We start from the raw sequence: 72,089 nt of genomic DNA, 5'->3' as shown, positions 1-72,089 counted from the left end.
ACGTGAGTTTGAGTGAAATCCGGGAGTTGGTGATGGACAGGGAGGCCTGGTGTGCTGTGATTCATGGGGTCACAAAGAGTCAGACACGACTGAGAGACTGAACTGATCTGAACTGAACTGAAAGTATATGTATGCACACACATAGCTCATTACAGTGTCTAGCACTGCCTAGTAGATAATTGTTATCTATTTTATATTCTAAGAAGCCTAATGTTAACCTCAGTTATTAAAGGAATATCACTCTTAATTATGTATATTACTTTGGCTCAGCAGGTAAAAAATCCACCTGCAATGCAGGAAATGTGAGTTTGATTGCTGGGTTGGGAAGATCCCCTGGAGGAGGAAATGGCAACTCACTCCAGTATTCTTTTTTTTTTTTTTAAATATAAATTTATTTATTTTCATTGGAGGTTAATTACTTTACAATATTGTATTGGTTTTGCCATACATCAATATGAATCTGCCACAGGTATACACGTGTTCCCCATCCCAAACCCCCTCCCTCCTCCCTCCCTGTACCATTGCTCCAAATCCAATAGAGAGAGGAGTCTGGCGGCTACAGTCCATGGAGTTGCAGAGTAGAACACAGCTGAGCGACTAAGCACATAGCACACATACTACTTCTGAGCAGATTATACTGAGGTATTCGGAATTTTCTCAACACAGATATAAGCCTTCTTTGTGTATTATATCTGTCTTGAGCAATATGCCCTAAATACCTTCAGTCTTGCCAAAATACACATTGACACTGCAAATAACTATAGATTTTCAGGTATTTTGATGTGTAACTAAGTACTCATTAACTGTGTTGGAAGACACAAATGATTTACTACCTTTTAAAAAGCATGAAATGAAAGATGTTTTGTGGTTTATCCACCTTACTTTCAACAATCTGATCTCATGTTTCCATTGGGACTAAATTTGTGAATTCATATCTTCATTCAGGATACCCAATTTCTTCTGTACTTTATGGCCACTCTTATAAATTTTCGATCTGTAAAGAGATTCTGATGCTTAGGCAACTTTTCACCTAATTCATCATTTTTAAAAAAAATATAGCAATGTCATATATTTTATTTGCATTAAAAAAAGCTCAGTAGAAATTTCAGTCTTTTTTCTTATACATGAACTTATGTAATGTGCATATTTTTTTACCACAGCTGTAGTTGTCACTATGGTTTATTTCACAGTGGAGTCTTAAGTTGTATCTTTTTTGACACTGAGATACTTTATTCAGACATACATTCATTTGGTTTTATCTTGATTTTCCTACTTTTGACAGGAAAATGGTTTTGTGGATGCTACTGGGTTTCCCCAGCCACATCCTCTTCAAGCTTTGATTTTGGATGTGACTGTGATAGATACTTTCCTGCTTTGTGCCTCAAGCACCAGCAGTATTGGTCAATTTTTCTGCCTAGGGGTTTTCCCCAAAGCCAGCGGAGCTGATTCTGCCCCTGGTGGGGGTGGGATGAAGTGTCCCTGCTGCAGCTCTCAACGAATGTAGAATGGGGAAAGCAATGGATGAGTAGCCTCTCATTATTTGAAGGAATGATTCAGATGGTAAAGAAACTGCCTGCAATGTGGGATACCAGGGTTCAGTCCCTGAGTCGGAAAGATCCCTTGGAGAAGGAAATGGCAACACATTTCAGTATTCTGCCTGGAGAGTCCCATGGACAGAGGAGACTGCTGGGCTATAGCCCATGGGGTTGCAAAGAGTCAGACATGACTGAGAGACTAACATTTTCACTTTCTTTTTTCTTTTTCTGAGGTGACATCTATACAGTTCTCAGAGGTCCTTGGGGGGATTGTGCCTCCATTGTTTACTGCACTAACCAGATCAGTAAAGTATATTCCCTTGTTTTTCTCTCTCTCCCTTTCTTAATCTTCCTGCTCCCTCATTCTGGCTTCCTTCATTCCTTCCCAAGTAAACTCTCCACCTTCAAAGTCCTTGTCACAGGCTATGCTTTCTGAGAAACTCAACCAAGACACATTTATAGGAAATGTTCTATTTTGCTAGCTCTTTATTGGAAAAACTATATCAACAACAGCTTAAGAACACATGTTTATTCATTCTTACTCAGCCTTAGTTTTGGAATAAAACAAGGAGTAGTGGAGATGAAAGTGAACTATAAAGAGCATTTCCCATGTAAAGGAAACAGTGCACCTAAACTCCAGCCAGCTGGTAACTTCTGGGAAGAGGCTAGATCTTTTAATTTTTCAAAAGGACCTGGAATAATTAAAGTTTTTGAAACAAAAAATTCAAAATAAAATATCTTGCTTTTAGTCTGGATTCAGTCTTTGGTTTACCAGTTAACAAAATAAAATTGCTGCTGCCAAGTCGCTTCAGTTGTGTCCGACTCTGTGCGACCCCATGGACTGCAGCCTACCAGGCTTCTCCATCCATGGGATTCTCCAGGTAAGAACACTGGAGTGGGTTGCTATTTCCTTCTCCAATACATGTAAGTGGAAAGTGAAAGTGAAGTCGCTCAGTCGTGTCTGACTCTTAGCAACCCCGTGGACTGCAGCCTACCAGGCTCCTCAGCCCATGGGATTTTCCGGGCAACAGTACTGGAGTGGGGTGCCATTGCCTTCTCCAAAATAAAATTACGTATCTGCAATAGCTTTCCTGTGTGGTAGCCAAACCAGTGGGTGTCATATTTCTAGGGATAAGCATAATAAAAATGTCCAGGATCTAAATGAAAAATACAAAATCTTATTAAGAGACACAAAAGAATCTTCAAAAATTGTAAGTATATAAAACTTCCCTAAATTAATCACTAAAAATAGCACAGTACCAGTGAAAATTACAATTGTTTTCAACCTGAAAATATTAATATAAAGGTCATTTAAAAATAAATAAATTAGCTTGATTGCTTCAAAAAACAGGAAGAGATACTTGCTAAAGCAGAAATCATTAAATTTATTACATTAGGGTAATTAAAACATTGTGAAACCACAATAAGACATCATTCCACACTCACTAAAGTGAATTACAAGCTGGAATCAAGACTGCAGGGAGAAATATCAGCAACCTCAGATATGCAGATGATACCATTCTAATGACAGGGAATGAAGAACTAAAGAGCCTCTTGATGAGGTTGAAAAAGGAGAGTGAAAAAGCTGGCTTAAAACTCAACATTAAAATAACTAAGATCATGGCATCTGGTCCTATCATTTCATGGCAAATAGATGGGGAAAAAGTGTAAACAGTGGCAGATTTTATTTTCTTGGGCTCCAAAGTCACTGTGAATGGTGACTACAGCCACGAAAGTGAAAGATGCGCTTGCTCCTTGGAAGAAAAGCTATAATCAACCTAGACAGTGCATTAAAAAAAAGAAGCATCACTTGGCTGACAAAGGTCCATCTAGTCAAAGTTATGATTTTTCCAGTAGTTATGTAGGGGTATGAGAGCTGGACCATAAAGAAGGCCGCATACTGAAGAACTGATGCTTTAGAACTGTGGTGCTGGAGAAGACTCGAGAGTTCCTTGGACAGCAAGGAGATCAAACCAGTCAACCCTAAGGGAAATCAACCCTGAGTATTCATTGGAAGGAGTGATGCTGAAGCCCCAATACTTTGGTCATGCGAAGAGTGACTAATTGTAAAAGACTCTGATGCTGGGAAGGATTGAAGGCAAAAGGAGAAGAGGGGGGCAGAGGATGAGATGGTTAGATAGCATCACTGACTCAATGGAAATGAATTTGAGCAAACTCCAGGAGATGGTGAAGGACAGGGAGACCTGGCATGCTGTAGTCCAGAGGGTGGAGAAGAGTCAGAAATGACTTAGCTATGAAACAACAACAATTCAAGACAAATCATTAAGCAAGATAATTTTATATGAATAAGCATGGTTCACAAGAACAATATCATGGTCATAAACCATTTCCTCACAGTATTTCATGTAAAGATGTGTTAGATATACATAAATAACTTGACAGAAACAATAATTTTAGAGCACCCAATTAACTAAACAAATTATACCCAAAAGCTAGATATTTCAATAATGCATTTAAAATAAATTATTATGCACAATCATTTAAATTACTATTGGGTGTAAAATAAAGTTCAAACTCAATTTCATACTATTTAGAGAAAGTGAAGATGTAATTTTCATATTAAAATATGAAATACATCTAAAAGTCCATTCAAGAGAAAATTCAAAACTTTAAATATTTTATTATTGAAGCAGATGAAATTTAAAACAACTGAATTAAACATTCACCCAATGCATTTGAAGATGAACAACAGCAACAAAAATATTGAAAGCACCATGAACTAAAGGAAAATGTGTAGGAAATTCAAAATTAATGTCATTCCCCAAACTCAGAGGATGAGCACAGCACCAAAAATGATAAAGAGTACAGAGCAAATAAGAGATTAATGACTCAGGAAATAGACAATGGCAACTGATAAAAATGTAAAAATCTGTTACTTGTCTAAGAGTTGAGAACCCAATAATCTAATATTCTTGAAAAGCCTAGCAAGCAAAATTGAAATAAAGAAGAAACTACTAAAACCAATGATAAGAAATTAGAGTAACACATTTTTAAAAGTTAAGAAGTGCGGCACACAGTTCCAGGCTTATGATATTAAAAAATCTGGATAAAGTTGATTGTTTCTATTCATCCTAGTTTCTCCTGTCTCAACATATAATGTACAAGTGAATAGTATTTTGCAGTGTTCGATACTGGTTTGTTAACCAGTTGTATGTTAACTGTGTTGTATAGCAGATCTCTACAACTTATTCATCTTGGAAAACCAAAAATATGCATATATCCAAATTCAAGAGTTGCCTACATGAAGTGTGTACAGTTTGTTTGTGCATAAATTATACCTCAGTAAAGCTACAAATGAACAGTATTCAACTAATTTCTTATAATGGCACAGGCTGAATTAACTTCAGAATATAGACTCTATTATTGTTTTACTTTTTTTGAAACATTGTTTGATTTGTTTTGTCTCTGGTCGCTTTGTTTAATAATATTTTTGCATACTACATCTCTATCTCTCCACCTGTCTATTAGATAATTTATCTTTTATCCATCTTTTTAAAAAAGTTTTATTGGAGGATAATTGCTTTGTGTATGCTAGTTTCTGCCATATATCAACATGAATCAGCCACAGGTATACATATGCACCCTCCCTCGTAAACCTCCCTCCCACCTCCCACCCCATCCCACCATTCTAGGTTGAGCTCCCTGTATCACACAGCAAATTCTCACATTTTTTTTTACATATGGTAATGTATATGTTTCCACGCTACTCTTTCAATTCATCCCACCCTTTCTTTAATTTTTTCTTTCGTAGAGTGTTATACATATAAGCCTTCCAGTATTTGCAAAACTCTTTCAAAGTTTCTGAAAGCAGGTTGCTAGCTCCTAAGGTTGAAGATAAATTGGAGTCTCATTGTAAACACCACAATATAATCTTATTCTGTGGGTACTAAAGCATCAGCATAAATTTGCGTGGTCTCACATCTTTCTCCAAATGCACTATGTTTTAGTGGTCTCAGCTGGATAATCTGGGTCAAAATAAAGAATCTTGGTGAGAAGCTCATGCTTCACTATAGCTCATCTTTCCCAAGGTCATAAATAATCAAAGACAAATTGTGCCTTCCTAGTATGTCCAATGAAGTTATCAGGCCAAAAGGCATGGCAGTGGAACAGGGAATTAGGAAATAATCAAGCAATTTGTGCATTAATAGAAACAACATCTGTTGGATCCTGATCTCTGTACTTTGTGTTCTTCAAAACAGGTGCTTAATTTTCCAGTGCTAATAACTGTGTAAATTGTAACACTATATCAAATACTAATCTTTCCTTCCCTCTTAACAAATATTTGTTAAACTCCTTTCAATATCTCCTAAATTTAAAAGCCATATATTAAAACTGTGTATTAATCATTAAGCTCATGGTAACTGAGTGGTCAATGTTCATTTCATAAGAATAGAAAACACAATGGGAATTTGAAGTCTATATTGGGTTTTATCAATTTAAGATGGTTTTATCAATTGGGTTTTATCAATTTAAGATAAAAAACCTGGTAGTTTTAAGCATAAAATAATTTGCCCTTAGGTTCTTTTTAAAAAATACTTTTAAAAAATATAATTGGTTTACAAAGTTGTGTTTGTTTCTGGTATATAGCAAAGTGATTCAGTTATAATGAATCACTGAGGTCAGCAGTAAAGAATCTGCCTGCCAATGCAGGTGACCTGGCTTCAGTCCCTGGATTGAGATCTTCTGGAGAAGGAAATGGCTACTCACTCCAGTATTGTTGCCTGGGAAATCCTATGGACACTGGAGGCTGGCAGGATGCAGTCTATGGGGTCACAAAGAATCAGACATTACTGAGTGACTAAACAGCAGCAACATATATATGTATAAAAAATAGTTTACATGTGCTAATCCCAAACTCCCAATCCATCCCTCCCCCACCTCTCCTCTCCTTTGTTAACCACAAGTCTGTTCTGTATGTCTGTGAGTCTGTTTCTGTTTCATAGGTAAGTTCATTTGTATCATATTTTAGATTCCATATATAAGTGAAATCATACGGCATTTGTCTTTCTGACTTGCTTCATTTAGTATTATAATCTCTAGGCCCATCCAAGGTGCTGCCAGTGATATTATTCCATTCTTTTTTTTTTACAGCTGAGTAGTATCAGGGTCCATGGAGGAGGACATGGCTACCCACTCCAGTATTCTTGCCAGAGAGTCCCCATGGACAGAGGAGCCTGGTGGGCTGCAGTCCATCGGGTCAAAAAGTGTTGGACGTGACTGAGTGACTAAGCACAACACAGCACAGTATCAGGGTATCCATGTTCCATGCCATGTAACCTATCAGCCATGTATGACTATATCAGGATTAACACTTTTAAGATGACCTGGAAAGGGCTAATGGTAATTAGTAGGTCCCACTAGATTCATTCATTTTTTTTTTTTTATTGTCAAACCGAAGGTCAAGTTTAATGACTTTGGTGTTAACTATACACATACTAGTAAGTGCTAAGACTTAAAATCTTCTGGTTCAGTTGTGACTCCAGACAGGATCCAGAGAGGAGTTCTAAAATCTCTTCTCTGGGTTTTATGGAGACTTTCTTTACTGTCCTGTGTTAGCCTCTTAAGGCACTGCATCATAGATTCATTCATTATCAAGAATTTGAATATGGAAATATGGAGAAAATTAGTTAATTGATAGCTAGAGGGGAAATAGACAACTGAGCTGTGTTGGTAGCAGAAAACTAGAGTGATGTGAGGACTGTCATAGTGGGGAGGATTAAAAGCTGACCAGATTTTCAGAGCTGTCCTGGTGGCTGAAAGATGGTTTGGTGCCTTGAGGACCAAGAGTGCTGTGGACTGGGAACTTGACTTTTTGTGAATTTCTTTGACGATTAATCATGTGCCTAGGATTCTTACTTTCTTCGTTTGCCTGTACACACTATCAATTAGATTCTTATTAATTAAAATAAATGTTCTGTTTATGAATGATGCACACATACAACCACACACACATGTACTTTATTAACTATTTTCAAATATTTTTGCTATATTCTAACCAAGATTTTAAGGAAATAGCCAGTAAAGTGAAATCAAGCACTCATGAAATCATGAGAGCAATATCTCTAAATTAAGATGACTAAGGAAGGGCTTCTCAGGTGGCTCAGTGGAAAAGAATCCACTTGCCAGTGCAGAAGCCTCAGGATATGCAGGTTAGATCCCTGGGTTGGGAAGATCCTCTGGAGAAGGAAATGGTAATCCACTCCAGTATTCTTGCCTAGAAAATCCCATGGACAGAGGAGCCTGGCAGGCTAATCCATGGGGTCACAAAAAATCAGACAGGACTGAGTGTGCATGTGAAAGTTAGTGAAGTCTCATCAATGTTAATTACTTCATATAGAATGGAAAAAATATAATAGTTATATTTTTTAAAATAATAGAATTGTGGAGTGTACATAAGTTAATTTCTAGATACCTTGAAATTTTAACTGAAGCCATGTCAAATAAAATCAAGCACATTTAATATTATATTAGAAAATATATAAAGAAGCTGGGGAGTATAGCTGCCTATAAAATGAAATTATAAAGACTTTAAGCTTTCATAAATTATCTGTTGTGTGGTAAAAAGAATAAACAATGCTTACCCAGTATTGACTATATGGCCTATACACAAAACTGAATTTTCCAGAAAAACTTTGTTAGACTATTCTTCATCAGTCACAGACACAGAATTGTATGGTGAGTCAGAAATAATCTTAGTTACTAGGACTTGAGAACTTTAAAAGCAAAAGATACTCAGATGCAGTGTTATCACTGCATATAACTTTTAAGTGCCAAAGATTTGAGAAAACACCAGGAAACAGATTTATGAATTATATCTCAGAACCACTGGCCAGTATATGGTCTGAAGTCACTGCAGTCCAAAGAGTCTGACAGTGTTGTTCCTCCTCTGTCCTCCAGTTTGTGAGTTAATCCCACCATATCCCAGCTTGCAAATTTCCCATCCAACTGGATTCAACTCTACTTTTCTTGGACTATCTTGATACATTTAAAAAAACACTTCTATTGAGTGAGGAAAAGGATTGTTGATTTAAATAGTTATAATTATGATCTTTAATATATATATATATATATATATATTTGTGTGAATATATTCTCAAAATCTGGGTCTGCATTGCTTGGAAAACCTCTATGAAGACAAGGCCCCTCTGCTGGGCACATTTCTCTCCTCAGTGCTTAGCTCAGTAACCAGGCACATAAAAGATGGCCCATAAAGATTTGGTACATTAATAATACTTGAAAATAATTTTAAAGTTTCTCTGCCCAGTTCTCCAACCATGCCATTTTTAATCAGCTGTTCATTCTTTGTTTCTTGACCCTTAATGGCATGGTTTAGACTTACTGGAATCTGATGCATGATAGGAGGGATGATATGAATAATACAGCTGAGGAGATACTTTACAATCTGGCTTTCTAGAACACTGAAATGTACAACTTAATCAATATAATTCTCACAACACTCAAATGTCTTGGAAGTTTTTCAGGAGATTTAGTAGGTAGAGTTTTGATGATTTGCTGAAGTAGCAGTATGAGAGAGGATTAATATTTGAAAAAAATTGTTGATTGAAACTAAATGGAACTAAAGATTCCAGTGCAAATCCTATTAGTTGCAAAGAATTGTTTTTAATACACTGATGTTTTGTATAATATACTATTTACCACTGAATTAAAAATCAGACTTCAAGTAATAAGAAAAACTTTTATTTATATACATATGTTTTCTATTATCGTTCTTTATCTTTTAATTTTTGAATAGTTGCAAGGGCCTGTTTGCTGATTTGGTGGAATCCAAAATGCTTTTATTTAATTTCAAGAACTAAGTGAATTAATGACTATTTTATAGAAAGAAAAGAGAGTTTTACTTACAATTATTTTAACATTTGTTATTTTGTAGATAGTCTTCATGAATAGAAAATATATTTATTGTCTATGGAACTGTCATTATTAATATACTTTTATTATTTTGACTGAATATTGTTTCTATGTTTCACTGAACAAACTTTAAAGCCAAAGATTTTATTTATAACAACTTTAAGATAAAACTTAATCCCCAGAAGTCCTAAATGTTTGCAAAAGGAATCAATATATTTCTCTATAATCTATTTCTTTCCTCTTCTCTCTCTGCCTGTCTGTTTCTTTCTCCCTCTCTTCCTCTCTCTCCTAGTCTTCTCATTATGTTACATTCTGACTAAAATTAAAATGTGGATATTTAGAAGCAGTTTTCTTTACGTTAGAAAGTGAAGTCATCCAATGAGAATGACATGTAAGTAGTGTCCAATTTCACTTTAGATAAATCTTCTCCTTCTATTTTGCCAAACTGGTTTGGCTGCTAGGATTTGCGTTGACCCATCAGGTTAGTGGAGAAAACAAACTTCTAAGTCAGGCAAATGTTGGATATCTGCTTTATTAAAAATTGTCAAAGTTTTGATCTTTGACCTGGCTTAAAAAGTGTCTTTAAGTGATAACATTTGTTTTACATAACTTCTGTTTAAGTAATCTATTTTCTATAAATACTAGCACTGTTTCAGGTAATACAAAAATGGGCGAAAAACAGTTCTGATTCCTGACAATGGGAAATGTTTCCTGATTCCCAGTAACTTTCTACAATATGTAAGTGAAAGTGAAAGTCACTCAATCATGTCTGACTTTGCAACCCCATAGACTGACTATATAGTCCATGGAATTCTCCAGGCCAGAATACTGGAATGGGTAGGTGTTCCCTTCTCCAGGTGATCTTCCCAACCCAGGGATCAAACCCAGATCTCCCTCATTATGGGCAGATTCTTTACCAGTTGAGCCACCAGGAAAGCCCACAGTATGTAAGGCAGAAGTTAAACTACATTCTCTGTTTTCAGTAACAGCTCCTTAGGGGCATGGTTGATTGCGGAGCAGAGGAATGAATCATTGAACATTATTTAAATTCAGCCTGGGAAATGGATTTCTAAAAATCAGCTCACAGATCGAGAGAAGAGAGAAGAGAGAATAAAGGGGTGAACAAACCACGAAGTGAGGCATTCCTAAGAAGCTCCTTAACACTCGTATGTCTAACAGGCAACTGAAAAAAAAAACCAAAAACAAACAAAAAAAACACATATCTGTTTAACATCTAAGTTGGTACACTCAAAGTGGAACTTTTGGATCCATGGGCCAAATCTGATTTTTCCTGCTTCCCTTTGGCTCAGAAAATGACACCTTCATATGGTCAATTGCTTAAGCCAAAAATTTAGAAATTGTTCATTTCTCTCTTTCTGCCAGTCCCATATAGAATCCATCAGCAAGGTCTCCTGGCTTTACCTCCAAAATATTCTTCCTCCCTCTTCATTTACTGCCATCTTGATCATCACCATGCTAGGTCCATCCATTGTAACTCACTTGGATGCGTCACCTACTTTTGCTACCTTCCCTTGCCATCTGTCTTCTCAGCATACATAGTGATGCTTTCAGACTATCCTTGGATCATATCTTTCTTCCACTGAAAACCTTCACTGGCTCCGTATTACACTTGGAATGAAACAGAAACTCCCTGATGTGGTGGATTGATCCATACCATCTCTGATCCTTGCCAACATTACTGGCCTCATCTCACACTTCTGCTATTGTTCTCTGTACATTACTCTGATCTTCTTCCTCTCTTTCTCATCATGCTTGTTACTGCCTCAGATCTCTGATTGCTATTTTCTGTTTCTGCAACTCTTTTCTGGGTCATTTTTGTGGCTGCTGCTGCTGCTGCTAAGTTGCTTCAGTCGTGTCCGACTCTGTGTGACCCCATAGATGGCAGCCCACTAGGCTCCTCTGTCCCTGGGATTCTCCAGGCAAGAATACTGGAGTGGGTTGCCATTTCCTTTTCCAATGCATGAAAGTGAAAAGTGAAAGTGAAGTCGCTCAGTCGTGTCCGACTCTTGGCGACCCCATGGACTGCAGGCTACCAGGCTCCTCTGTCCATGGGATTTTCCAGGCAAGAGTACTGGAGTGGGTTGCCATTGTGGCTGGTTCCTCACAATTCAGGTCTTAACGCAAATAGTACTTTGAAGAGGTCTTTCCTGTCTGAAGGAAAGCTTATGTAAAGTAACTCCCTGTAACTTACTACTGCCTAAGTTTGCTTTTGTCAGCTTACCAGAATTTTGGCTATTCTGACTTTAGCTTGCTTCTTCATTTGTTTAATTATTCGTTTTCCATTTTTATCCCACTGTAAACAGAGCTTGAAGGCAGGAGCTTGTCACATCTCAGCTTCTAGAAAGTGCTGAGCACCATACTAGCATTCCATATATACTCAGTGAATGAATGATTGAATTCATGAGTGGACAAAATTATAGAAGGAAGTCCTCCTGCAATGCAGGAGATGTAGGTTTGATCCCTGGTCTGGGAAGATATCCTGGGGGAGGAAATGGCAACCCACTCCAGTATTCTTGCATGGGAAATCCCATGGACAGTGGAGCCTGATGGGTACCCTCCATGGGGATTGCACATATATTGTTTAAATATTTGTACAAAATATTTAAATAGGATAACATCCCCCCCCCCAAAAAAAAAATCTGTGTGTGTTTACCCAAATGTCAGTTTAAGAAGTTAGAGACAGAATGTAGCTGATAAAAATACCTCAGTTGCCTTAAAAGGAGCTTGTACTCTATCCAAAACAGAGAAACTCAGACCTGAGAGACAGAGCAAGAATAAAGGATAGAAAGAGCAAAGGATGGATTTAAACATTAGATTAAGATGCATTTTCTAGCAATCAGATTAAGAGTTTGCAGAAACATGTCCCACCACTGGATGACAACTTTTGAAGTAATCGTGGAGAGGCTTCATGTTATATTCTATTCTGTAAAGAAAGTGCCTTGTTGAATCCTTCAAAGATAAATAGGTAAAATGCCTCAGAACACCAAGAGAATCTAGAAAATAGGCAGTGTCATAAGTAAAGGAGTATAGCAAGGGTACCCCCTTGTGGCAGGAGAATATGTATTCTAAACGAAGACCGTAACTAGAATTTGTTAAATCTTTCCTATCTTATACCCAGGTGGCGCTAGTGGTAAAGAACTGCTTGCCAATGCAGGAGACCTTGGAGATCCAGCTTGGATCCCTGCATGGTGGAGAAGATCCCCTGGAGAAGGAAACGGCAACCAGCTCCAGGATTCTTGCCTGGAAAATCCCAGCAACAGAGGAACCTGGTGGACTACAGTTCATGGGGTCGTAGAGAGTTGGACATGACTGAAGCAACTTAGCACAGTCATACCCAATATATTTGAATTATGAGTTAATTGTACCATATTCATTAATTTCATGTCATTATGTTTGCTTTTATTTCCTTTTCTCTCTTTTAAGCAAGTTAAAGAAATATAACACTTATAGAAAAGTATACAAATTACATGTTGATAAACTGATCATAAATTGAACATACCTGTGTAACCAGCACCCAGATCAAGATTATACTAACACCTACAACATTCCCCTTATTTCTGCTTCTAGTCACTACTCCTGCCAGGGGACCACTATTCTGATTTTTAACACCATAGGTAGGTTTTGACTATACTTGAACATTGATAGATCATTCTTTCCCCACCTAGCTTCTTTCACTTAACATTATGTTTGTGGGATCCATCCAGGTATATTGTGTGAAGGTATCATTCTTTTGTTCTCATTGCTATACAGTATTTCATTTTGTGAATATACCATAGCATATTTATTTGTTCTACAGCCAATGGGCATTTGATAAGTTTTCAGCCTGGGATTATTACAAACGGTGCTGCTGTGAACATTCTTGTGCATTTCCTGTGATGAATAATGCATAGGAGAGCGCACAGGTGGTAGAACTGATGAGTCGTAAGGTACTCTCTGTTCTGCTTTCACTGATAATATAGTCCACTAATTTGCAAAGTGGTTGAACCAGTTTATACTTGTATAACCAGAATTGCTATTGTGCCACATTTTAACCAAAAATTGGTTGGTCTTTTTCATTTTAGTCAATCTGGTAGGTGAATAGTGATATCTTATTGTGGTTTTAATGTTGATTTTCTTGATGATTGATGACATTGAATATTTTGTATATGTCTATTCACCATTTATAAAGCACTAATTTTTCTATTGGTTTTTCTCTCCTGATTTTTAGGTGTTCTTGAAATATCCTCTATATGAGTTCTCTGTCAAATATATGAATTGGAACTCTCCCATCAAAAATTTGTGGGATGTATTTTCATTTTTATTGGTGTGTCTTTTGATAAGAAATCCTTAGTTTTTAATATTTTTCACTTCAAAGTCTGGCAATGTTCTATATATTTTTTTCTCTAAAAGTATGATTGCTTTGCCTTTCACATTTCAGATTTGTAATCCATTTAGAATTGATTTTTAAGTATCCAAACCCCTATTGCTAACATGTTTAGTAACTGGAATACCATGTTTTACAGATTTTTAAAAATAATTTTTAATTAAACATTTTTAAAATTGGAAAATAATTAATTTACAAAGTTTTTTTTTTGGTTTCTGCTGTGCAAAAAGGCAAATCAGCCATAAGTATGTGTGTATATATATATATCCCCTCACTCTTTTTATATGTTTATTTTTAATTGGAGGGTAATTACTTTATAATATTATGTTGGTTTTTGCATTTCTGCCATATATCAACATGAATCAGCCAAAGGTATAAGTATGTCCCCTTCCTCTTGAACCTCCCTCCCACCTCCCGCCTCATCCCACCTTGCTAGGATGTCACAGAGCATCAGATTTGAGCTCCCTGTGTCATACAGCAAATTCCCACTGGCTATCTAATATTACATGTGGTAATGCAGATGTTTCAATGCTAATCTTTCAATTCACCCCACCTTCTCCTTCCCCGACTGTGTCGACAAGTCTGTTCTATGTCTGCATCTTCATTTCTGCCCTGAAAATCAGTTCATCAATAGTATTTTTCTAGATTCCATATATATGCATTAATATATGATATTTGTCTTTCTCTCTCTGACTTACTTCACTCTGTAGAGTAGGCTCTAGGCTCATCCACCTCATCAGCACTAACTCAAATGCATTCGTTTTTATGACTGAGTAATATTCCATTGTATATATGTGCCCAAATTTCTTTATCCATTCATCTGCCGATGGACATCTAGGTTGCTTCCATGTCCTAGCTTGTAAATAATGTTGTGATGAACATTAGGGTGCATGTGTGTCTTTTTCAATTATGATTTCTTCAGGGTACATGCCCAGTAGTGGGGTTGTTGGGTCCCATGTTAGTTTAAAAGGAATTTACATACTGTTCTCCATACTGGCAGTATCAATTTGCATTCCCACAAACAGTCCAGGAGGGTTCCCTTTTCTCCACACCCTCTCCAGCAGTTATTGTTTGTAGAATTTTTTGATGTGGCCATTATGACTGGTGTGAGATGTTACCTCATTAGGGTTTTGATTTGAATTTCTCTAATAATGAGCAATGTTGAACATCTTTTCATGTGTTCATTAGCCATCTGTATGTCTTCTTTGGAGAAATGTCTGTTAGGTCTTCTGCCCACTTTTTGATTGGGCTGCTTTGCTGATACTGAGCTGAATGAGCTGCTTGTATATTTTGGAGATTAAGCCTTTGTCAGTTGTTTCATTTGCTATTAATTTTCTCCCATTCTTAGGGTTATCTTTTTACCTTCTTTATAGTTTCCTTCACTGTGCAAAAGCTTTTAAGTTTAATTAGGTCCCATTTGTTTATTTATTTTTAAACTTCTGTTATTCTAGGAGGTGGGTCATAGAGGATGTTGCTGTGATTTATATTAAAGTGTGTTCTACCCATGTTTTCCTCTAAGAGTTTTAGAGTTTATGATCTTAAATTTATGTCTTTAATCCATTTTGAGTTTATTTTTGTGTATGGTGTTAGGGATTGTTCTAATGTCATTATTTTACAATAGCTGTCCAGTTTTCCTAGCACCACTTATTGAAGAGACTATCTTTTCTCCATTGTATATTCTTGCCTCCTTTATTAAAGATAAAGTGCCCATAGGTACATGGGTTTATCTCTGGGCTTTCTATCTTATTCCATTGGTCTATATTTCTGTTTTTGAGCCAGTACCATACTATCTTGATGACCATAGCTTTATAGTATAGTCTGAAGTCAGGCAAGTTGATTCTTTGAGCTCATTCTTCTTTTTCAAGATTGCTTTGGCTACTCAGGGTCTTTTGTGTTTCCATACAAATTGTGAAATTTTTTGTTCTAGTTGTGTGAAAAATTGCATTGAATCTGTGAATTGCTTTGGGTAGTATAGTCATTTTCATAACATTGAGTCTTCCAGTCCAGGAACATGGTATATCTCTCCATCTGTTTGTGTCATGTTTGATTTCTTTCATCAGTCAGGGCTTCCCCAATGGCTCAGCAGGTAAAGAATCTGCCTGCAATGCAGGAAACACAGGAGATGCAGGTTTGATCCCTGGGTTGGTAAGATGGCCTGGAGGAGGAAATGGCAACCCACTCCAGTATTCTTGCCTGTGAAATCCCATGGACAGTGGAGCCTGGCAGGCTAAGTCCATGGGGTCACAAAGAGTCAGACATGACTGAGCACTAGCATGGATGGATCAGTGTCTTATAGTTTTCTGCATACAGGTCTTTTGTCTCTTCAGGTAGGTTTATTCCTAGATAATTTGTTCTTCTTGTTTCAGTGGTGAATGGGATTATTTCCTCAATTTCTCTTTCTGTTTTTTCATTACTAGTGTGCAAGAATGCAAAGAGTTTCTGTGTATTAATTAGATATCCTGAAACTTTGCTGTATTCAATGGTTAGCTCTAGTAATGTATCTTCTGCTGGCGTCTTTAGGGTTTTCTATGTGTAGTATCATGTCATCTGCAAACAGTGAGAGTTTTAGTTTTTTAACACTCCTTCTGGAGCCTCACTCTCCACATCCCACCCCTCCATGTCCTCACAGATAGTAGCATTATTTACATGGCCAGGACATGGAAGCAACCTAGATATTCATCCACAGATAAATGCATAAAGAAGTTGTGGTACATATATACAATGGAACATTACAGTTGTTTTCATCTTTAGTGTTAGAGTATTAGTCAAAGTACTATTTTTTGCAGTTACTTAGGTTAGTTCTCCACCCGCCGCCCACCCCCCCCTGCCCTTCTTCAAAGTGGTTCCATCGAGTCAGCAGTGGGGGTGGAGTTCCCGGTCCACTTTAGCCAGCATTTCTGGCAACCTGGCAGTGGGTCTCTGTCCACACTGTCTTGCAGTGCCCCTCCACCAGGCCTGAGCTCCATGCAGTTCAACAAGGGGCCCTCCTGCAGGCTCTCTGGCAGAGGTCAAGAACTGGCTCCTGTAGGAACACGACCCTCAGGAGGAGGTGGAGCTCAGAAGCTGGATTGAGGGACTCATCGGCCTGTCCATCGGCCTGACTTCCACAAGGCTCTGAAGAATGGGATTATCTTGTGCCGAAACACAAACAGACTCACAGACATAGAAAACAATCTTATTGTTGCTAAAGGGGAAAGGTGGGGGAGGGATAAATGAGAAGTTTGGGATTAACAGTTACAAACTACTGTATACAAAATAGATAAACAACAAAGATCTGTATAGCATAGGGAACTATGCTCAGTATCTTATAATAACCTATAATGGACAAAAACCTGAAAAAGAATATATTATATATATTTGTATAATTGAATCACTTGATTCTGTACACTTGATACTAACATAACATTGTAAATTAACTGTATTGCAATTAAAAACACTAATTGTAGTATATACTTTTAAAAAAGAAAATTAAAGTATGAGAATGAATCAAATCATCCAGGATGTGAGAGTGTTGACAGAGAAGTGCATGCAGGTTTGTTATGGTTCCTTTTTTATAAGCAAGAGTAGTCAGCTCTCATTGACTTAAAGAACAGCAATGTGTTACATGGACATCAACAGGGAAACTGGAAGTAAACTTGTCCAAGAGTCAAGGGAGAAGGGGCCCAGTCAAGCTCCTGTTACTGGAATAGTTTGCTTAGGTCACATGCCCTAACTGCTTTAGGATATACATTGTCCTGCTTCTGGATTCAAAGTCCTTGGTCCAATTCTAAAAATGGAGAGTTCCCCCTAATACCAGAGCATAAATTCCTGACACTCTGGTACAGCCAAATAAATATTAAAAAAAAATAAAAAAAAAAAGGAAAAGGCAAAAAAGTGGTCAGTTTTATCTCAGTTTTGCTCTTTGAGATAGTCAGAAATCTATGCTGGCCCCCTCTGACCTATATCATTGTGTTACTGACTCCTTTTGAGTGCAAGAAAGGTCTGAAAATGATGGACTGTCACTTCCATGATTAATTTCTTGGCTTTAAAACAGAGATTATCTTCACTGGGTGGGCTCCATACAATCAAGTAAACCCTTAAAAGAAAGGGGCTCTCTCTGAAGAAGATTTGACACAAGGGAGATTCTGCTGCTGGCCTGGAGGATTCTGTTGCCACCATGTCAAGTAAGCCTCTGATGAGTGAGAAGACCATTGGCAAGAAACTTGGAGCAACCTTTTGGAGCTTAGAGTGGCCTCACACTGGCAAAGAATAGGGGGCCTAAGTGTTACACTTTCTCAGAACTGAATTCTGCCATTACCTGAAAGAGCTTTCCCAGAGAAAGAGGAGACCAATGCTGGCCAACACCTTAGTGAGAGACCCTGAGGAGAGAATCCAGTTGAGCCATGCTGGTCTCCTGATCCATGGAAACTGTATGATAATAAATGTGAGTTGTTTCAAAGCCTCTAAGTTTATGGTATTTGTTACAAAGCAAGAAACAACAGAAGAAGTTTTGTTTCTAAGACATTCAGTTTTGATTGTGCCACCCCTTGCTCTCAGAGTGTGAATGTTGTCTTTCTGATAAAAATTCAAGTTAAATAAGACTTTTTAGAACCCTGTGCTTCCCTGGTGGCTCAGATAGTAAAGAGTTTGCTTACAATACAGGAGACCTGGGTTCAGTCCCTGGGTTGGGAAGATTCCCCTGGAGAAGGGAATGGCTACCCACTCCAGTATTCTTGCCTGGACAATTCAGCGGACAGAGGAGCCTGATTGGCTACAGTCCATGGAGTTGCAAAGAGTTAGACCCTACTGAGTGACTAACACTTTAAAACCCTGATCATCTCTCTAGCCTTGTTGCCTGCCAATCTGATGTCACTCCATTCCAGTCAGACTAAAATAATTGGAGGTCTCATAACACTGCACTCTCTCTTGCTTCACTTCTTCCTTGTAATTCCTGTCTCAATCTAAACTTTGATCTTTTAGCAAGTGTTTTACTAGTGCCCTAAGACTAGTAGGGCTTTCGTGGTGGCTCAGAGGGTACAGCGTCTGTCTGCAATGCGGGCGACCCGGGTTCAATCCCTGGGTCGGGATGATCCCCTGGAAAAAGAAATGGCTACCCACTCCAGTATTCTTGCCTGGAGAGTCCCATGGATGGAGGAGCCTGGTAGGCTACAGTCCACAGGGTCGCAAAGAATTGGACACGACTGAGTGACTTCACTTCACTTGAGACTAGTAGGGTGAGGCCACCATTATCCTGGTCCCCAGACAATCTAATTCTTATTCCTCCAGTTAGGTAGGTAGAATAGAGAAAAGGAGTCCAAAATGGCGGTGGCTAAAAGACAAGGAGGGGAAAAGCCCACAAAAATAGAACAAAGGAAGGATCAAGGATCAGAGTGAGGACCTCAGGTAAAACAAACAGCACTCCTGGCTGGCCCAATTTACATAAGACAGGCCCAGGGAGAGAAAAACATATAAAAAGAGGAGCCAAATCTAGCTCTCTCTCTCTCTCCCGCTTGATGGGTCACTCTTCTCTTCGCATCTTTGGATCGACATGCCCTCATGCCTCGAAGATGGATTTTTCTGCTATCTTCCAAATACAATAGAGCTATAACACTGAGCTGTAAGACTGATTTGTCTAAGAGCTATAACATGGTCTATTTGAGACCTGAGAGCTATAACACGGTCTGTCCAAGACCTGAGAGCTATGACACAGCAAGGGGGCTTTAATGTCCGTCATTCCAAATCTTTGTTGTGATGAGACAAAGAACCGAGGTGCATACACTTGCGTGACGTCTACAGTGCCGTGACTCGGATTTAACCTGGCTGAAACAACCTGCAGAGGCCAAGCACAGCAGGAGCCCAACTCAGCGAAGCTCCCGCGGTAGAAGCAGAACGCAAAGAAAACCCAGAGCAGGGGAAGGCCCATTGTGCTGGAAACCGGGACAGTGAAAAACAAACTCAGCAGAAAGCTCACACAGCTCAGTCTCAGATTCCAGAAGACCTCCAGTTAAGGTAGGAGGTCCTCACTCCTATGGCTGGAGGGACATGCCTAATGAAATCTTAATTCCTTTACAATCTCTCATTTCTTGTTTCCTTGAACCTCCCGCGAACAGGCGGGCAGCAGTGGGCACAACTGAGGGACTCTGGAGAGGCTACTCCTCAGCATGTCCCAAAGGCGCTATCTGCTGAGCCCCAGTAGCTGTGACACGTCGAGGGGGCTTTAATGTCCGTCACTCCAAATCTTTGTTGTGACAAGACAAAAACTGAGGAATATACACTCGCGTGACACCTCCTGTAGCCCTTGGCACACTGACAAAACTGTCGGTTTACCTGCCTGCCTCCCTGAGTACAAGGCATGGTCTCTGAGGGCGGAGGTTTTATCTTACTCAGCATTTTGCTTTCCAGGGTCTAAGTTCATGTTGAATGAATGAACTTGTAAATGGGAAAAGAGAATGCGCACTGCCTTACATATGCATTCAGGAAAAGCCCAATCATAATCTGTTCGTTTCCGTGCAGAGAGTATGGGTTTTGAATACCAGCTGACTGCACCACTCTATCAGTTCAATCACTTTGGGCGAAGTCTCTGAAGTTTCATTTTCATACTTTTAGAAATATGGATGCTAGTAAAGTTTACTGTATAAGATTGAAGAAACTAGGGAAATGTATGTAGCCCCATAGATCAGTGCCAAATAGATAGTTAAATGAACAAAAAATTTTAAACTATTAGTTTTATTGTAATTTCTTATTAATAATTGCATTTCATGCATGCCTAGATGTGGGCTACTGAGGGGACCAAACATCTTTGCACCTTTTTCTTGTGCTGAGCAGATCTCTCTGTCTCTTTTTTCTTTAGGGAAAAAGAAACTTAACAGCAGTTGGCTTGCTGTTTCCTGCTCATTTGCTGCTTTGAGTTTCACTTTCCTTTTTCAGGAACAGGAAGCCACTGATCTCAACAGAACCTTTAGTCTCCAAACTCTGGCTAGTCCATAAGTGTGACAGAGCAGTTAACACTCCATTAAGCCTTGTCCCATTCTGAAAAGCTGGTAAGTGACTTGCTGCCATCCAACGTTTCCTAACTGTGGGCAAAGAAATTTGTTTGTTTTTCTTTCTTTGAAGAAGACTTTCAAGTGAAATTGCTACTAAGATCATGCTTTTTGCTTTTGTTGGTTTTGTTTTTTAATGAATATTTCAAATACAGGGAATACAGAGAATACATAAACTTTACTGTAATCTTATGCAGTTCTGGTTTTTTAAATGATTTGCTTAATTAATAAGAATAGTTTTTTCTTGAAAACTTCAAGGCATTACAGATCTCACTGAAATTATTGATGAATCTCTCTTACATTTTCTTCACTTCCCTTACTTCCTAGAGAGAAACTGTACCCAGACTTTGTCATAAATTATTGTCATGCTTGTTTTTATGCTCTTTTACTGTATATATGTGTGTATTTAAATGACCTCCAGTATTGCTTTGTAAATTAACAGTTTATTTATGGTATCATACTAAGATTCTCATTCTCCACTTGTTTCTTTCCAGTCAATATGAATTCTTTGAGATTTATCTGCGTTAAGACAAATATGTCTAATTCAGGTAGTTCAATGCTCTTTAGTATTTCCTTTTATGAGTATGCAAAAACTTGTACATCCAATCTTCTAACATTACCATAAACAATGATGCTATGCACATTGTTTCCAAAATGATGCACGGCCATCAGGACAATGTAAATATTCTTGAATTGCTATATCCTGGTCATCTGTTTCACTGAACTTTTGTTTGATGTGAAGTGATATCCCATTGTTGTTTAATTTACAGTTTCTTGTCACTAGAATTCTTGAACATTTTTTCATATAGTCCATTAAATGGACTTATAGTCCATTTAAGTTACTTCCACTTGTGAATTTCTTGTTCACATACTTTGACTACTTTTCTATTAGGTTGTTTGTGGTTTCTTTATTGTTCATAGGTGGGATAGTATTTGTAAGATATATGATGTTTTAAGGTTGCATTTGTTGTACCTTTTATTGTAAGATATTTTAAGTTTTAGTGTAGTTAAATTTATTTTTCTTTCCTTTATAGTTTGTACTATTGGTATCTTATTTTAGAAATCCTTCCCAAAGCAAAGGTTGTAATGACAATATCTCATACTTCCTTCTAAAATTTTTTCACATTTAGTGCTTCATATCAACTGGAATTTACTTTTGAAAATGTTATGAGATTATGAGGATGATATGACTTAATTAAAAATTGTTTTCCTATAGAGCTATTACCTCCCCTTCAAGCTGAGTAAACAGTTGTGTTAAGTTTGTATTTGGTTTAGGTTGTTCTTAGTTTCTCTTTCTGCTTTATCTCATGTTTATTTCTTTGAAATTGTACCCAGCAGTAAAGTCTCCACATGTAAACTTGGCATTCAGCTTTGTTTTCCAGGGCACCCCAGCTATGAAAGTGGGTCAGTCTCAGGGCTCTTGACTATCTTAATGCCATGGTCACATTTTCCTAATTATCGTAATTTTATATAATTCTTAACTTGTTCATCTTTAAAACTCTCTTGGCTATCCTTTGTTCCTTGAGATATCATGGGAACTTTCAGATTATCTTCTTACATTCAATCGAAAGAATGTTCTTGGGCTTTTGATCACCCTTGCGCTGAACTGAAAGATACATTTTGGAGGAACTGACAATTTTTAAGAAGGCTTTTGTCATCTAAGAAAATTGGATAGGTATTCATTTATTTGGGTCATTTTTCATGTCCTTTATAACATTCTTCTTGTAATTATCTCTACAGAAGTTGTTTGTAGCTTTAAAATTTTTTTCTTCCAGGTACATTATTTTATTTGCTGCTTTTGTGAATAAATTTTAAAAATCCACTTCTTTTTTTTCTTTAGGCTTGTTAATATTTTGCTGAAGATTTTAAAAAATATTTATTTATTTTTAATTGCTTGATGATTGGCTTACAGTATTACACCTGTATTTAGGAGTGAGACTAGCTTGCAGTGTTCCTGCTTGCAATGCCATTGTAATGTGTTGGTCTATATTCTCTTGAAGTGTTTTTTTAAGATTCTAATGTTTAGCACTCAAAGTTTGGTTTGGTTATTGGACCCACTTATCTTTGCAATTTATTTGTGGGAAGTCTTTAATGGTGAGTTTTGTTTTTTAGAATAGCTATGGGACTATTCTTTTTTTTTTTTCCCCTATTTATTTTCATGCAGTTTTGGTAAGTTTTTCTCAGAATTGGCCCATTTCAAATTTACCTGTTTTCAAATTTATTTTTTTAAAAATTGTTCGGCTTAAAAAATGTTTTTACTGTTTGTAGCATATGTCCTGATATTCTTGTCTATGTTCTTGATTTTGGTACATTGCTCCTCCCCCCAACCATTTTTTGTTTATCAATATCAGCAATGTTTTACCGACTTTATTATTTATACTTTTTGAAAACTAACATTGGTTCTGTTAATCTTCTCTTTGTATATTTATTTTTGCTTTATTAAGTTTGGCTTTTACTTTTACTATTTACTTCCTTTTGTGTGTGTGTATAATTGGCAACTTTCCCCTGACTTGTGAAGCTGAATTTTATATTATTGATTTTCAGCCTTTCTTCTTTTCTAATACATATATTTAATTATAAACACTTTTTACAGCATGTTTTAGCTTCATTTCACAAGTTTTGACAATAATTATCATTTATTCAGTTTTCTAGATCTTATTCAGTTTTCTTATTGATCAGTGGACTTCCTAGTACTGAGAGAAGTCACTCAGTCGTGTCTGACTCTTTGTGACCCATGGACTGTGTAGCCTGCCAGGCTCCTCAATCCATGGGATTTTCCAGGCAAGAATACTGGAGAGGGTTGCTATTTCCTTCTCCAGGGGATCTTCCCGACCCAGGGATTGAACCCGGGTCTCCTGCACTGTGAGCAGACTCTTTAACATCTGAGCCACCAGAGATTTCTTTATTTTCTAATGTATTAGGGAATCTATTTTATGTTTGAAATGTTTTGAGACTTACTTGCTTTTTGAGCTTTGTATGACTACTTTGATATCTGCCATATTCTTTCTTTCTCTCATTCTTGGACTTTAGTTGCATAGATATCCTCTCATTTTACTATACTGTCTATTCTCTTTGGTCCTTTGTTCTTTTTCCTTCTCTTTGTCTCAATTTTTCATTTGATATAGCTTCTTCCAACTAATTCTTTCTTTCAAGTGTGTTTAACCTTCAATTTATTTTTCAGAAATAAATTGAATTTATTTCAGATATTTATTTTTAAAGTCTAGAATTCCCTTCAATTCCCACCCCATTCCATTTTCTGTCAGCCGTTTAATCTTATCTTTTACTTATTTGAATACACCAAGCTTGTATGCTAAGTTGCTTCAGGCATGTCTGACTGATATCGACCCTATGGACTATAACCTGCCAGGCTCCTCTGTCCATGGGATTCTCCAGCAAGAAGACTGGGGTGCACCACCACAGCCTCCTCCAAGGGATCTTCCTGGCCCTGGGATGGAACCCACCTCTCCTGCAGCTCTTGCCTTGCAGTCGGATTCTTTACGGATGAGCCACCAGGGAAGCCCACACAAAGCTCAGTTGTTTAAAAATCACTGTGGGCTTCCCTGCTGGCTCAGAGGTTAAAGTGTCTGCCTGCAATGCGGGAGACCTGGGTTTGATCCCTGGGTTGGGAAGATCCCCTGGAGAAGCAAATGGAAACCCACTCCAGTATTCTTACCTGGAGAACCCCTGGACAGAGGAGCCTGGTGGGCTACAGTCCACAGGGTCGCAAAGAGTCGAGCATGACTGAGCGACCTTATTTTCACTTTCAACTCAATTATCAGTGTGGATTTCTTTCTATTTTCTGTTTTTTTCTCTTGGTTTTCTATCATGTTGTTTTGTCTGCTCTCTGGTGTTTATGATGAATGTGAGACATTGAATATCAAGAAAATGTAGACCTAAAGTTAAGAAAATTTTCTCTTCACTCAGACAAAATTTATTTTGTATCTGTCCTATATAGCTAGAGACACTGGCAATTCTCATTTGTCTTAATCCTATTATAGATTAGATTGAGAAGACGAGAGATGGAATTAAGTCTGTTTCAGTCCACTGGTGGTTCTTCCCTGTTCAGTTCAATTCAGTCACTCAGCTGTGTCCAACTCTTTGTGATCCCAGGGACTGCAGCATGCCAGGCTGCAGTCCATGTCCATCACCAACTCCTGGAGCTTGCTCAAACTCATGTACATCGAGTTGGTGATGCTGTCCAACCATCTCATCCTCTGTCATTCTTTTGTCCTCCTGCGTTCAATCTTTCCCTGCATCAGGATCTTTTCCAATGAGTCAGCTCTTCGCATCAGGTGACCAAAGTACTGGAGCTTCAGCTTCAGCATCAGTCCTTCCAATGTATATTCAGAACTGATTTATTTTAGGATTGACTGGTTTGAACTCCTTGCAGTCCAAGGGACTCTCAAGACTCTCAACACCACAGTTCAAAAGCATCAATTCTTCGATGCTCAGCTTTCTTTATAGCCCAACTCTCACATCCATACAAGACTACTGGAAAAACCATAACTTTGACTAGACAGACATTTGTTGCAAAGTAATATCTCTGCCTTTTAATATGCTGTCTAGGTTGGTCATAGCTTTTCTTTCAAGGAGCAAGCGTCTTTTAATTTCATGACTGCAGTCACCATCTGCAGTGATTTTGGAGCTCAAAAAAAATAAAGTCTCTCATTATTTCCATTGTTTCCTCATCTATTTGCCATGAAGTGATGGGACCAGATGCCATGATCTTTGTTTTCTGAATGGAGAATTTTAAGCCAACTTTTTCACTCTCCTCTTTCACTTTCATCAAGAGGCTCTTTAGTTCTTCTTTGCTTTCTTAGATAAGGCAGGTAAGATGGTCTGGTATTCCCATCTCTTTTAGAATTTTCCACAGTTTGTTGTGATCCAAAGGCTTTGGCATAGTCAATAAACCAGCAGCAGATGTTTTCTGGAACTTTCTTGCTTTTTTGATGATCCAGCAGATGTTGGCAATTTGATCTCTGGTTCCTCTGCCTTTTCTAAATCCAGCTTGAACATCTGGAAGTTCATGATTCATGTACTGTTTAAGCCTGGTTTGGAGCAGCTTCTGAATTTGACAGATGCAACAATGCCAAGCTTACCTCTCTGCAGTCACTTCTTTTCCAAATCTTAGCCAATAATATAATTCTTTACTGCTTTGTTTTGTCTCCAATGCTTTCAAATATATTTATATCACAGTTACCCTTGTTTTTAATTTTTCTTATTGAAAGTAATGGCATGATGGCTAGTGTTCTAGCCTTCATGGACTTTCCTATCTATTAAATCCTCTCATGTTTCAATTTCTTTCTTCGTGCACTGTTTTTTGAATTAATTTCTCATTTCTATAATCAGATTCATGGATTGGTAAAATATGCCCTCATTCCAGGTATCTATTTTTGTAAAAAAGTGTCTATTTGAACACTGTCATGAGCTTTGTTTATGACTGTTTTTGCCTTATGTTGGCAAAGTTGAGTAACTGTGGTAAAAACAATATGACCCCCAAATCCTAAAATTTTTACTACGTGTTACTAAGAAAAAGTGTGATGATCTCTGCTCTAATTCATTAATTTTTCTCTACTTTTTAAATCCAGTCTCTAGTTTGTTTTTCCTATTGACTTAAAAAAATTAATGATATTTAAATGTCCAAATTATCTACTTTTCATATCTACCCATTACTGTTATATATATTAAAATATATAATATATATGTATATGTATACACATTCAGTTCAGTTCAGTCACTCAGTCGTGTCCAACTCTTTGTGACCCCATGAATTGCAGCACGCCAGGCCTCCCCGTCCATCACAAACTCCCGGAGTTCACCCAAACTCTTGTCCATCGAGTCGGTGATGCCATCCAGCCATCTCATCCTCTGTCGTCCCCTTCTCCTCCTGCCCCTAATCCCTCCCAGCATCAGAGTCTTTTCCAATGAGTCAACTCTTCGCATGAGGTGGCCAAAGTATTGGAGTTTCAGCTTTAGCATCATTTCTTCCAAAGAACACCCAGGACTGAGAATGGACTGGTTGGATCTCCTTGCAGTCCAGGGGACTCTCAGGAGTCTTCTCCAACACCACAGTTCAAAAGCATCAATTCTTTGGCGCTCAGCCTTCTTCACAGTCCAACTCTCACATCCATACATGACCACAGGAAAAACCATAGCCTCGACTAGACAGACCTTTGTTGGCAAAGTAATGTCTCTGCTTTTGAATATGCTATTTAGGTTGGTCATAACTTTCCTTCCAAGGAGTAAGCGTATTTTAATTTCATGGCTGCAATCACCATCTGCAGTGATTTTGGAGCCCCCTAAAATAAAGTCTGACACTGTTTCTCCATCTATTTCCCATGAAGTGATGGGACCGGATGCCATGATCTTCGTTTTCTGAATGTTGAGATTTAAGCCAACTTTTTCACTCTCCTGATTCACTTTCATCAAGAGGCTTTTTAGTTTCCACTTCACTTTCTGCCATAAGGGTGGTGTCATCTGCATATCTGAAGTTACTGATATTTCTTCCGGCAAACTTGATTCCAGCTTGTGTTTCTTCCAGCCCAGTGTTTCTCATGATGTACTCTGCATATAAGTTAAATAAGCAGGGTGACAATATACAACCTTGACGTACTCCTTTTCCTATTTGGAACCAGTCTGTTGATTCATGTCCATTTCTAACTGTTGCTTCCTGACCTGCATATACCTATGTGTATGTATATAGTTCTTTACACTCCAAGTCCAAATAACATGTTTTAATTGGGTCAGTGACTAAAGAATTCACCGAAACTAGTATAGCAGAAATCACAATACTGTACTGCTCTCTGAAACTATTAAAATTTTTTTTTCCTACTAGATACAGAACAATGGCAGTGACAACCACATTGACATGGAATGAGGAAAGAAGTTTTCAAAAGCTGCTTGGAAATGTTTCTCTGAGACTTCTTTATAAGTCTAGTGTCCATGGAAGAAGCACTGTAGAAATGCAGAATAGGTGCCGTTGTCAAGGACCCATTGTAACAGTGATTTATCATTCCAACAGTATTTTTGGTGTCTTTACACTTGGGCATAGTTCTGACATGTCTGAAAGTTTTACAGAGCCAAATGCTTCCTTCTTTTTTTCACTTCAAAAGAATGAAACAATGGAAATGAAAACTGTAGTTTTAAATTCAACAGTGACATTTTATCGTAATAACCTGACATTTTGTTTCTCTAGTTATTACAATCAAAAATTATCTCTAAATTTTGAAGAAAGTCGCATTTATATACCTAGAATTTTTGAGGAAGAATTAATTGTAAAATCTCACGCAAAGTCCACATTTTTAGAATGTGAAGTTTTTCGAGTTGAAGGTATGTTAATTTGTACATTACTAAGTTCTGATTCCAGTCTTTGTGTTTGGTAACTCATAATTAATCTACAAGAACAAGAAAAAAGAAGACAGACAAGTGAATTTCATATCACACATTTTTTAATAACCTCCAAAATGAAACATGGAAGGCATATAGGTTATGGGGTTATCACCCAGAAAATATAGGCAGCTTTGGCCAAAGTAAGTTGAGAAGTATGAATGAAGGGATGGAGACGGAGAGAGAAGTTTCATTATTTTGACATGTGACACTTTTTGAGTTAGCCCTGGGACTCCTAGGCATAATTATATGAGTTTGCAGAGTGACTTATACAAAGAAGATACTTTTAGCTCCCCTTAATCTCATTATACTGCCAACCCTAATTCCTAACCAAACAGCTCATCTGGGTTATGCAAAAAGACTCAATGCCCTATTTAGAAGTTAGACTTGGTCACATTTAATCAGACAAGCTTAAAAATTGTTATGCCGTGTTTATTTCCTTTAGGAATTAAGGATGAGGCAGGCTACATAAACAGGATAACAAGAGCCACACAGTAAGTTAGTTTCTTGAACTATCTCTTACTCATTTCATTTAGATCAACTGTATGAATGGCACTGACAGTGAGATTAAAAATCATGTTACTTGGAGTGATAAAAATCAGTTACAGTGTTCCTGACATAATGTGTTGAAAACAATTTAGAACAGCAACAAAAGCAAAACCACTACCAGCTGAAACTTTTTAAGATCCACGTGATGGCAGTTTGACTTCATGTTTCACTTTGGTTCTGTTAGATTCAAAGTTTTCCAGAGTTGAGAAGACTATTTTAGATAATTCCTCTGAATCCTTATTTTGAGAATCAAGTTTTCAGAAAAACCTCAGAAAATTTTAAAAACAAAGTCCCCTCTTCCCACTTATAGATAAACACTTGCATTGCATATATTTTATTTCTGTTTCCCCTTAATGTAACATTGTCACTGAAAATTCATTTTCAGTGTTGTTATTTCTTATTATACTTATGGGGTCTAAGGCTAATAGTTTAGAAATTATTTGGTTGCTGGTTAGTTTAACTTAGTCAGATATAGATAAGTACATTTTCTTCAAGCACAAAATGTATAACCTTAGACCCTTTCAAGTTATATGAAAGAAGATGCTAATATCAAAATAATAAATAAGTGTTAAAACATGCTTTTTAGCAGGAAGACAAGCTCAGCAGAATTATATTGTTCCTTATGAAAGTTTGGCTGTTGTATTTAACAACTGCACTTTTCCAGGCACAGAAATAGTCTCCTAGCAGATGTCAGAGCCTACAGTCCCTATGCAGACTTGGTTTCAGCAATCCGTATTCTCTTGCTGGGTCCAGTTGGGTCTGGAAAGTCCAGTTTTTTCAATTCAGTGAAGTCCATTTTCCAAGGCCATTTGACTCGCCAAGCCATAGTGGGATCTGATGTCACCAGCATTACTGAACAGGTAAGTTATTTCAGGATTTCCTGAGGATTTTGTTTTATAGGTTACAATTATGAGGTCTGTTAATTTCTTTGGCACTTTCTTCAATAGTTTAACCTCCTAATCTATGAACAATTAAATGCTAAATCAAATGTAAAACAGGAATAAAAATTGAATTAGAATTTTCCCCCATGAGTTATATTAGACAGAGAAGCTTTCCATTTTAATGGACGTAAGCAGTTTTAAGAAGAATGCTTTTTGGTATTTGCAAAAAATAATAAATGTTTAAAAACTTTGTAGAAATCTTTGTCCGAAAAAAAAAAAAAAGAAATCTTTGTCCGTTTTATTTGATATATATATATTTACTCATGTCCCACATGATTTTGCCTGGATTGAAATTATTTTCTCTTTTTTTGTAATAAAATAATGAAAATTATGTATTGTAACACTTTTGCATTATATGAGATCATTTAATAGAAAATGATCATGAGAAGCAAAACCTTCATGGGGTAAATCAGTCTACCAACGCTCCTATAAAGACTATCTTATTTGTAAATAAATATATTTAAGGAAATAAGTACTAATGCCATTTTTAAAACTGTTATGCTAAAGATCTTTGATTTACAGTGCAATATTTATCTAGAAGCTTCCATTCTATGCTTGTCAATATTATGTAATCAACAAAAAGAATAAAGGGAATTAATAGAAAATATTAATGTATTGAATATTATCTAACTCTAATTAGAGTTAATTTCTTTCATGTTGAGGTACCAATAAACCCCATTCACTTAGATCAAAATCTCCAGTGGAATTGCTTTAGGCATTTTTATGAAGCAATGGGTGCTTTGACTCCTTCACAAATGACAATAGGTTACAGAGGAATTCTCCACCTCCTGGTTTGGACTGAAAGAACTGAGTATCATTTGGTGTCTCTGAGAAGACCTTTTCTTTGTGATTCTTCCCAAATCTTCTATAGTTGAGTCTATGTTGAAAGTGTATTTGACCAATAAATGAAATTTTTTCAGAGTTATCCTGAAAAATAGTCTTGGGATCAGATGGAGTGTGTCTAGAAAAGAAGCTTTGTTAAAGTGAAAAGTGAAAGTGAAAGTTCCTCAGTTGTTTCTGACTCTTTGTGACCCCATGGACTGTCCATGGAATTCTCCAGGCCAGAATACTGGAGTAGGTAGTCTTTTCCTTCTCCAGTGGATCTTCCCAACAGGGATTGAACCCAGGTCTCCTGCACTGCAGGCAGATTCTGCATGCAAAGTGCTCCTAATGCATGTCAAAATATGGTGGTTGTAAGCTGAACTTTTCTCATGGAATATCATATTTGATTGACAAGACAACCGAAAGACTTGCTTATTTATACTTGGATATTTGGTAGACATTTTGGGGAAAAATGCACGAAATGAGGGTATCACTTCAAGGATAACAACCTACAGTGTTTGTTGTCAAAGATAACATTTGAGCTTTTAAGAAAAAGAGCATGAGGAAGTTTGTATCCACTACTTTGAGCTTGAAAACTTAAGAACTTAAAGACTTATCTAATGAGATTAATGATGGTATTAACAAATATGATATTGTAATATTGTACAATGAAATGTACCAATATTTGGAAGATCCAGATAAGCCAGTGAACCAATACTTTCAAATGACCAATGCATCAAGTTACAAAATCATGGATGGATAAAAAATATATTCAAAGTGTAAAATAGATCAATGAACTTAATGTCATAGTTTGAAAGTATCACAGATTTCACATTGCAGGGAACCTTTGAGAAATTATCACTTGTTCAGCTTTGATGTATTATTAATGAGCAATGTCCAGAATTCTCTGAAAGCTGTTAAATTAAATACTCCCTCCTTGCCTACTACCTGTATGTGTGAGGTCAGATTTTTCATATACTTCAACCCAAACAATATATCACAAGAGATTGAATGCAGAGGCAACTATGAGAATCTTGCTGTTTTTTATTGATTCAGACATTAAAAAGAATTGCAAAAAGTATATCAATCCCACTCTTTTCTATAATTTTTTGAAAATAGTTTTTCCCTAAAATTGTTAGATTAATATATAACAGGTTCATATTATATTTTTAAATAATTTAAGAAATACTAAAAATGTTTGTTTTAATTTCTAGTATGTTGCACATAAATAGATAAGACCTACATGAATAAAATATCTTTGGGAGCCTCAATAATTTTTAAGAAACTTAGTTGATCTTGAGACCAAAATGTTTGAGGACCACAGTATAAATATTAATGGGTTTTTCTTATTATTATTACATCTTGAAGGCTAGTTGAAGAGTGAACTTTTATATTGCTGTGTTTTGTTTTACAGTATAGGATATATTCTATTAAAGATGGAAAATATGGCCAATCTCTGCCATTTATGTTGTGTGACTCCATGGGGCTGGATGAGAAAGAGGGAGTAGGCTTATGTGTGGATGACATACCCCACATCTTAAAAGGCTGTGTGCCAGACAGATATGAGGTAAGAATCCTTCAAAGTCTAGAACATTTCAAATCATTTTCAGCAATGCTTTTCATTGATATTTTATCACATGCATTTCTAATTTTTATAAAGTGGTTTCAACACCAACCAATACTACTGTATTTTAAATTAAGAAATATTTATGTAAAGAAAGCAGATAACTTCTATTATTTTCTACAGCATTAAGAAATATAACCAAAAGGCAAGATTTTACTCATATAGGTTCCAGGAAAAGGTCAGGAGGAACTGTGTTTATATTACTCTTTGCAATGATTCTAAATACTAGGAAAGGAGTAATATAATCTCTTGCACTTTTATAATCACTTAGACAAAATATTGAAACAACTACTCTTAGTTGATATGTGATGTTACATTGAAGGTGAGCAGGCTTCACTACTTAAATACAGCCTAAATACCTGATTTCAAAGGTTGGCTCTGCTACCAATTAGGTGTGTACCCATAAGTAAGTTACATGCTTGTCTCTGTGAGTTTTTTTTTTTTTTTAATGTGGAAAATGTAGATAATGATAATGCTGATCTCATAGGTGGCTAAAAAGATTAAATGAGAAGATAAATTCTAAGTTCTCAGAAAGTTAAACATTATTGTCACCTTTCTTTTAGGTATTGGGTGCAATAAAATTAGCCTCAATTTCTAAGCAGTGATTTCCTTTTCCTCAATTGTGCTTTGAGATTTGAAGAGACTGAGACTTGAAATTAGCTTTTAAAGTTTAAAAATAAAATAAAATTTAAAAAATAGCACTGTTTGTACTTTTCTGAAATATTTCCATTATGGATAATTAAGTTGTAATTATATATATATATATATATTTTGCCAAAGCAATGAAGTGGGTTGTATTATTTTTTTTTAATATAATGATGCCATGCTAACAGTGGAGAGGAAGTATGAAAGAATGCTGTGAACTAATCTGGGGCAGGAGTGTCTGGGAGAAGGGAAGTTTTTGTGTTGGAAGTTAGTGGCGATCATGCTTGAAACATGAATTGTATCTGAAAGAATTCAGCAGAATTCTTGTAAATGAATGAAAGCATTCTCTTAAATGTTACCTTATATTTCTATAACAGTTTAGTCCCCAAAAACCAATTACACCCAAGCATCCTACTTTCATCACCTCTCCGTCACTGAAAGACAGGATCCACTGTGTGGCTTATGTCTTTGATATCAACTCTATGGACAATCTCTCCTCTAAAATGGTGGCAAAGCTCAAACAAATTCAAAAAGAAGTAATAAACTGCGGTGAGTTTCAAAACATTTTTACTTTGAAATAAAGATACATCCACAGAAAATTGCAAAAAGAATACAGCAAGGTCCCATGTCCCCTTCTTCCAATTTCCAGAGTCCCAGTTTGGTTGGTGGCAGTAGCAGATAGAGATCATTCAAAGGCTTTACTGAAATCCTTAAAGACTAGAATGGCTATGATTTTTTCATCATGTGTGATTTTCCTATGGCTAGATAGAGGAATTACCTCCCCATATTAGGTGACTAGACCAGAAAGATTAAAACCAGGAGATACAACACTCATAAGGCGTGTTATAGCTCTGTTATTTTGTTACATGGGTAGATTCCAGTAACTACTGCTACATACAGAACTATTCCATCGCCATGAAAGTCTTTGTCATGGTACCCCCCAACCCTCACCAGTTAATTTTTGGCAGCAATTAATCTCTCCTTTATCTCCATAAGTTTTGAGAATGTTATACAAATGGAATCCCAACAGTATGTCTGATTTGAGGCTGGGCTTTCTTCACTCAGTCTAATATCCTTTGAATTACATAAAAGTTGTTATGTATATTAGTTGTTCATTTCTGTTTATTGTTGAGTACTAATTCATGGTATAGATATTCCATAGTTGTTTTAACCATTCTTTATTAAAGGACTTTTTGATTACTTCTGTTTTTGGGCTATTGCACATAAAGCTCCTTTGAATATTAGTGTGCAGGTTTTTGTGTGGATGTAAGTTTTCTTTCTTCTGGGATCATTCCCCAAAAGTGTGATTGCTGGGTCCTATGCTAACTCTGTGTTTAATTTTTTAAAGAAAACGCCAAACCACTTTTTAGAATTACTGCACATTTTCTATTTTTACAATATATGAGAGATCCAGATTCTCTGGATTCTTGCTAGTATTTACGATTATTGCTTTTTTTTTTTTTTTTTATTTAACTTTTCTAGTAGGTATATAATGATAGTTTACATTGCCCTAATGGTGGCTCAGCTGGTAAAGAGTCTGCCTGCAGTGCAGGAGACCTGGGTTTAATCCCTGGGTCAGGAAGATCCCCTGGAGAAGGACATAGCAAGCCATTCCAGTATTCTTGACTGGAAAATCCCATGGATGGAGGAGCCTGGCAGGGTACAGACCATGGGGTTGCAAAGAGCTGGACACGACTGAGGGACTTCACTTTAATGATTAATTACACTGACCATCTTTTAATGTACTTATTTGCTTGTATATGTCTTCTTCAGTAAAAGATCTCTTCATGTCTTTGACCTGTTTTCTATTTGGACACTTTGTTTTTTTTACTGTTGAATTTTAAAAGACCCGTAAATTCTAGATATGATTCATTTGTCAGATATGACATATGGTTTGCAAATAGTTTCTTCCAGTACTCAGTTGTCTTTTCAATATCTTAGCAGAGCCTTTCACAAACAAAATATTAAAAATGTTGGTGAACTCCTATTTGTCAATTTTTTCTTTTAAGGATCATGTTTTTCATTTTGTGTCTAAAATCCTTCGCCAAGCTTTAAGTCTTGGATTTTTTTCTGTTTTCTTCTAAAAGTTTTATATAGTCTTAACATTTTACATTTAAATATGTAATTAATTTTTAGTCACTTTTTGTATAGGATATGAAGTGTAGGTCAAGGTTTATTTTATTTTTGCCTATGGATATTCAGTTGCTCCAGGACCATTTGTTGAAAAAACTGTCATTTCTCAATTGTATTGCTTTTGTACCATTATCAAAAATCCATGTCCTCACTTCTGTGCATCTATTTCTGGGTCTCTATTCTGTTCCCTTGATCTATATGTTCATTCCTCTACCAACATCACACAGTCTTTATCACTGTGGTTATATAATAATAAAAGCTATAGGTCTTAAAGTGGGTAAAATAATCCCTTCCACTTTATTCTTATTTGTCAAAATTATTTTATCTATTCTAGTTCCTTTACATTTCTGTAGGAATTTTAGAGTTACTTTGTATATTTCTACAAAAAAAGTCTTAATGGGATGTTGATTGTTTATTAGTTCTAGGAAGACTTTTTTCATCATTAAATTCTTAGGATTTCATTTCATCTCAAATGGGGACAATTTTATTCCTTCTTTCTTAACTTGTATGTGTTTTATTTATTTTTGTTTATCTTACCATCCTGGCTCGTACTTTTAGTTGAATAGTGATGAGAACAAATACCCTTGTTTTGTTTCTGAACTTAGGAGAAGAGATTCAATGTTTCATCACGTTAATGTCAACTAATGCCATTATAGTTTTTAATAGCTGTTCTTTATTAAGTTGAAGAAGTTCTTCTTTATTTCAACTTCTCTGAGAGTTTGTTTTTTTTTAAAGCATGAATGGCTATTGAATTTTGCCAAATGGTTTTTCTCTATAGATTGATATGATCATGGGAATTGTTTCCCTGTGTAGTCTGTTTATGTCATGGATCATATTGACTGAATTTGAATCTTGAGCCAACTTTGTCTCCATAACACAAAGCCCATGTGTTCATGGTGCATAATTCCTTTTATATATTGCTGAATCCTATTTGATAATATTTTATTAAGTAATTTGGCATCTACATTTATGAGGGATATTGGGCTGTAGTTTTTTTGTTTTGTTTTTTAATTTCTGTAGTGTTTGCCAAGGAGAAGGCAATGGCACCCCACTCCAGTACTCTTGCCTGGAAAATCCCATGGACGGAGGAGCCTGGTGGGCTGCAGTCCATGGGGTCACTAGAGTCGGACACGACTGAATCACTTCACTTTCACTTTTCACTTTCATTCATTGGAGAAGGAAATGGCAGTCCACTCCAGTTCTTGCCTGGAGAATCCCAGGGACGGGAAAGCCTGGTGGGCTGCCGTCTATGGGGTCGCACAGATTCGGACAGGACTGAAGCGACTTAGCAGCAGCAGCAGCAGTATTTTTCAGGGTTTGGTCTCAGGTAATATTGGTGTTATAAAATGAGCTAGGAAGTACTCTTTCCTCTTTCATTTTCTGGAAGGGATTGTATAGAATTTTTTTTTTTTAAATGTGTGGTAGAATTCTCCAATAAAACCATCTGGCCCTGGAGATTTCTTTTTCAGGGATTTTTAAAACCATGAGTTCAATTTAAAAATAGTTTTAGGGCTATTAAAATGATCTATTTCATATTAGATGAGCTGTAGTGTAGTTTGTAGTGTATAGTTTCAGTCTATTTCATCTAAGTTGTCAAACTATGCATGTAGACTTGTTCATAGTATCTTCTCATTCTTTTTATGTCTTTGGGGTCTAAAGAGATATCCCTCTGTCCTTCTTGGGGAAATAGCTGTTAGTAAAGTAGAACTTTGGTTCAGTTACAACCAGTTATTTACTTTGATCTCTATGGTTTTAGGGAAAAGGCAGGGTCCTTAGTAGAACTGTGAAATCAGTGTACTTCACGTTCACAAATGCTCTCAGACAACTCTCCTTGCTTTCTCTCTTCCTTGGGGTTCTTTTTCAGTCTTTAAGATCCAGCAACCACTTCCCCCCCACTGACCAATTTAAAACACACTGTTTGAATGGGATAGTAGCTGATTGCAACTTAGTATGATTTTAATTCCATTTAGAAATAGTCTCTCATGTTGGAAGAAATAATGTCTCCCATTATAAGAACTTCAGGTCCCATATTGAGATTTCTTGGGAATATTCCATTCTCCTGATCTTAAATTTACCTTACAGAGTACTATTTTCACACATATTTAATTATCTTGTTAATACACTACTGTTTATGATGTAAATTAACTGATTTATCTACTTGATATAGGTGTAGCACAAGTAGCATTACTTACTAAAGTGAAAAATTGCAATGAAGTTCTTCAAGACAACTTCTTAAAGATGAATAAGGCTATGATTTCTCAAAGCCAGGTAAAGAATACTTTTTGCAACTAGATAGAATTGTAATAGTTTTATATTTTTGCATGTGTGTGAATGCTCACACTACATATTCACAGGTAAATGAAGAAATGAATCAATTGGCTGGTTGATTGAAGTTAATACCCTACTTTAAAATAATAATCTGAATTATAATTATATTCAGAAAATAATATTAAGCCATTGTGTTTACTGTTTCTTTCTTAAATTATATTTAAATTCAGTCAAATTTTAGATATAAGACTTACGTTTACTAAATTCTTTTTTCCACAGATACAGAATGTCAGCAAGATACTAGGCATTCCTCTTTCTAGAATATTGGTGGTTGACAATTATGCTTCAGAGAGGGAGATGGACCCTGTAAAGGACATTCTGATCCTCTCTGCACTGAAGCAGATGTTCCGGGCTACGGATGACTTCTTAGAGGATTTGCCTCTTGAGTAAACAGGTGATCTGGCCCCATCCTGCTCCTCTCACAAAGTTTTTGGAAAAACACTAGCTATTTCTCAGTTGGATGGTTGGTACCCATCTGCCTGCAGTAGTCCTGACAGCCATGTAACAATATTGCTTTGTTCTCACCCTTTTTATGTTTTGTTTCCAGATACAACTGCAGGAATGTTCCAGCTCTGCATCAGTTGACTTGATTCAGACACTTGGCCCAAGCTGGAGTTGCCAACAGCCTCTTTGAGATTCTGCCTCTACTCGAGTTTTGCTTTCTCTCCCTGACAATATTTAGCTGATGTTTCCTTCTAAGATCAGCCATACCTCAAGTACAAAGGTCAACCTTGAGCAGTAGTGGGCCAACATATGTCCTATTGCAAACCATCTTTCGTATTTATGCAATATTTACAAATTAATTTCTATGACATCTTTGAATATATCCTCAGAAAAGTTAACTATTTCCTTACTTACTTGTCTTAATTGTTTCAATACTTAATTTAAAACTCAGTGTCAGTACTAACCACACTGAGCATAAAATGGTTAGAGATATCTGCTTCTCTAAATAGTGAGCTTTTCAAGAAGCAGGGTTTGGATTTTGCTTATCTTTGTATTCACAGAAATTCGCACACTGCCTGGAAGGGAGCAAGCATACCTGCTCTTAAGCATATCTCCCGATCTCCCCAGTGTGATAATGTATATTTAAAATTTTCTCCTTATGGAAAGGAAGACTGTGAGAGAATGAAATGCTGGAGATAAATAAAGGAAGGAGAATGTATCACTTAGCTCTGGATGAAAATATGAATTTAAGTTAATTAAAAGAAACAAGTGTTCCCAAGAGATTAACATTTCATTTCTGTGAGAAAAAACAAACATTTTTCCTCTAACGAACCCGTGCCTGTTTTCATTGATTGAATTCCAAACCACCCTAGCCATATTTCCAAAGTAGAGTGATCAAATAAGGTTACTGCTGCTGCTGCTGCCGCTAAGTCACTTCAGTTGTGTCCAACTCTGTGTGACCCCATAGACGGCAGCCCACCAGGCTCCCCCGTCCCTGGGATTCTCCAGGCAAGAACACTGAAGTGGGTTGCCATTTCCTTCTCCAATGCATGAAAGTGAAAAGTGAAAGGGAAGTCTACTACTGCAAGTCAATTATAAGGTTCTTTTATACAAGTACTCCCAAATGATTCTAAAGTTCACTGGATAGCTGAAGAAATTAGAACTATTAATAAAGAAAGATGAAGAATCAGGTTTTCTCTCTTTTTACTTAACTCCTTTCAATTTTCTGTCTTTGTCAAATGAATATGCTTTGGATCAATAGTTCTTTGTATTAATACAATCCAACTTAGAATTATTATCTTTTGGGGGAAGTCCTGGGTATTACAAGGGCAAGAATTCCTTCAGGGTAATTATGGGAAAAAGAATATTTCCTAAATCAAAGCTACAGGTGAAGCCATGTTCTAATGAATGTCCAGAAGCCATAGTTCAATGGAAGAGATGGATAGGTTCTTTAGAAAATATTTGGGAATAGAATGGTCATAAGTACTGAGGAGTAGAGCCCAAGTAGATGTTGGGAACAAAATTAGAGTGGCAGACAGGATAGTTATGATGTGGATATAAGGCACAACAGGTCTGGAAAGTAAGGTATGTTTGCCTCCATGTATTCTAGGGAGAAAAAAAAGCCATAGCTATTGTTGGTTGGAAAAGACTGAAGGTGACTCAAGACCCACCATTGATTTCAGTAACTGTAGGGCCATACTTCATCCTTCTCCAGAGTGGAGTCAGCAAAAATCTGGGCAGAGGAAAGTTTCTCTAGATGTAAAATTAGATTCAAAATGGAACTTTATTTGAAAGGATAGCATGGAATACTGTTATGAGGGAGAAGGAGATGCTGAAAAAGATGGGAAGTAATGGAATTATGAACACACTTAAGCAATGAGGGACTGTCTAGGTGAGCCAACATTGTTTGAGAATGTAAATACTGAGGTTTTTTCTTTTTTTCTATAAAGGGCAGTGTTAGATAATTGATGTCACAATTCTGAATCCTCTGATTTTACACTACTTTGGGAGCATTTAAACCCCCAATGGAGCTAAATATTTATTTGGAGTTTAGGCTGGAAAGGATTGGTGATGGCAGGAAGCCTCAAAAGGGGTAAACTTCTCTTTAACCTGAGAGAGGACTTTCCCTGACAATGTAGATTCTGCTGATCTTTCTCTACCATCCTGAGAGATAGTAGGACTCACCATTTTGCTGCATTTTAGAAGCCATTCAGCATTTTTTAAACTTTACATAATTTGCAATTCATTTAGTTGTATAGTCCAGCCAAAATTGCTAAAATACTTCTTAGCAAAATAGTGCTAAGGGGCACAGTAGATAAAACAAGGGGAAATATAAGGTAGAATATTGTCTTAAAGTGAGGGGGATGTTGGTGAGACAGTTTAAGTATCAATGCTAGAAGCTTTGTGTGGTAGGTGGGGTAGGTGGATGCCACATGTTTCTTAATCTACATGTCCATCAATGGATGGATAAAGAAATGAAATATTATTCAACCATAAAAGAAGAAAATTCTGCCATTTTAGACAAAATAGATGGGCCAGAGTATTGTGTTAAAAGAAATTAGTCATACAGGGGAGACAAATACTGCATAACATTTCTTAAATGTTAATGAAATGGTGGTGGCCAAAGGCTGAGCGGGAGGGAAATGAGATGTTCGTTAAAGGATACAAATTTTCAGTTGTTGCTTAGACAGTAGTTATTAAATATTTTCACCACACATACAAAGAAGGTAATGATTTGAGATGAGATGATGGATATGTTAATTAACCATATTGTGGTAATCATCTCATAATATATGTTTATTAAATCATGTTGAACATCTTAAATTTACATAATGTTTTATATCAGTTATATCTTAATGAAATTTGAAAAAAAGTAAAAACAAAAGTAATTATTTCTGACAGAAATTTGTAGCATTGTGCAAATTCATCCAGCATCCACCTTAATAAGAGGGGTAGGTACAGTGGGTGATGTGCAAGCCTGTGTCTTCTTTAGAAAACTAATCTTAAAAGATTATCATGTTGCTTCTTCATAAAAAAGGGAGGCTAATAACTAATTGGCAAAACTGATCGGGGGACTCAAGTAGGCCTCAGATGATTCAGATACCGGCTGATGATTAATCATCTTGTAGGGACATAACTCCATCCGATGCTAAAGTGGCCACCTGATAGCAAGGCTGATCAAAGTCTTTGTGTTAGTTGCTCAGTTGAGTCTGACTCTTTGAGACTCATGAACTATAGCCCACCAGGCCCCTTTGTCCAAGGTGTTCTCCAGGAAAGAATACTGGAGTGGGTAGCCATTCCCTTCTCCAGTGGATCTTCCTGACCAGGGATCAAACCTGTGACTCCTGCATTGTAGCAGATTCTTTACCTTCTGAGCCACAGGGGAAGCTTGATCAAAGTCTTAAGGCATTCCTAAAGCTGTGAGGAAACACAAGCTGGAATCAAGATTGCCGGGAGAAATATCAATAACCTCAGATATGCAGATGACACCACCCTTATGGCAGAAAGTGAAGAGGAACTCAAAAGCCTCTTGATGAAAGTGAAAGTGGAGAGTGAAAAAGTTGGCTTAAAGCTCAACATTCAGAAAACGAAGATCATGGCATCCGGTCCCATCACTTCATGGGAAATAGATGGGGAAACAGTGGAAACAGTGGCAGACTTTATTTTTTGGGGCTCGAAAATCACTGCAGATGGTGACTGCAGCCATGAAATTAAAAGACACTTACTCCTTGGAAGGAAAGTTATGACCAACCTAAATAGCATATTCAAAACTAGAGACATTACTTTGCCAACAAAGGTTCATCTAGTCAAGGCTATGGTTTTTCCTGTGGTCATGTATGGATGTGAGAGTTGGACTGTGAAGAAGGCTGAGTGCCGAAGAATTGATGCTTTTGAACTGTGGTGTTTGAGAAGACTCTTGAGAGTCCCCTGGACTGCAAGGAGATCCAACCAGTCCATTCTGAAGGAGATCAGCCCTGGGATTTCTTTGGAAGGAATGATGCTAAAGCTGAAACTCCAGCACTTTGACCACCTCATGTGAAGAGTTGACTCATTGGAAAAGACTCTGATGCTGGGAGGGATTGGGGGCATGAGGAGAAGGGGATGACAGAGGATGAGATGGCTGGATGGCATCACTGACTCGATGGACGTGAGTCTGAGTGAACTCCGGGAGTTGGTGATGGACAGGGAGGCCTGGCGTGCTGCGATTCATGGGGTCGCAAAGAGTCGGACACGACTGAGCAACTGAATTGAACTGAACTGAAAGTTGTGAGAATTTGGATGTCCCCAAATCCCAACCTTAATGTGATGAATGTCTGGGCTAATTTATGGAGGAGAGTAGATTAAATACATCTGATTTTTGCCCTCAATCTAAGCAAGATGGAATCAAGCCTACAAAACCACTGCAAAAATTTTCTCTGATGCTGGAGAAAATGCAGGACACTGGGGTTGGTCAGACAATACTTAGGATAATAGTCAATATCTAGCTGCACACCCCTCACATGGATAGATTCAAGCTATTCCAGGCCCCAGGAAGAAATGTTGGTGTAAGCAAAACTGCAAGTACAGATGGCAGGAACTCACAAGAGGCAGGGAAAAGACCAACAAGCTGAGCTCAACAGAGGTGGGAAAATCATTACAATTTTTTAAAACAATTTATTTCTTTGGAGTATTTCATGAGAATGACAGTCTGATATTGATAAAAAAAAATGCAAAGAAAACCACACATAGTTAAGTTTTTGAGAACATTTGTGTTCTATTTTTGTGTTATGTTGTAGAAGCAATTCAAATGTGAATGGATCACTATAATTTCAATAAGCTTACTATTAATATGATAAAAATACAGGTGTGTTATTCTGAGTGTATCAGACCTTGTTCTGCCTGATAGGCAATCAGTGGTTCTATTCTCAGTGTAGATTTATAGAGGGAGAATTGTCAAGTCCCCATGACTGACGAGTCCAGGGAGAAAAAGTAGCTCATCTGCATGGTCGGACTTCAGATATTTCAAATGGGTTGCACATGCAGCTAGAACAAACTCTTAAAATAACTATATATATATATATATATATATATAGTTATTTGACTTCCCTGTGTGTATTTCACCCCTTATTTCCCAGAGTCATGCCCATTGTCCTCTTAAGAATTAAGATTATTTAGGACAGGGGTTAAAAACAAACAAACAAACCTGAAACAGTGATCTGAGTTTTTTAAACTTCCATATAGACTCTTGGGAGTCCAGGCCATGAAAGGATCTGAACACAGAATTTATGGAATTGCTATGTACTAAAAAGGTAATAGAGGGACTCAGTTCTGTCGAAACTACAAGGTAGTCACCGATCCTGGGAAGAAACACTGGCTATAACACTGGTAGAAAAATCAAGAGAAATAAAATTGAAGAGACCCAGAGGAAGGGTGTCATTAGCAAAGGGGGAAGTTCTCGGTACCATGTGAAAGTTAAGACACTGACTAGAAGCCAGGGCAATGTGTCCAAAGTCTTCATTCCCATTTGAAGAAGTCCCACATTTTACATGGTAAAGAAGAAACTGTATCTGACAATCTTGTCAATGTGGCCTGTGAGCCTTTCATTAATAATGGCTTGATTACAATAATGTAACCTACAGATAATCTAATCATCTGTAGATTATCCAACAGAAGGACACATTTCTGTTCTAGAATGTGAGGCTGAGGCTCAGGCTATCTGAGGCTGTCTGAACAGTTGGAGCATAGCTTTTTACAAGGACTTGAGACACTCAAAATACTCCAAACATATAGGGTTGATCCTTGTTGCTAAAAGGACCAGTGGGAGTATGCAAGGGGTAGGGATAGGGGGCACACCAACATAGGCTTTTGGGTGAGATCTATCCCAACTCTGAGCTCATATTTAATATGTATTAATATGTTTTTTTAAAGTCTCAAGGAAAGGAAAGCTGAGAATATCAACTTTTTGAAGGTGTTGATTCCTTTAAATGACATAATTTATGAGCAAGGGCTGTCTAAGTTATTGGGTTATTGTATGTGTGTATAAAGAAGGCAGAACACCAAAGAATTCATGCCTTGAAACTGTGGTGCTGGAGAAGACTTCTGAGAGTCCCTTGGACAGTAAGGAGATCAAACCAGTCAATCCTAAAAGAGATCAACCCTGAATATTCACTAGAAGAACTGATGCTGAAGCTGAAGCTCCAGTATTTTGATCATCTGATGTGAATAGACGATCCATTGGAAAAAGCTCTGATGCTGGGAAAGATTGAGGGCAGAAGGAGAAGTGGGCATAAGAGGTTGAAATGGTTGGACAGCATCACTGATTCAATGAACATGAACTTGGCAAACTCTGGGAGATGGTGAGGGATGTAGAGGCCTGGTGAGCTGCAATTCATGGGGTTGCAAAGAGTCGGACATGACTGGCAACTGAACATCAGCAATGTGTGTGCATGGGGTGGGTTGGAGGGCAGTTTGAAACTACATCTTGATAAATGTCAGTTCTACAGCATCTTGTATATGGCAAAACCAATACAATATTGTAAAGTTAAGTTAAATAAAAAAAAAAAAAAAAAGAAAAAGAATATGAGGTTAGTGCTGACTACCAAATGATTTCTCCTGCCATCTCCATGTCTTATTTTCTTTATTTTTACAGAGCTAAGCTTTATTTATTTTGGTTTCATTGATCATACAAGGAATGTGTCAAGTATTACCCTGAGATTCCCATCTTTCTAATTGAGCTGACAGCTATCTTCCAGGTGATATTAGACCCCCTTGCTCCAGTCTGAGTTCTTAAGGCAGTCTTCAAAATGGAAGAAGAGAGGATCTTCTGCTTTTATGAGTCTTTCAGGGAACAGAGGAACCTGAACATAGGAGAAGTTCAGACCATGGTTACACTGCACTTAACCCTCACTAATCTCCGAAAGCCTTTTGTTTTATCAAATAATCTCCTCTTGAGGCTGCACCTCCCATCACAGCTTTTCAGAAACCTTCCCATGTTTCTTTGCTGGAGTAAGCTTTAAAGTCTTTCTTACCACCAACAGCATATAAAGCAGTGGTCCCTGATGCACTAAGAGCTCAGGACTTTCAGGACTGGCCAGTTTGACAAGAGGTCCTCTCTACTGAGCATGGAAAGAGAGAAATAGAACTGCTTATCACTGAGCAATTCACTGAGGCCAGGGCGGGAGGCCTCCCTCTCTGTTGCTAGCACAGACCACAGCCTCACTCAGCTCTGTGGAGACAGCTTTTCTGAAGATTCACTTCTTTATTTGCAGCAGAGCTACCTTCTCTAACAATTTCCAACCTTTCCCTAACAAGAGATAGTCGCCACTACCCTAATGCCCTCTGCCACAGTGAGACGAGACTATCCCTCAAATTCCCAGATCCTGAGAGACAGAGTGAGTCTTTTCAGCTGTCTAAATGCAGGAGGCTCTGAAGGAAAGTGTTCCACTATTTGATGCAGCCAATCACTTTCTCATTCTTCATGTGGCTCCTGGGATAACTTACTCTTCTAGCTTTTCTCTTTTCTGGTCACACATTCTTAGTCTTCTTGGATAGACCCTTTTAATAAATATGATCTTTAGATGGATTTCCCTGGTGGCTCAGATGGTAAAGCATCTGCCTACAATGCGGGAGACCCAGGTTTGATCCCTGGGTCGGGAAGATCCCCTGGAGAAGGAAATGGCAATCCACTCCAGTACTCTTGCCTGGAGAATCCCATGGATGGAAGAACCTGGCGGGCTACAGTCCATGGGGTTGCAAAGAGTTGGACACGACTGAGTGACTTCACTTTAGATGTTGGGGACAGGGGCAGGTCTTGGTCTATAGGACTGCTCTCATTAATTTAAAGTCACTTCTAGCTTTCTAGATAGATAAATATAGACATTGCTGCCATTGTTTTGTCACTATGTCATGTCCGAGTCTTTGAGACCCGTGGACAGTGGCCCACCATGTCCTCTGTCCATGGGATTTCCCAGGCAAGAATACTGGAGTAGGTTGCCATTTCCTTCTCCAGATATATAGACGTAGATTTATGCTGATGATTCTCAAATTCAGTGTTCAACTTGGTCCTCTTTCCTAGTCTCTGATTTCATAAACCCAACTAGCTGTATTATGCACTTACAGATTTCAGTATAAGGCAGAATATATGATATCCGCTCAAGAAATCTTCCAGTATACACATCTCGACAAGTGGTTCCATCATTTATCCAGTCTCAAGACAAAAATCCGTGAGGGCCATTCTCCTTTGTCCAAAGGGTAAATTCTCCTTTGTCCTCCGTTCCTGCTCCCTTCCCATCACAACTAGTCCTACAATAAGTTCTCACAGCTTTTTTGTCATCCTTAAATGTATGCTGATTCTTACCACTTTTCATTGCTTCTCTCACTATCGCACTAGGCTACATGATCTTTAGTTCTCACCTGATAACTGCAATAGCCTTCTTGCTGCCCTATATTTTTTCTCTTTTTAGAGTGATCACCGACATTAATCTCTTCCATACCTACTTTACTGCTGCTATATTGACCTCCTTACTGCCATCCAAGGTTTTGCTTTCCCTCCTCTGCCTACAATGCCCTTCCTCTGGATGTATCCAGGGCACTCTCCCTACCTTCATTCAGGTCTCTTCTCCAACACCATCTCCTCAGACACTCCCTTATCATATGATCTAAAGTGGCAGACACCCCCTCATCATTCTTCTCTCTCTTATTCCCATTTATTTTCCTCACAACTTTTTTCTCTAGATAACATTTGTGTTGGTTACCTGCCTTCTACAGACTATAGTTTTATGAGGGCAGGAACTTTTCTCGTCTACTATATCCTTAGCCTCCAAAACAGTGGAGGCACATAGTAGATATCTGATGAATATTGAAGAAAGAATGAATGAAAGAATCTCAGTTCACAACACAAATAGGAAGCTTAGCTTGCACAGCTAGAGACTCTGGAGTTAACAGGTAATTAATGGCTTTTGTAAAAGAGTATCTTTCTGACTTTTATTTTCATGTTAATGAATTATTTAAGTATATCTGTGTATGTCAGTGCCTTTAAACTGTGGCCAGGCAGTTTAACTGTATTACAGACATTTTTACTATACAGGGGAAAACAGGATAATATATTGTTTGGAACTTGTAGACTTTTTTAGCAGCTATAATAAGATATAATTGAGATACATAAAATTGTGTCAAAACCAATCAGATTATATACTTCCAACAGACGCAATTTTTAGTATGTACCTGTGAAACCCCTATCACTCTGCTTTCACTTAGATTATGGTTCAAATCTTGGATCTAAAATTTAGCAGCAGAGTGAATTTTGGCAAGGTATTGAACTCCAATCGTTTATTTATCTGAAAACTGGAGGCAAGATTAGTATTTTTCCTACAAGATTATTGAAATGAATAAATGAGATAACATGGATAGTGCCTTGTAAATAATAAGCATATGATAGCTTATGGTACTTTTTTGGCTAAGTAAGAATCCCATCCCCCACCCATGGGATTCTCCAGGCAGGAATACTGGAGTGGGTTGCCATTTCCTTCTCCAGGGGATCTTCCCGACCCAGGGATCGAACCTGGGTCTCCCGCATTGCGGGCAGACGCTTTAACCTCTGAGCCACCAGGGAAGCCCAAGTAAGTAACACCTAAAAGCTATCTAAAATATTTTTATTTTATAGTGCTTTTTAAAATAGAATAAAAAACTTAAATTCCTCTTTGGGCCAGGCAAACAATTAAATATTTTCAGAACCAGGATTGGTGGATTTATGAGGACAATTGGAAATGGAATGATATAAAAACATTCAAATTTAAAATCTACCCCCACTCCCCATTCCCACCAAGAAAAACAAACAAACAAACAAAAAAACGCAAGAAGGAAAAGGAATTGTGTTGGCCCTACAAAACAAATCTGCAGGTTGTGTTCAGCCTATAGGACACAAGTTTGTGATCCCTAGCACTGTGAAATCAGAGAAGGGGTTTTAGTGTGAAATTTACTTTATTCAGTAAATATTTTACAAATGACTGGTTCCATTGAAGAGACAGTATTGGAGAGGAGGCAAACAGAAAAGTAGCGGGACCAGTTAGGAAACTGTTTAAACACTCTATATTTGTTGGTTTAGAATATATTGATAGCAGAGATGAAGAGAAATGAACATATTTGAGATGCATGCTGGAGGTAGAATAGACATTGCTTTTTTGTGTGTCCATATACAGAAACTGAATTGTCCTTAAAAATTTTTTTAAGTCATTAAAAAAAGTAGTGAGCTATTAGGCTTCTTTCCTTCAGACTTCAATTCCTTGATTCTTCTAATATAATTTTTATATGACTTTACTATCTAAAATTAACTGGATCTCTTTATGCTTGCTTACTAGAGGAAGTGAGCACACAGCCAACTGGGCTGGACCTCACTAAGTTTCAGTTTCCTGTTCTCTGCTTCTCCAAAGCCTCAAGGTTGCTGGGAAAGTTTTTGCTCTCACTTTGTGCCTGCCTAGCTGTCAGACAGAGCAGCTACCCTCAGCTTCAGCCCTTGAAGAAATCCTCCAAACAGGTAAATGGCCTTCCACTTTTTCTAGCCTCTTGCAAACGGTAGTCTTTTTTTTTTTTTAATTAAAAAAGAAATCATTTAGAATAAAAAACTAGCTAATGACTTTTCTTGCTATTTATTCACCCTCTGTTTACATATTTCATTTGTAATGCAAAGTAAATTAAGAAGCATTAATGCAAATGTTTTTGGCAGTGCAAAAATTTCAATATTTAATGGAAAATGTATTTGATTTTCCACCAGATTGAGAAGTATGGAAGTGGCAACTCGTTTGACATGGATGCAAGAAAAAAAGCTGCAAAATTACTTTGGAGAAAAGCAGTTTAGCCTTCTCTATAAGGCCAGTGTCCATGGATTTTCTACTGATAGGTTGCTTCAGATATGCTCTAATCAAGGACCTACTCTAACAGTGATTTACAGTGAAGATCAGATTGTTGGGGCATATATGCAAAAGGACTATGGGGAAGGAAACTATTTAATCGCTGTTTTTGTCTTTCAAGAGACTACAATTACAGAATGCAAAGTAGGACCATTTAAACTACCTATGTTGTTTGATAAAAACGTTGATGGAAATCTTGAAGTCAGTATACATCTAAAGGAAAAAACAATGTATTTTAATAAAAATGCAATGGAAAAACTTGGACTATCTCAAATTTATATTTCCTTCCAAGACTGTGAAGTTTTTCGATGTGAAGGTAAGTTTAACCAGATAACCCTTCACATATGGAGGATTCTAGCTGACCCATTCCTGTAAGGACCAATAATTTTTTATATTTGTTCTTATCTTCAGGAAGCCCAGGCTGAAAACTGGCCCAAATTGTTTTCTACAACACAAACATGGTCAGAAATTGCATATGCAGAGTTCTCTGGAGTGTGGGGAAGGGGTAGGGAGGAGGAGATAATGTGGAAGGAAGTGAGAGAGAGAGCGAACAGAAAGCAAACTTGAAGACTGTGAGACTGTTAGAAAGAAACCAGAGCTTGAACTTCTCTTGGTTGGTAGTCAATGCTTTCTGCTGCAATTTCGTATTATATCCATCATATCAAAAGAACAAAGTTAGTTTGCCCATTGTTTTACTAAAGACATAAATTGTTTCTTGTATTTGCTGTTACAACCAATGCTCCTGTATTATCTGTATGCATATAAGTACACAAAAAAACTTCTTTATGGTAATGTCCTGATAGTGGAGTTGCTGTTTAAGAATTATGTGCATTTGGATAGATACCTTTGCATTTGGATAGATACCTTCCAAAAGCTTCAGTTGTCTGTGCTACCCACAAAAGCGTTGTAGAAATGCCTGTTTATGTGTCAGATACTGCCCCGGACTCTAGAATAATACTATGCTGCCTTTTAGCCTTTAGCTAGTTATATGTCAATATATCAATTTGTAATATAGAAATGGCTTCCAGGTGGATCAGTGATAAAGTATCTGCCTGTTAATACAGGGGATGAAGGAGACTTGGGTTGGATCCCTAGGTCAGGAAGATCCTCTGGAAAAGGAAATGGCAACCCACTCCAGTATTCCCATGGATAGAGAAGCCTGGCGGGCTACAGTCCATGGGGGTCACAAAGAATTTAACTTGACTGAAGTAACTTAGCACATAATTCTTAGCCAGGAACATACTGTTAAAGATATTCAAGAGAAAAATACCATCCTTGTAGCAAATATCACTAGTTTATTTCCCAGGAGACAAGACTACCAGCATATTTATAAGAAAATTAGACCTAGTTACTTTTTTTCTTTCCCTGGTAAAGAGAGTGAATGTATCCTAGGTCAGTTGTTTTAACTTCTACCTCCCTAATGATCCATCCATAGTATTATATATAGTAGTAATTTTCTCCTTTTTATTTTCCTATAATATTCATTGTAATGATTCCATCACACCATAAAAAAGATCAAGTCACTTTTGGTGACCATTTGGGTTTTCCAGTTTGGGGCTAGTACAAATAATATTGCTATAAATATTCTTGTATGTCTTTTGGTTCATGTATATATATAATTTTTTTTGAAGAATATAAGTATGAAATTGCTGGGTCATCAGGTATGTGTATATTCAGTTTCAGTAGATACTGATAAAGTTTTCCAACATTGTCATACCCATTTTCATTACCACAAGCAGTGTATGAGACTTTCTGTCTCTCTAAAACTTTCCCCAAATCTTTTATTACTGATTTTGCAATTTGTAGCCATTCTGGTCGGAGAAGGCAATGGCACCCCACTCCAGTACTCTTGCCTGGAAAATCCCATGGACGGAGGAGCCTAGAAGGCTGCAGTCCATGGGATCGCTGAGGGTCAGACACGACTGAGCGACTTCACTTTCACTTTTCACTTTCATGCATTGGAGAGGGAAATAGCAACCCACTCAGTCGGACACGACTGAAGCGACTTAGCAGCAGCAGCAGCAACAGCAGCAGCATAAATGTTCCACACAGTATTATTCTTTTGTTATTTAGAGTTACCAGCATCATTACACCTAATCCTTTCAGTTTTAAATCCACCAAAAAAGAGTAACCCTTTCCTAGAAACAAAAGAATGCTGAGCCTGAGTCTCACTGGTTCAGTGAAGACCTAAGTCTGCCCTTGAATCCTTTACTGTGCTCTCATTGTTTATGCACAAGTACTACATTCCTTTTTGCACCAAGAAGAAAATCAATTGGATTGGAATTTCTAAGCGGCCCAACAGTTAACAGTAGGTTTTAGAGAAAATCCAGTGCCTGTGGTTTTTTTATTTGTGTGTCTTTGTACATTATCCCCTTCAGATCTATTGGATTTATGGAGGAGAAGATATTTTAGAGTATTTCAAATCTTTCCCTAGCCTGTCTATGCCTCTAGGCCTTGCTTCTGATCAGAGAGGCCCCAGCTCGTATCTCTTGTGTTGGAGTGGGTCACACACTATTGCTAAATAATTTGGTGAGAAAAGATATTGCAGTGCCCACCAGCTCTGAACTCCAGAGTCCAGAGTCCAGCTCTGGACTCTTCAAATGAAATACATTAAGGAGATTTCCTGTAGTTTTCTACTTGCTTTTCACCATACTGTACTGTTCCCGCAGAAAGGCAATTTTTGTATTTTTTTCTAGTGACTTCATTGACATTCATTCAGTTTCAATTATTCAACAACCTGTAATATTCATTATTCTTTGATTATTTCTCTAGATTTATTGGACGAAAGGAAGATGAGTGGACTTACTGAGTAAGTCAATGTTTTAACTTTCTATTATTCTGTTCATTATCTGAGACTTATTCTACTATCCTTTCCTCCTGTAAGTCTCTTTAGTAATGTCCAACTCTTTGTGACCCTATGGACTGTAGCCCACCAGCCTCCTCTGTCCGTGGGATTCTCCAGGCAAGAATACTGGAGTGAATTGACCATGCCCTCCTCCAGAGGATCTTCCTGATTCAGGGGTTGAACCTGTGTCTCTTATATCTCTTGCATTGGCAGGTGGGTTCTTTACCACTAGCACCACCTGGAAAACCCTATTCTACTATACAGTCTGTCAATAAAATTGGTAGTGTAAATTATAGCATATAATTTGTGCGTCATGAAGAACAAACTGTATCTATAATCATAAAATATTTCATAATTTCAATGTTAAAGCAAAAAGATCACTGAGTGGATGAAAGGCATTTCTAATGTTTTTATATACTTAAAGGGAAATTATTATTTGCCTGAATGTCTATATTTTTGCTAGAATTCTTAGAGCTACAGTTTTAACTATTTCAGGGCAGAGGTGGTTGGCAGGGTGGGAATACTTATGATGAACTTCAAGAACATGTTAGAAACCATCTACTTCTATAAACTTCAAAAGTCACATATTGTGTTGTGGTTTTTGAAGTCTATTATTGATAATTTATCTTCTTGTTTAGCATAATTGATGTTTATTCCAAGATTTATATATACTTAAGTCCAAAAGTCTTTATGTTTGATTGGTTTTAGTTAAAACTGTTATTTTTACTTGTAGGATTTGAGATAAGATAGTTTCATGTCTTCTTATACAAGTTGCTAGTTAGAAATAAATAATAACGTATAAGAAGAAAAGAGACTGAATTCTAGGAAAATTTATGGTAGAGTCTTAGTCAACTGTTAAACTTGTCTTATCTAAACAGGCTCAAGGAGAGCTTATTGTGTGCTATCAGAAATTACATACCATATGGAGGCCTGGTTCACAAAGTTCGCATTCTGCTTCTGGGTCCAGTTGGAGCTGGGAAATCTAGCTTTTTCAACTCAGTGAGGTCTATTTTCCGAGGCCATGTAACGAACCAGGCTTTGGTGGGTTCTGATCCAACTGGGACATCTGAAAAGGTGAGTCCATGCTAGATCACTCAGCCTTTGCTTTTTTGTTCAAGTTAACTAGATTTGAAATGTCTTTTGCTGATCAATTTCATTACACATAGCATTCATTTCAATTTACAGTGTTTTTTTTTTTTTTTAATGAGCTCTTAAAGCTGCTTTTTTCCCTTTGCAGTACAGAACATATTTCATTAAGGATGGGAAGGATAACAACACTCTGCCGTTTATTCTGTGTGACACAATGGGGCTGAGTGAGAAAGAAGGCCTGGACATGGATGACATACCCTATATCTTAGAAGGCCATTTTCCTGACAAATACCAGGTATGATTTAGCTAATTATTGAGAATGTATAATTGATACTTAAAATGTTTATTTTTGCCCACAGTTGACAATATCAGACTCTAGTGCATTGGGATTTACTGTATTAAACTATACTTGTTCATGATCCTTTTCTGCTTTTTGATATTTTATTTTATAAAGAATTAAAACATCCAAGGGGCTTCCCAGATGGCGCTAATGGTAAAGAACTAGTCTGCTAATGCAGGAAACTCAAGAGACCTGGGTTCTATCCCTGGGTCGGGAAGATTCATTGGAGAAGGGCATGGCAACCCACTCCAGTATTCTTGCCTGGAGAATCCCACGGACAGAGGATACAGTCCATATGGTCACGAAGAGTCAGACACAACTGAAGTGACTTAGCACACAAAGCATCCAAAGGATTCTTCTGTCATAGCTGTTATAACAATGAATGCTATTTATGTTCACTTGCTTTTGGTTATGTGAAACAGAAACCTAACTACATCAATATACTCACATGGCTGATTTTTCTTATGTAGCAGGAAGTCTGAAGGTAGGCAGTTTTGGGACAGTGTGGCAGGTTATTAATTTCAAGAGTCCTTCTGACTTTTGTTTCTGAGATCCCTCAGCATAAGGCATAATGTTTGCCCTCCCAACCCCACATTCATATGTTGAAGGCTTAATCCATATTGTGCTGAGGTTTGAGGGTAGAGAATTTTGGAGGTGATTAGATCATGACAGTGAAGCCCTCATAAATGCAATTAGTATCCTTGTAAGAAAGGACACAAGAGATGACCTCTCTAGAAGCCATATGAGGACACAGCAAGAATGTGGCTCTCACCACACACCAAATCTACTAGCATTTTGATCTTGGATTTCCTAGCTTCCAGAACTATGGGAAATAAAAGTTTTTCTCTCTAACCTGTGACAGCAGGCCAGGATGACTAAGACATGTGGTTTTAATCTTTGTGTTCTCAAGATGATCATGCTAAGCACTGTCAATATTCCAGGCAAGAAAAAGGAAAAGATTAAAGAGAAGAACTACTTCAGTCAGCCTTTAAAAAAAAAAGTTCCCATTCCTTTTTATAAACATTTAGATAATTAAGTTAATTATCAATTCATCTTGTTCCAAATGAATAGTCAAATGTGCCAACATCTTTCATTGAATGTCTTTGCATATTTTTCATTCTAAATATATATATTAATTTTTATTCCATAGTTTGTCCTATTAATATATATTTAAATTCCATTGTGATATCATTTTTGTTATATTGTCTAATTGTTTTAATTTCCATGGCAATAAATTGTGTCTTGATAACTCACTGGATACATCATTCATTATTCATTTCTCACAGGTTTTTGACTATTTCATACATACAATTTTTCAGATGAACTTGTTTGTACTTTATTTGGTTGTTTCCGTGTTTGATTTGTTGGTGCTTTGATTGGGATGAAGTGAAAATTTTATATTGCATGTTGATATACATCTATGCACATCCAGTATTTTTATTCAGAAACAGAAAATACTTTATTTTTAAATTTATGCAAGATTCTTTCATTCTTTAGTGTCAAGTTATCTTATAGAGGTAGCTAAGTTTATTTTAAAATATCCTTTAAAAGAAATATTTGTTATAGAGAACATTAAACCTATGTAAAAGTGGATAAAACTATTTAACAAATTTTCATTTACATAGCTTCAACAATTTTTTACTTATATCCAATCTTGATTCATCTATGTCTATCCACATTCTTCTCTCCTGTATTATTTGGAAGAAAATATGAGACGTCATAACATTTCATCCATAAATGAATATGCCTTTAAATATATGTTGCTGTTGTTGTTGTTCATTTGATAAGTTGTGTCTGATGCTCTGGGACCTCATGGACTGCAACACGCCAGGCTTCCTTGTCCTTCACTATCCCCTGGAGTTTGCTCAAACTCATGTCTATCGAGTCAGTGATGCCATCCAACCATCTCATCCTCTGTTATCCCCATCTCCTCCTGCCCTCAATCTTTCCTAGCATCAGAATCTTTTCCAGTGAATCAGTTCTTTGCATCAGGTAGCCAAAGTATTGAAGCTTCAGCTTCAACATTGGTCCTTCCATATAAATATTCAGGGTTTATTTCCTTTCGCATTGACTGGTTTGCTCTCCTTGCAGTCCAAGGCACTCTTGGAAGTCTTCTCCAGCACCACAAATTGAAAGCATCAGTTCTTCAGCACTCCCCCTTCTTTATCGTCCAACTCTTACATGCATACATGACTACTGGAAAAACCATGGCTTTGACTATATGAGTGTCAAAAAAAGTAATGTTTTTCCTTTTTAATATGCTGTCTAGGTTTGTCATAGTTTTCCTTATAAGGAGCAAGTGTCTTTTAATTTCATGGCTGCAGTCACTGTCCACAGTGATCTGGAGCCAAAGGAAAAAAAACCATGTAACTGCTTCTATTTTCGCCCCCCTTCTGTTTGTTATGAAGTGATGGGACTGAATGCCATGATCTTAGTTTTTGACTGTTGAGTTTTAAGCCAGCTTTTTCACTCTCTTCTTTCGTCCTCAAGAGGCTCTTTAGTTCCTCTTTACTTTCTGCCGTTAGAGCGTTGTCATCTGCATATCTGAGGTTGTTGATATTTCTCCTGGCAATCTTGATTCCATCTTTGTGATTCATCTAGTGTGGCATTTGCATAATGTACTCAGCATAGACGTTAAATAAGCAGGGTGATAATATACACCCTTTATGTTCTTGTTTCCCAATTTTGAACCAGCCCGTTGTTCAATGTCTGACATGCATACAGGTTAGTCAGGAGACAGGTAAGGTGGTCTGGTATTCCCATCTCTTTAAGAATTTTCCACAGTTTGTTGTGATCCACACAGTCAAAGTCTTTAGCATAATCAGTGACACAGAAGTAGATATTTTTCTGGAATTCCCTTTCTTTCTCTATGATTTAACGAATGTTGGCAATTTGATCCCTGGTTCCTCTGCCTTTTCTAATCTAGCTTGTGTATCTGGTTCACCTACTGCTGAAGCCTAGCTTGAAGGATTTTGAGCATTACCTTGCTAGCATGTGAAATAAGTGCAACTGTACAGGAATCTGAACGTTCTTTGGCATTGCCTTTCTTTGGAATTGGAACGAAAACTGACCTTTTCCAGTCCTGTGGCCACTGCTGAGTTTTCCAAATTTGCTGACATATTGAATGTTGCACTTTAACAGCATCATCTTTTAGAATTTGAAATAACAGCTGGAATTCCATCACCTCCACTAGCTTTGTCCATAGTAATGTTCCCTAAGGCCTACTTGACTGCACATTCCAAGATGTCTGACTCTAGGTGAGTGACCACACTATCGTGATTATCTGGGTCATTAAGACCTTTTTGGTATAGTTCTTCTGTGAACTCTTCCCACATCTTCTTAATCTCTTCTGCTTCTGTTAGGTACTACCATTTCTGTCCTTTATCACATCCATCCTTGCATGAATTGTTCCCTTGATCACTCCAATGTTCTCGAAGAGATCTCTAGTCTTCCTGGTGGCTCAGATGGTAAAGAATCTGCCTGCAATGCAGGAGACCCAGGTTTGATCTCTGGGTGAGAAAGACCTCCTGGAGGAGGGAATGGCTACTCTTCCCAGTATTCTTGCCTAGAGAATTCCATGCACAGAGGAGCCTAGCAGGCTACAGTCCATGGGGTTCCCAAGAGTTGGACATGACTGAGAGACTAATACTTTCACTTTTATTTGAATATATATATATATTTTTTAAATTTATTATTAAAATATATATTTAATTTATATTTAACATGTCAAATGTTTTATATATGTATGTATATATACATATATATATACACTCATGGCACATATGTGTCTTTTGTTAAATATAGCCATTATAGGCTTATCACATCTAAAAGTTATACTTGTTCTTAATTTGCAAACTATTACCCATTTCTCTTTATCATGCATCTTTTTTTGACAATTTGTTAGAAACATTATTCAAATAAATCTCTCCAGCCTCTTTTAGTCTGTATGTTCTGCCTCAATATCTTCTGGTATTCTTCTTCGAAATTAATTTTTTAAGAAATCTAGTTGTTTGTTCTCTAGACTAACCTATAGTCTGAACTTTGCTGTTTGTTTCAATTGATGTGGGTTTCCAAAACCATGGGAAAAATTCCAAAACCATGCCTGGGGCATGTTTAAATTCAGCTTGTACTTCATAGGTGGTGTTGTGTTCTTTCATGAAGAGGCATACAACTTTGGGTTTTCTCATTTTTATAATATAAGGTAGTCATTGGTGTTCAATGTCTAGATCCTTTACTGCAGTGTGAAAATAGTGATATTCTCTTTCTGTCACTACTTCATTTCACATATGAAAAAGAAGCTTCCCCTCTTCTATTACTAGATTATTTAGTGGTAGAGCTTGTATAGGAAAGGTAGAAATGTATGCTCCATTTTTTCTCTTTTTCACAAACTTTTGAAACAATAAGTTAATTCTTTGTATCTGCCAACAATTACCATTTATTATTTTATTATCCATATGAACTCATGAATTGAATATACTTGATATGCCTCTATTTACTATGTTTTTCTCCATTTTGATGCCAAATTTTTGACAAGTGGAGACCTCTACATTTTGGATACTGAGTGGTTTTTTTTTTGATAGAAACCTTAAAAATCTTCTATATTTCTTATTTATGATATACTAGATATTCAAGCCACATTGTATATATTTCCAGTTCTAGATTTTAAAACAATGATTTCTCTAAGGAGTCTTTGCTTGGGTCATTAGAACTGTTGATTGCTTCTTAGTTGGCCACTGGTTCTTGCCCTTTTCTGTAGACAGGGCTAAGATACACACACATACATATATAATATATGTGCTTATGATAAAATATAGTATGAATTTATGAAGAAACTTTCCATTCAAACTCAGGGCTAGAGAATTTTTACTTAATCTCTTCTATCTTACATAATCCTAAAGGAAATTAACTCTGAATATTCATAGGGAGGGCTGATACTGAAGCTGAAGTGCTAAAACTTTGACCATCTAATGTGAAGGGCCTATTCATTGGAAAAGACTCTGATACTGGGAAAGATTGAGGGCAGGAGGAGAAGGGGGTTGACAGAGGATGAGATGGTTGGATGGCATCACTGACTCAATGGACATGAGTTTGAGCAAACTCAGGTAGATAGTGAAGGACAAGAAAGCCTGGTGTGCTGCAGTCCGTGGGGTTGCAAAGAGTCGTATATGACTTAGCCACTGAACAACAATCTTACATTTGTATCTCATTTTTCCCAAGCAGAGAATCCCTATTCTCAAGTGCATCAGAGGTGGCAGAATATCATGTCACCACTCATTTGCTTTATTGCACATAATATTCACTGTGGTCTCAGAGCAAAATTCCTATTACTACTATGAACAATCTAATCATGATCATATTTAATACCAACATAATATAAGCACTATCAAAGCTGGAAACAATTTATTCTTTTAGCAAATTTTTATATTCAATTTAGGAAATATGTAGCAGAAATATACAAATGACTATGCTTTCAAGTCAAATTATTTATCTCTGTGTGGTTATGATCCCACTGGATATAAAAGCTTATTTGTTTAAAGTTAAGGATAGCTTTTAAAATTTAGTTTTATATTTATGTTTGTCATCTATACAAGGTCAAATCTAGAAAAGGTGTACTCAAAGAATCCATCTTTTCTCTGAATACATTCGTCGTCTTTTCTTATAAGTACTCATATAAAAATTTATAGTTTATTTGTGGTTTCTCCTTTCTTAGAGAGGTGATAGAATACTATATGTCACTGATGAATCAGATTTTTGCCACTACAAATAGTCCGGAAGTTAATAGCCTTGTATATAGATTACTTTGTATTTTGCCAATATATATATGGGACAGATTCCCAGCATAGGAATTGCTAGTTCAAGAGTAAACACATCCTATTTTGAATCACTTCCCTGCTTGTATTCTGCTGATACCAGATTTCTTTCTGAATGCTTTCACTTCCACCTTTATCCACATTGCTTCTACTATCTCGAATGCTTTCTACCATCTTCTTATTCCCTTTATCAGACTAACTCTCCCCCAGCATTTTAGCTTTCCGAGTATATGACCCTTCCTCATAGAAGCTTTACCTGATCATGTGAAAGGACAGCTATCTAATTGCATAACAACTGTCTTCTCTACCAGATTGTTAGCCCTTTAATGTTAGAGACATGCCTGTTTTGTTCAGTTTCAGTCACTTGAACTGTGCTTGGTGCAGAGTGTGTGCTTATAAATACTCATTGAATTAATATGTTGCTTTATGTTTACTTGACAGTTTAATTCCTTAAAACTAAGGCCAAAAGGCATTGGTAACCATACAGTCTGCCCATTGCTGAAGGACAGAATTCATTGTGTGGCATTTGTGTTCAGTGCCAACTCTGTTGGACAGCTCTCCCATGAGATGGTGGAAAAGATCAAAAGAATTCGAAGGGAGTTGATTAAGTCTGGTGAGTCTCTTTCCACTTTACTTCTAAGGGAAATGATTATATTGTTGGGTGGTTTGGGGACAGAATGAAGAACTTAAGAAATTGCATATGTGAACTTGTGTGTGCTAAGTCGCTTCAGTTGTGTCTGACTCCTTGAGAGTCTATGGACTGTAACCCACTAGGTTCCTCTTTTCATGGGATTCTCCAGGCAAGAATACTGGAGTGGGTTGTCATTCCCTCCCCTAGGGGATCTTCTCAACCCAGGGGTTGAACCCACGTCTCTTATGTCTCCTTCATTGGCAGGCAGGTTCTTTACTACTAGCACCACCTGGGAAGCCCTCATAGGTGAATATTCCCCTGGCTAATCAGTGTGATTCAATCAAATTAATCCCTCACAAACTGAGTGACTTTGTGCCTCAATTTTCTGATCTATAAAATTGTAGTATAATCATAGAGCCTACCTCAGAGATTTATTACAAAGATTAAACAAATCAATATAGATGAAGACATTACTATAATCCTCACTGCCTGCTACCTTGGCATTCTAGCATGTGTTTATTTACCAAGAATCCTAAATTCCCCCTTGTTTCTTAAAGGATTAGAAAGTGGAAAAGAACATTTCAGTAAGAGAAAGATGTAGGAAAGTAAGATGTTGAATAGGGAGAGGTAGCATCAAAGCTTTGGAGAAGGTAAATAGGATTAGGGAATTAGGGTGCCTTAATAGTTTTTCTAGGCTCTGTTATTCATTCTGTTTGCACATGAGACAATTTGTCACAACTTTGATTAAGTTAGAAGCAGGAATGATTGATTTACTTGTTCACTGAAATTTAAAAGCTTTCAAGGGTGGTGTGCAGGGAGGTGATTGCTAAAATCCCATCTTCTTCTTGAGGCATCTTTCCCCCCATCTTGTGTGTTAGAGTTCTTTTGGTTTTCTCTAATCTCCATAAAAACACAAATGTTTGGATAGGATGTAGAATCAATCAATAATGCTATAGCACACATTTTAGTTACCTCTTCCAAGAGGTGGTTTCTTTTAAAGTCTTGTCTTTTCCCATAGGAGGCAATGAAGGATATTTCCTCTGTTAGACGAATTCCAAGTATGAATGAGTAGTTAAGGGGGCCTTTTTTTGTGGGGGATTCAGAACCTTCTCAAGTCTCTGAAATTGCTCCATAGATAGCATATTGCATAATTGATAGCTGATTAAATGAAAAATATTGGTGTTGTCTTTAATAATGAAAATAATATGGATCTTTTTGGCATAGATGTGGTCCATGTGGTGTTGCTCACGCATGTGGATACCTTGGATCTGATTACAAAAGGTGACCTCATAGACGTATACAAATGTGTGCCTGTGAAACTTCAGGTAATGGGTGATGCAATTTGCAAACACATTTTCTGGGGTATTATGTCACTCTAATCACATATTACTGTGTATAAAAATAAAAACAAACACCTACTGAGTTTTAGAAGAATTAAAACAATTGCTTGAGATAACTCAGGCTCATTTTCCAATTTTTAAAAATTAAATATATATTTATCTTTACACTGACACAGATATTTCCATTCACTACAATTTAATTCAGTTAGGTTCTATTCAACTTATATAAATTACCTTGATGATCAAGCAAATATGATAGTCTCCAATCAAATACACAGATAATAAAAATAATTTCCCTGCACTAAAAAGCATATAATTTTGTAGGAAGAGGTAAAGAGACTGGGGGAGGTGGTAGGATAAGAAGAAATTGACAAAAGGATATGATGTGATTGAGTGTGATAAACAGAAATGATTAAAAATAAAATGTTTTGAAAGTTTAGAGAAGGGAAAATAGTGCATTAAAAGGGAGGGGGATGATTTCATTACTGGGGTGGGACTGAGGAGGAGCATTTCAAGAAGTGAAGGGACCAAAAGGGAAAAACTGAGGCCCTGGATAAGTCAATGCATCAATAAGGGAAAAGGTAGCGTGTATGGGAAGCATGGTACTGTTTAGTTTAGGGGAGGGCTGAATCCTTGGAGTGCTAGAGAGAGGAAGTTACATTTGCATGAGATGATTCTATTAATTAGGTGCATTATATGGAATTACAGCAATGTTTTTGAAAGAGCAATGGTATGACCAAAGTTAAGCCAATAAACATCTGCCACCCATGTGCAGAATAGATTGGAGTCGAGGGAACCTGGAGGTGGGAACCATAGTTGGGAGGAAATAAAGATGGTTAATATTTGTTGAGCACTGCTGCTGCTTGGAGGCTTCAGTCATGTCTGACTCTGCGACCCCATGGACTGTAGACTGCTAGGCTCTTCTGTCCATAGGGATTCTCCAGGCAAGAATACTGGAGTTGGTTGTCATGCCCTTCAGGGGATCTTCCTGACCCAGGGATCGAATCCAGGTCTCCTGCATTATAGACAGATTCTTTACCCTGAGCCAACAGGGAAGCCCATTGAGCACTAAATATGTGATGTATTTTCTTATTCAATACTTTATAATAACTTTATGAGATGGGCACTGTCATGACCACATTTGATAGATAAGGAAACAGAAGCACACAGAGTAAAGCAATTGCTAGTTTACTGATGGTGCTAGGAGGTGAGAATCCTATTTTGAACCTAGGAAGTGTGGTTCCACAAATAAACTAGGCTAAGCCTGAATTAAGCGTAACATTAAATTAGTCTAGTAAAACCGACTTATCCCGAGAATAACCTTTAAAAGGAAACTGAAAGGGAACTTCCCTGGTGCTACAGTGGATTAGAATCCACCTGCCAATGCAGGGAACACGTGTTTGATCCCTGGTCCAGGAAGATTCCACACGTCCTGGAGCAACCAAGGCCATGTGCCACAACTCCTAAGCCTGAGTGCTGTGACTACTGGAGCCTGCGCCCTCTAGAGCCCACACACTGCAACTGCTGAGCCCACGTGCTGCAACTACTGAAGCTCGCGTGCTTAGTGCCTTGCTCTCCAACAAGATAAGCCATTGCAATGAAAAGGCTGCACATTTCAACTAGAGGGTAACCTCCACTTGCTACAACTAGAGAAAGTCTGTGCAAAGCAGCAAAGACCTAGCACAGCCAAAAATAAATAAAAATTGAAAAGAAATTTAAAAAGGAAATGATAGAGTTTAATATAAGGTGTTAAAATGCTTGAATTTCAGTGTAGTTTGTATGAAACTATTAGGTACCTTTCACTTCTAATTCATATTTAATCTATTATGTGTATTCTAAATGAAAATTAGCAATGATATTAGAACTTGACTTGTGAAGTTCTTGAAGAAACCCCTTTATGGGGCCAGATCTCTGTCTCTACATTCTCCAACAGCAAAAGCATTGCCAAGTTCTTACTTTATGTTAGTACTTTCATAATTTATATTGACATAAAATTGTATTTTGCACTGTTTTAAGATTTCTGGGCTTTACATTCTCTATTGCAGCTAGAGGCAGTTCACAGAAAACTTGGATTCTCTCTTTCTGACATCTTTGTGGTTAGTAATTATACCTCAGAGTGGGAACTGGAGCCTGTCATAGATGTCCTGATCCTCTCTGCACTGAAAGAGATGCTGCGGGCTGCAGATGACTTCTTAGAGAATTTTCCTCTTGAGAAAACAGGTAGATGTGTTTGATGGTGTAAAAGCGTAAGGTGTCCACTATGTGGCTACTTCCAGTTTGGGTGTATACTGGACCTACCCTACTTCTTCCCCTTCTTGTCTTGTTTTAAAATGAAAATTTGAAATGATTCACCTCTGTCTTAACAGACCAAGCAGTATCCTTTTTCTCTTTTGTCAAAGTGGGCGTTGCTGCTTGGGACTCAAAAAGGGATTGACTCAGCATTGTTTCTGATCAGATGTGATCTTTGATTATTAGTCCTTCATTGGAGCTTTATACTTATGCCTGTTTTTTGACTTGACTTTTCAATGGCTTTCCCTCATCAGAGCCTGTCTTAATGCAGTCTAATCAGTTCTGGGTAGAGGTGGCTGCTTTTCCTGTTTATGACTTCAGATTTTAGTATTATGTGTATTTCCTGTTATCAACCTGTGTATAGTACATGCTGCACTGTTCCAATCAAAGATAAGGCAGGAGTGTTAGCCTAAACTCAAATCTTATTTCAGTTTGTGAGAAATCAGAGTATCATATTATCTCTGGCTCTCTCCCTTGCAAACTCCTGGGAAACTCTCACATTACTATGTTTGCGGTTCTGACTTTGCCATCCTGGTTTTCCCATTCCTTCTCTTCCTTATGGGGTATGCACTCCCAAAGTCAGGGTTGGCTTAGACCTGCTGTAGCCCAGTGTTTCTTCTTCCTACTGGTTGCTTTTTCCTGCTGCTGCTAAGTCACTTCAGTCCTGTATGACTCTGTGCAACCCTATAGACGGCAGCCCACCAGGCTCCTCCGTCCCTGGGATTCTCCAGGCAAGAATACTGGATTGGGTTGCCATTTCCTTCTCCAATGCAAGAAACTGAAAAGTGAAAGTGAAGTCGCTCAGTCGCGCCCGACTCTTAGCGACCCCATGGACTGCAGCCTACCAGGCTCCTCCACCCATGGGATTTTCCAGGCAAGAGTACTGGAGTGGGGTGCCATTGCCTTCTCCGTGGTTTCCCCTGGATAACCCATTAAGAGTATGTTGTTTTCTTTTACTCAGAGATCAGAAGAAAGAAATAATCAAATGTGAATAAAGAAAATAAGTGAGCGTGTTGCATATTAAAGCTTTTAATTTCATCATAGAAGAGTGAAAAGTGTGAAATGAGAAAACATGGGAAAAAAGGAAGCAGTTGAACCTGAGGGGGATATTTTATTTAAATCTAGAATGAAATTACACATACAAAATCATAATACCTATAAAGAGGAGCAGCACAATTTAAATCATTAATTGTATAAAAGACTAATAATTTCTTTAAAAATTATGTTCTGTATCTGTGAAAAATTAAAGTTTCTTCTTGTAAAACTGAAGTCTAACTTGAGTGTGTGCATACGTGTGTGTATGTGGTATGTGTGTGTGATTTTGGAAAAGATTATTCTAATATGACTTGTCAACATCTTCTGACCTTCAGCTGTATTGTCTTAATTTTTGCCTTCTTATGTTATTTCTAAAGTGCTTGATTCTCTTTGGGTCCCTGTTAATGTTGTATTCTTTAACCTAAAGCCATTTTTGTTTGAATATCTGAACACTTCTTCAAAGATGTAGCAAATTAATATTACATAGAGATTTCAGTTCATGTAGCAATGAAAATTAAAGAGCTATAACTATATACAGTAGTATTGATAAATATTAAAAGTATACTATTGACCAAAAGGAGAAAGATATGAATGAATCTATACATGATGAATAGATTTATATAAATCTCACGGAAGTGCTAAGTAAAACAAAGGGAATGATAATCTTAAAAATGATGGTCATAAAAATGAAGATGGTGATTTTATTTCAAGTGGAGAGGGGCTCTATGTAATATACTGTAATTTATTATCTGTTCTATTAATACTATTCATAGGCCTGGGGATTATCTCCAATTTGGGACTGTTATGAATAATGCTACTTTAAAGATTCTTATACACATCTTTTGAGGCACATATAAAAATTGTCCCTAAGATGTATAACTCAGAAATTTCTAGCTCATTGGGTCTGTCTACATATCTTCAACTTTATTGGAAACAATCCAAGTGTCTATTGACAGGTGAATAAGTAAAAATATGTGGTATATCCATGCAATGGAATACTACTCAGCAATAAAAAGAAGGAAATATTTTTACAGGCAAGTGTAGGAGACAGGAAGAATAAAAGAAAAGCAGGCCCCGGCAAGGGCCGCAAAATAAATTTGTAATTATTGATAAACTGGATGCTATAAGGCATGAGACTCTTGGAACAAGTCCGGAGGGAACAGTTCATCATCTTGAAAACAAGATATGATCCTGCGACCCCAGACTGTTTCTCAACTGGCGTCTCAGAGTCCCATGTTTTACGTATCTGATGGAAAATCTATAGATAAAATATCAGTCTTAGTTACTGATTTGTTATTGGTTACTGTTTCTTAATTACTCAAGGGTTAATGATCATTTTCTTCTTTGGCCCTGAAGGCCACAAGAGTTATAGCTTAACTCCCCGCATATTCTTTCCTTCATGGCTGAAGGCATACTAAAGCTGGCTTGGACTCAGTTTCAGCACCTTCACCTTGGAGCAGTGTTGATCCCCCGATCCTCGCTTTTCTCTGAATTCTTGTGTCTTGTTTCTCATTCTCTCCTCATGTCGCGCTTTCGGAAACCCTGCTTGTCGAGCTGGTCTCGACAGGCAAAAACATACACAAATCAGGTAGACTATTTTATTTCTTTACCTCCCAAGGTGGAGGGGTGCCGAGGTCCAGCCCCGGCTGATCCAGGGAGTTCGAAGGGGAGACGGCATCGACGATTAATTTAAATATTCATCAAAGATATAAACAGTAATAGAATGAGGATAGCTCAGTAGGAAAATTCAGCGGAGAAAAGAGGCTGAGTAGCTTGGTTTACACGGAAAATCAATATAACCTGTGACATCAGATTAGCTCTGACCACGGAGGCTGCAGGCGCCCTCTCGAATAGCAGAAGGTGCCCCACCTTAGGCACCTTCTTGAGTGGGTCTTAGAAGCCCAGGCAAATAAATGGTCATAGAGGACCTCTGCGCTCCAGATGGAGACTCAGGCAGAAATTGAGAAAAAGAATGACATGGGGAGACCAAGCTTCGGTGAGCAAGGCCCGTAGCTTTATTTTCAACAGGGGCTTTTATACCCTAAGTTGCTCATAGAGGATAATAGGGGATGTGAAATCATGCAAAGTCAGCAGTCTTTGATACTTATCGAAACCAGGGTTTCTTTCCTGCAAATTTATCGTATACAAATGGTTTAGGTGATTTACATCATCTTCTGGCCAGAAGGCCTATTAACATTTTATGACTGTTGACAAAGGTTTGTCAACCATAAGACTTATTTTCTCTAAGAGTAATTATTTTAAGGTTTGGTGCCATCCTCCGAAGGTGTTAGATAAAGTTGCATTCCTATAGGGCAGAGGTGCAGTGGTTTTACAACAAAGGAAAGAATTTATTACCTTAAGGGTCTAAAGTTGCTAACACCAAGGCCACTACTTATTTTTTCTACATACCAACTATATTAATTAATACACATTTAAGGATACAATACAGGGGATGTGGAAACTTGGCAGCAAGCATTGGCTCATCAATGAAATCTTTTACTAGTTTTATTCTGACAGTTTCTAACTCTCTGAGAGGCTCTAAGCTATTTAAATATCTTAAGCTTCCCGTGCCTCTCACGGCTGGGAGACTGTAAACAATTGTATGCATAGCTGTAGGAGTCCGGGTAAACTTGTCAGGCGAGTTAGAGAGCTATCTGAGGGGTTTGGATTTAAACAGTCCTAATACCCAGGAACTTTATTAACTGGAGCTGTAAGTTAACTCTTTATCAGAGAGAGTGAGATGGTGGTGGGGGACAGCCCCCAGTAAATCAGAGGTGAGAGCACAAGGCAGTAAAGTAGGCAGACTCTGGTTTTTGGGGGTAGATGCTCGAGAATATCCAGGGGGACTCCTGAGGCTCGATCCCGCCTTTGCGAATGCCGAGCCTCCTTCTCATGACCTTTGCCACGGGCGGAGCTCCTCACGCTGGCTCCAGCAAAGGGGGTTTGTGAAGAGTAAGTAGCCACCTGGTGCTTCTGCAGTAGCTAAAAGTGTCCTTTGTTTCGATCAGAATGGTGGTGAAATGGACATTTGCTTTAATAACATTTTTAAGTTGAATATTTGTATTTTATGTACTTTCCTGCCTGTATTGTATATTCCATACTAACAGAAAAAAATTAATATCATAGAAAACTGTTGGAATTATGCAGAACTGGGTCTAAATCCCTATTATGCTACATAATTTGCAATCTTTTAAAAAATCTTTAATTTCCCATCTTACATAGATATGTCATAAACTCTAAATTAGATAATATATGTAACTAAATCAGTAGATAATATATATAATTAGATAATATATACATATAAATAATTAGATAATATATGTAACTATATTAATATGTATGATGTATAATATGTATAATATATATATGTAATTAATAACATACGTGAATTAGGTGATATTCGTAACTACATTAATCATTAGTGTAGGCACTTAGAAACATAAACCCAGATACTGAAGGATATTGCTAGTCTTATATTACAACAAACCAATAATCAACTATCAATCTCTCTATTGTAAATTTAATTTTATTGTAGTTGAAAATAAACATAAGATTTGGACTTGGTAACTCATAAAAAATGAAAGAGACAAAATTGAATTCAGTTTTTTTTTTCTTTCTTTTTGTTTGTTTGTTTGATATGCAGTTTAAAGAAGGTACACCTTTAGCTTTAGGAGCATACGACGTCTCGGATTCAAAATCTGAAACAGTCAACGGAAACAAACTAAATGTTGGGTCATTTCTGCCCCCTAGTGGTCAATGCTCTAAATGGAGAAGATGCTGCTGCTGCTGCTAAGTCGCTTCAGTCCTGTGTGACCCCATAGACGGCAGCCCACCACGTGGTGAAGGTCAAATTTGGAAGCTCAAATAAAAACTAAGCCTTGTTGAAATGGAAGATGATTTTCTCCTGGTGTTGAATATATGACAGCATTTGGAAATGCTGAGTTCTGTGCTAGAATATTTTTATTCCTGGCGTTATATCAGACATTATTCATGTATGTTTGCAAACTAAGGTATTATTAACATATCCTATTTTAGCATGTTTAAATAGAAATTTGAATGTTAATGCTAAAGGCCTATGGTGATCAATAAACACATAAAATGGGAACTTTTGTCTTTTGCTTTAAAACAATGTTATTCCCAATGACATTACTTTTGGATAATGAGGTTCGAACCCACTTACACATGAGTTAATTTGTGCAGGCAAATTACATTCATGTAGAACAGAAGAAACATTATGCTTCAAGAGTCATGTTCCTTCAATGTGAATTTATATTTGATTTAGTATTATTCTATAGGAAAAAAGAGTCTGCAAATTAGTTACTATAGCACATTGCTCCAAAAACATGACGATGTGCCCTGGTTCCCGTGAAGTGTTGCTAGTCAACTACCAATGCTTCTTTCAGAGATTTATGATGAATTCCTTTGCCTACACAGCATTATGTCCAAACTTCTTAGGATATTTTTCCTAATCTGGACATTCTTGATCTCAAACACTAAAACAAGTGCTCCACTGAGTGACTTCCTCTTCCTAACTGTTTTATGCATTGTCCCATCTCCATGTGATTGTTTATACTTTGGGGAAGTTATTTAATTTCTATGTCCCTTGTTTTCTCATCTGGCAAATGGGAATAATTATAGTACCTACCTCAGAGAATTGTTTTGAGGATTAAATAAAAGTATACTTAAAATACTTTTTGAAGTGTCAGAAACACAGTAGACAGTAAATGTTGTTGCTGTTGTTGTTTAGTTGCTAAGTCATGTCCAACTCTTTTGTGACCCCAGGAACTGTAGCCTGCTAGGTTCCTCCATCCATGGGATTTCCCAGGCAAGAATACTGGAGCGGGGGTGCCATTTCCTTCTCCAGAGGATCTTCCAGATGCAAGGATTGAGCCCATGTCTCCTGCATTGGCAGGCAGATTCTTCACCACTGAGCCACTAGGGAAGCCGAGGCAGTAAACAAATGCCTATTGCTATTCATGTTTCCCTTCTGTAGTATTTCATCTTGTATACCTCTCTACCACCTGCCAATCAGGAATTGATTTCTCTGTCATTTGCATTCTGCTGACTCTTTGTAGACACTGTTCAGGCATTATCACACTATATGTTATTTAGCTACACGGTCATGTATGGGCACACTGCTTTTTGTGGTCAGTTCACTTAGTATAGTTTCTGTGAATAATAGATGGTCAGTAATGTTTGAAGGAATTAAATGAAGTGATTAGAAAACATGTGAAGACTTATGTGGATGTGAACCTGATTCCTGAAAAAGTAGCTGAGAATAACATCAAAAAATCTACAGCTGATTCTTGAGCAACACATGTTTAAACTGTGGGTCCACTGATAGTAGATCTTTTTCAGTAAATATACTGGACAAAATTTTGGAGATTTGCACTGCTTTGAAAAAATTACCAATAAACCATGTAGCTTAGAAATGTAAAAAAAGTGAAGAAAAAGTAGGTATGTCATAAATGCATAAAATATATGAATATTCTAGCCTATTTTATCATTTATGGTCATAAAATACATACAAATCTATAATGAAAACTTAAAATTTATCAAAACTTATGCATTAAAACACGTTAAAAACCATACTTGGCACCATTCATAGCCGAGAGAAAAGTAAAAAACAATGTAAAAAAGTGTAACAATGCAGTGTTAAATCATAACTGTAAAATTAGCTGCAGTACACACTGTACTACTGTACAGGCAACTCCTGCTGCTGTTTAGGTGAGCTTAGGTGTTGTGAGGGTCTGTGTAAAATGCCACGTGATGCTCATCATCTCCGTATGTGCAGTTCCTCTCTCTAGTAAACTGTGCATCACAGTAGAAAGTGATCTTTTCAGTTCTTGTGTGGTTTTCATCACGTTTAGTTCTATATCATAAACCTTGGATAACACCATGGGACCCATATGAAGTGCCACTAGTGAGGTTGGAAGTGCTCCCAAGAAGCAGAGAAAAGTCATGACGGTATTACAAGAGGAAGTTTAATTGCTGGATATGTACCCTAGATGGAGGTCTGCAGCTTCTGTTGCCTGCCATTTCAAGATAAACAAATCCAGCATAAGGACCATTGTAAAAACAAACAAACAAAACAACAACAAAAACAAACCCCAAAAAGGAAATCCATGAAGGCATAACTGCATCTACACTAGCAAGCAGGAAAACTTTGCACTTTTTGCAAAATATCTTTTTATCCTGTATTGAAAATGCAGTTTTTATGCGGGTGCAGGCATATCTATAGACTAATATGTTTCAAAAAAAAGTGAAGTTATTATATGACAACGGAAAGCCAAAGGAAGGTAAAGGATCTAAAGCTGTAGAATTTAACAGTGAAGGATGGTTTGATAATTTTAGAAAGATGTTGGCTTTAAAAATATCAAGATAACAGGAGAGGCAACTTCCACTGACCAAGAGGCAGCAGACAATTTCCTGTAAAGAGTATCTCCAGGAGTTATTAACATTTATTAATACAGAAGGGAAATGTGCACCAGGATTTAAGGCAGGAATGGATAGCCTAGCTCTCCCATTTTGTGCAAATGCAGTCGGGTTTATGATCAGAACTGCCTGTATCTATAAAGCTGCTAACATCTGAGCCTTGACAGAAAAGTATATATACCAGCTGTTAGTCTTCTGGTTGTACAGCAAGAAGTCCCAGACAATGAGAAGTATTTTTCTGGACTGGTTCCATTGATGCTTTGTCCCTGAAGTCAGGAAATACCCCCCCATAAGGCACTACCTTTTAAAGGTCTTTTGATATTGGACAATGTCCCTGGCCACCCAGAACCTCATGAGTTCAGCACTACAGGTGCTGAAGTGGTCTACTTGCTCCCAAACACAGTGTCTCAGATTCAGATTCCAGATTAGGGCTCCTAGGGACTTTAAAGCTCATTACACATGGTACTCTATGGAAAGGATTGTCAATCCTGTGGAAGAGAACCTCGATGGAAACAACATTATAAGAGTCTGGAAGGATTACACCACTAAAGATGCCCTCGTTATTGTAAAAAAAAACCTGTAAAAACCATAAAGCCTGAAACAATAAGTTCCTGTGGAGAAATTGTTTCCAGATGTTGTGCATGACATCTCAGGATTTATGACAGAGCTCATCAAGGAAATTATGAAAGAGACTGTGGATGTGGCAAAAAAAGATAGGGTGGTGTCTGTGAAGGGTTTCAGAATATGGATCTTGGAGAAATTCAAGAGCTAATAGACACCACACCAGAGGAATTACCAGAAGATGATTGAGTGCTTCTGAACCAGTGCCAGACAACGGAGAAGATGTACAAGAAGCAGTGCCAGAAAAAAAAAAAAAACAAAAAAAACAAAAAACTAACGTTAGACAAAAGTCAGAAGGGTTCTGACTTTTCAAGACTGCTTTTGCATTCTTTTATAACATGGATGATCCCTTCTATGATTTGGGCACTGAAGTGAATGGTAGGAGGATTCAGTCTGTATAGAAACATTTTGAGAGAAATGAAAAGCGAAGTCAGACAGAAGTTATGATATATTTCCATAGTTACACTAAGTGTGCCTGACCCTCCTGCTGCCCTTTCCACCTCCTCTCCCTCTTTGGTCTCTGCCACTCCTGAGACAGCAAGACCAACCCTTCTCTGCAGCCTACTCAACATGGAAATGGCAAGGATGAAGACCTTTATGATGATTTATTTCCACTTAATGAACAGTAAATAGTCATCATGCTGTACAGTTAATAAACTTATCTGTTGTGTATGTTCATGTAAAAATCAAATAACTGTAGGACAAAAACCATAGGAGATATTTTTGTGTCATCATCATCGTCACCTAAGTGTTCATATTCTGTTAATTCCTCAAAATAATTTTTGTATCAGAGGGCATATTTTGGGGTGACATATCCTGATTTCCTTCTGTTGAAAGAGGAAGCTGCTACCTCTGTACATAGGCAGAGAGGACAATGTGGTGAGATGGTGTTACCAGAACCAAGAAGCCAAAGCTTTCTGGAGGAAACTGTAACCACAGTGGGAGCTTCCTGGTGAGAAGTGAAGCTGCAGAGGGTGGACTGTCCCATGGAAGCTGGAGCCATAAGAAGGACTTAGTTGCTGCTGGAGGTCACACCCAAGGGCGAGAAAGGAGCTGACAGAGCCCCCATCT

General features: G+C 37.3%; 2 protein-coding genes and 1 non-coding gene across 4 annotated transcripts; 2 read left to right on the top strand and 1 right to left on the bottom strand.

Moving 5' to 3' along the window:
• Positions 1 to 7,025: 7,025 nt before the first annotated feature.
• LOC133245465 (small nucleolar RNA SNORA26) lies at positions 7,026 to 7,148 on the bottom strand. Its single transcript, XR_009735722.1, has one exon. It is a non-coding gene; the product is annotated as a small nucleolar RNA SNORA26 (small nucleolar RNA).
• A 13,566-nt stretch (positions 7,149 to 20,714) lies between these two features.
• Positions 20,715 to 38,886, top strand: IFI44L (interferon induced protein 44 like). Its single transcript, XM_061411489.1, has 9 exons — positions 20,715 to 20,828; positions 27,664 to 28,157; positions 28,660 to 28,708; positions 29,428 to 29,623; positions 31,941 to 32,093; positions 33,173 to 33,344; positions 37,096 to 37,196; positions 37,476 to 37,650; positions 37,804 to 38,886. Exons 2-8 carry the CDS (start codon positions 27,674 to 27,676, stop codon positions 37,644 to 37,646), a joined length of 1,326 nt encoding a protein of 441 aa, XP_061267473.1. The 5' UTR covers positions 20,715 to 20,828; positions 27,664 to 27,673; the 3' UTR covers positions 37,647 to 37,650; positions 37,804 to 38,886.
• A 9,175-nt stretch (positions 38,887 to 48,061) lies between these two features.
• On the top strand, positions 48,062 to 68,067 carry IFI44 (interferon induced protein 44). Of its 2 annotated transcripts, none has more exons than XM_061411487.1 (9): positions 48,062 to 48,210; positions 48,448 to 48,899; positions 51,356 to 51,392; positions 52,307 to 52,502; positions 52,666 to 52,812; positions 59,109 to 59,280; positions 60,523 to 60,623; positions 62,684 to 62,858; positions 67,713 to 68,067. In XM_061411487.1, the coding sequence occupies exons 2-9, from the start codon at positions 48,458 to 48,460 to the stop codon at positions 67,781 to 67,783; spliced, it is 1,341 nt and encodes a 446-aa protein (XP_061267471.1). In that variant the 5' UTR covers positions 48,062 to 48,210; positions 48,448 to 48,457; the 3' UTR covers positions 67,784 to 68,067. The 2 variants fall into 2 exon arrangements, with proteins under 2 accessions (XP_061267471.1, XP_061267472.1); XM_061411488.1 differs by having other exon boundaries at positions 48,065 to 48,210; positions 67,606 to 68,067.
• Positions 68,068 to 72,089: the final 4,022 nt, after the last annotated feature.

The sequence above is a fragment of the Bos javanicus genome, chromosome 3 (genome assembly GCF_032452875.1).
Source record: "Bos javanicus breed banteng chromosome 3, ARS-OSU_banteng_1.0, whole genome shotgun sequence".
In the NCBI taxonomy this organism is placed as follows: Eukaryota; Metazoa; Chordata; class Mammalia; order Artiodactyla; family Bovidae; genus Bos; species Bos javanicus.
The sequence above is the reverse complement of the archived record's forward strand: the minus strand, read 5'-3'. Positions and strand labels throughout refer to the sequence as shown.

Excerpts from the sequence above, each read along its gene's own strand:
- IFI44L (XM_061411489.1), top strand. The coding sequence starts at position 27,674 with ATGGCAGTGACAACCACATTGACATGGAATGAGGAAAGAAGTTTTCAA. Across the intron at positions 32,094-33,172 it reads GTGTGCCAGACAGATATGAG|TTTAGTCCCCAAAAACCAAT; the intron begins GTAAGAATCCTT and ends TTTCTATAACAG. Across the intron at positions 37,197-37,475 it reads CTATGATTTCTCAAAGCCAG|ATACAGAATGTCAGCAAGAT; the intron begins GTAAAGAATACT and ends TTTTTTCCACAG.
- IFI44 (XM_061411487.1), top strand. The coding sequence starts at position 48,458 with ATGGAAGTGGCAACTCGTTTGACATGGATGCAAGAAAAAAAGCTGCAA. Across the intron at positions 52,503-52,665 it reads CAACTGGGACATCTGAAAAG|TACAGAACATATTTCATTAA; the intron begins GTGAGTCCATGC and ends TTCCCTTTGCAG. Across the intron at positions 52,813-59,108 it reads ATTTTCCTGACAAATACCAG|TTTAATTCCTTAAAACTAAG; the intron begins GTATGATTTAGC and ends TTTACTTGACAG.